At 33.4% G+C, this 72,089-nt stretch overlaps 1 protein-coding gene and 1 pseudogene across 1 annotated transcript; one reads left to right on the top strand and one right to left on the bottom strand.

Annotated features, from left to right (window-relative positions):
* Nucleotides 1–28,470: 28,470 nt before the first annotated feature.
* Nucleotides 28,471–29,247, bottom strand: LOC107854117. Its single transcript, XM_016699112.1, has one exon. The coding sequence runs from the start codon at nt 29,245–29,247 to the stop codon at nt 28,471–28,473; it is 777 nt and encodes a 258-aa protein (XP_016554598.1).
* Nucleotides 29,248–39,593: 10,346 nt separating this feature from the next.
* LOC124898550 lies at nt 39,594–46,949 on the top strand (annotated as a pseudogene).
* Nucleotides 46,950–72,089: the final 25,140 nt, after the last annotated feature.

Below are 72,089 nucleotides of genomic sequence, written 5' to 3'. Positions count from 1 at the left end.
GTCTAACATACATAATGAAGAGTGTGACATCTTCTCTTCGAACATTACTTCTGATACCAGTGAACTTTTTTGTATCTAGCGATACAAGTAGTTTTATCATATCAAGAACAAAAGTACTTGGAAGTTGACCTTCAATCCTAAATACATCATGACTTATATCATTTGTAATATAATGCATCTATGAGATGATAGTTTCAAAGATGCAACATTTAATTTGTGTTTACATGATTGTTTCAACAATTATTGATGGAATACTAATCCTTCTTTTCATGCCATTAGTTATAAATAGGAGATCAAAAACTATTTCTTGCCAACATCATATTCTACAAGTACATCTTTGTCTCATCGTGTTTACTTCTAAGTGTGCTATATTATCTGGCATTTTTTTCTTTTGGGACTATAAATTTTGTGAAATTCATGATTTTCCTTATAAATGTCAGACATTTGAACTTTGGATTGAAGATATTACTTAAACATACATGGCTTTCTATTATTTAGGGGCTACTAGTGTTGATGTTTACAGATGAAAAACATACAACCAAAGAAGAAGAAAAGAGAGATTTATTAAGTTGAAAGAAGAATTGTTTAAATACAAGGAAATTCTAAAAAATGTGTAGTAACTCAAAAATAGAAACTTTCTAATATCTGGAAACTAAATTTAGGAATCATGTCCAAGCCATTGCCTGTGTGTTTTCTTCATTAACATTGAATTTATGATAGTAAATGAGAGGCCTCATCATATATGATACTCCATTCTTAGCACATTTGTAATATGCATATTTGTAAATAAGATTGACAAAATCATCCATTGAACTTAGGTTTATCAAAGTATAAGTTTTTAAGCAGTGCTATTTAACAATCTCCTTTAATATTACACTGCTCAGGAACTTGAACACATAGTTTCTCCAACTCAGGCCATTCATAGGAGAATTTTCCAACAAAAACATATTGTAACTCTTCCATCGTATGCATCCTGTAAACACCCTATTCAGTACAAGTGATTCTAAGTGCACTCTCAATTAAGAAAATCTTCTTAATTAGAATGGTTTCCTTCTATACCCCTTAACAGTTGGTTTAACTAGATCTGTATATTTCATTTTGAACCTTTTCCTTCCTCTATAATATTTCTACTCTCCATGTTCATCTTATTTTGATTGGTAATTGAGTAGGGTAGAAAGGAAATCTATTAGGTATTAATTTAGGATTAGATAGATGAGGGAATGTCTTAACATAAGTTAATACTAAATCAGTAGACTGGTCAATCACCAAGGATGATAGATCAGTAGCTAGATTAGCCATTATTAACGACTGGTAGGGTTAGGGTTTATGTGGAAAGCATATATAAGAAGATAGCGGAGAGAGAGTTTTTGGTTTACCCACCCTTAGGAATTTCCATTAAAACTTCATATAGAAAGTCGATACTGACATGTAGTAGTCCAAAACTAAAATAATTACCAATTACATATTATGCTCAAGATTTTAAATAGTTCAAAACCAATATGTGATGCAAGCATTTTTCTAATGAGTTTCATAGATATTTCTAATAAGTTTCATAATGTGAAGTTAATAAGAGAAGGGCTAATGAATCATTTTAAGAACTTCAGATATATTATTCAGAAAGATTATTGATCTGATGATATCAGAATTTCTAGCTCGAGACCTTCCACACAAAGTCAAGCATGTGAGTTGCAATGACTCCAAGAAACACCCCAAATCTACCCACTTAATGTCAAGGGTATTTTGGTATTTTGTCCCTCCTTTGTAATTGACTATATAAGCCATTTATTAGGGCTAGTCTTTTAGTTAGTTCATTCATATTTTGGAAGACAACTAAACACTTATAATATTTTGAAACTTCTCTCTTCCATTGGAGAAGCCCCAATTTTGAAAATGCACTAGTAGAGTGATACTAGTGTTGTCTCTTGACTATAAACTAGGATCTTGGGGTTCTTGAGTTCCTATTGGTCCAAGTAAGAACTTGTTATTGATATTCACTACTCTTAGGGCCCTTTGTCATTGTTAGGGTTCTTAGATCTTTGAATATTGTATGTCAAGTTTCTATCTCTTTTGTAATCTTGTTAACTTTGTGCTATTGAATCTAAAGTCTAGTGAAGGTGTGTGGGACTCTTTTGATTTACTTGCATTATTTCCTTGTTATTCATCTCATTCTTTTTCAAAACACAAACTCAAAGTCTAGTGAAGTCGTGTAAGTCCTATTTCGATTCACTAGCAACTTGTTGTTCATCTTGTTGTTCTTGAGTTGGTTGAAATGTCTTGATACACACTTAGCTTTGTATCATTTGGTTTCAAAGCTTGTGGTTGATTTTGTTCTCAAAAAATCAATCTTGGGCTTGGTAGTTGAAAAATTCCGAAAAAAAAAAATTGTTGAAATCTGAAAATTCCAGAAAAAAGAGAAATCTGTCCATCTTGTTCTTAGCCGAGAAAATTGTGTTGTGTTGTTGTCTTTGCCGAGATTGGTGTTTGTGAGTTTAGATATTGATATTATTTTGTTTGTCTAGTTTGTTTATTGTGCTGATTTCTTTCTCATCAACATAAAAGGTGCCTAAAGCTAAGTTGTGCTTAACATATTGACATTGCTATTATGGACTTGAAGTGGTAGTACGATGAACTTGAAGTAGGCCGAGTTGTGCGTTGTTGTGGCTTGAAGTTTAAAGTAGGTTGTTGTTGGTGAATTGTAGTTGTGTTCTTAAAGTATTTTTGTTGTGTTCATCTTGATCTTGTCCTCATCTCATATCTTGACCACTATAAAGACTAAAATAGATCCAAAAAGGTTGCAAGACAAAGTTGTAAAGTTGTTTGTGAGAAAACTTGCCAACATCACTTCCTTGATTTAACAACCATTTTTCCTTAAAACAAGGAACCTTGTCTTGTGGTACTAGTAAAGTCAAGCCTCACCTTTCTGAGTTGGAAAATTTTGAAAATTTACAAGACTTTACTTTCCCTCCAAAAGCAAAGTCATCCATTACAAAATTATGAAGATTAAGGCTTTAAGTTGTTGAACAAAATGTATGGACCCATGACCAGTACCATACTGCCATGTCACCTTAATAATTGTTCACGTCATTAATTAATCTCAATTTGGATATTCTAGTTTCTAATTATTGATTCTTAGTTTCTTCTAATTGACTCGAGAACTAATTAGCAAGCTAGTACATTCCTATTAGGTTGTCAATCAGTCCTTTGAAGCCTTGTATCATGTCATCGTTCATTTGTGTGCTTTTGTCATTTGAATACATTGTAACTCCTTGAATCTAGTCCGCTGAGAGTTCTTTGAATTTCAAACAAGAATCCATTTAGGACAAGAGCATACTCATACCTTAAGGATTCACGGGTTACTAGCCAATCTACAACATTGTGGAGCTTAAGTGTGAGTGAACCAAGAGAGTGTGAGTGAGGAAAGGAGTTTTAAACTAACCTTTTTGTTGCTTGTGTTGGTGATACCTTGACAATGGAGGGAACCACATCTCAAATTGTGGATTCTAATGAAATGGAGAATATGAGGGTCACTTTTGCGGCTATGACCTGCACTCTTGAAAGGTTGAATACAAAAGTTGGTGCCATAAGGGGAGAAGTTACGACTATTAGTGGGAGGTTAGAACAAGTGCAGAGTCAAGGAAACTCTCACTCTTCTACTCCTCGACATGTTTCGTCAAGTGTACATGATAGAAATTCCTCCACCACCGTTACTCCCAAAACATGGACACAATTGCCAAATCCTTCACTAGCTCTACTAAATGCTACAAGCCAAACCACTCATAACCCCCTAAATCGAGACTCTAATAGAACAACCCATTCACAAACTCCTCAAGTTCCGCAAGAGGGACTTGGGCATCCAATACCTCTACTAAATCCAAACCCACCCTTCTGAGCCCCACTAAACCAAAGAGCACCACATTCATAAAATACAATCCCTCCAAATTGAGTTCCAAATGTCCAAAACCATCTTGTCCACTTTGAGGAATATGGTAGAGAGGATAATGAAGGGTACGGAGCCTTTGGCGATGCTTACATGAGGGACGAGTAGATAAGAAGGGGGTGTATAGATCCAAGAAGATATCGAGGGTATGGAGAAAGAGGAAATCGATATCAAGAGAGAGACATAGGCATCAATACCATCAAATTAAGCCTACCTATCTTTAAGGGTGAAAGTGACCCGGAGGTATATCTTGCTTGGAAGTCGATGTGTGATAAAGTGTTTCAAGTGAATGATATCTCTAAATAGAAGAAGAGTTGTTATGCCGTAGATCATTTTGAAGGCTATGCTAACAATTGGTGGGAATACTTCAACCGGTTCAGCAACGAGTTGGTAGAGGGGAAACCACCACCATGGTTTCGATTGAGGTACCTAATGAGGCAATAATATCTTTTCAAAAGCTATCGTCATGAGTTGCTTTCTAGATGGTACATCTTGCGGCAAGGGAATCGAAGTATTATGGCATTTTATGATGAATTACAAAAACTCATGTTGAAACTTGATCATCGTGGGGAAAAAATTTATCGTGACATTATTCAGTTCAAGTGTGGGTTAAACAAAGAGATCTCCACTCTTTTGAAACTTCATAAGTTTGATACATTGAAGGTATTTTCGAAGAGGCTATTGAGATTGAAAGGGAACTTAAAGAGAGGTCGTCATTCAAATCAAAGGGTCAATCAACCTCGGGTTGGATAAGGGGCAAGGATATACTTCAATCCTCTTCACGTTGGCCCAAAAACAAGGACCAACCCGCCACTACTAGGCTGCCGGAGCCCAAAACAGTCTACAAAATCCCTCCGAGGTAAGAAGTTCACAAGTATCCTAATCCTAAAGGGTTCCAATTCTTCAAGTGCAAAGGTTGGGGTCATAAAGCCAATGAATAACCTAACCGATGTAATATAATCCTAAGGGAAGGTAGATTGTATTTCCTTGGTGAAGAAGTGGGTATTGAGGGGTGATGAGAGTAAGGCTGAGCCTCAAGATGGAGAGATGGCTGACAGGGAGCCATATGATCATGATGATGATTGTGAGGATGCTTATCCACAAGAAGGGGAGTACGTGGTTCCAAACTTTGGAGTGAGGCATGCCATGATTAGTAAGGAGATAGAAAATCCTAGCCAATGGGAGAATTTATTCCATACTAAATGCCTTATGAAGGGAAGTGAGTACACTATAGTGATAGATAGTGGAAGTTGTGCTAATGTGGTTAGTGTTGCAAAGGTAAACTTCTTGAAATTGCCGACTACACCTCACACTAGTCCTTACAAGTTGCAATGGTTGAATGAATGCAGCGAGATAAAGGTCACAAGGCAATGTGTGATACGTTTTAAGGTAGCCAACTACTATGATGGGGTGCTTTGTGATGTGATATCAATGCAAGCTTGTCACTTGTTGTTAGGAAGGCCTTGGTAATATGATAGGTCGACCAAACATGATGGAAGGTACAATCGGTACACACTTGAGAAGGATTGCCGAAAGGTCGCTCTTTATCCATTATTGCCTTCCCAAGTGAATGAATTATGCCAATAGATAAGAGAATTGAGGGAAAATAGAAAGAAGGTTGGGAGTGAGGAAAAAATAGGGGAATTCGAGAGTGAGAGGGTAGGGGAAACCGGGGGGCCCCTAAATTCTAAGGGGCACATGAGCATGGTGATGATGGTTAGGAGGAAGGAACTATTGTGGATCATGACGAGGACACTCCGATGCTCCTGTTGGCTCATTGTTTTAGTACTAACCCCACTAACATTTTCATTTCTCCTCCTATTTCTTATCTTTTGTAGTATTACGAGGATGTCTTCCCAAAGGAATTGCCGAAAGGATTACCCCTACTTCAGGGCATTAAGCACCAAATTGATTTTATGCTAGGCTCACAATTGCCAAACAAAATGGCTTATAGAAGAAACCCAATGAATACCATGGAATTGCAATGCCAAGTTGAGGAAATTCCTAACAAAGGGTACATCAAGGAGAGTATGATCCCTTATGTGGTTCAGGTCCTACTAGTTCCCAAGAAATACAGGACTTGGCGTATGTGCGTTAATTGTTGAGCCATCAACAAGATAATGGTAAAATATCGTCACTCTATTCCTAGGCTAGATGATATGCTTGATGAATTGAGTGGTTCGTGTTTGTTTTCTAAAATTGATTTAAGGAGTGGCTATCACCAAATCCATATGCAATTGGCTGATGAATGGAAAACCACCTTCAAGACCAAATTCGGCCTCTATGAATGGATAGTTATGCAATTCATCTTAACAAACGCTCCAAGTACTTTCATGAGGCTAATGAATTATGTGATAAAGCCCCTTATTAGAAAGTTTGTTGTTGTTTACTTTGATGATGTGTTGGTGTATATAAGTCCTTAGATCAACATGTAAAACATTTACAATGTGTGTTTGATGTCCTCCGAAAAGAGTTATATGCTAATCTAGAAAAATGTTCTTTTGGTATCCATAAAGTTGTATTTCTTGGGTTTGTGGTGAGCTCAAGAGGGGTCAAAGTGGATGAATCTAAGATTGACGCCATTAAAAATTGGCCAACTCCCAAAACTGTGGGTGAAGTGAGAAACTTCCACGGGTTGGCTAGTTTTTATAGATGTTTTGTCAAAGGATTTAGCACCATTGCCTCCTCCTTGAATGAAGTGATTAAAAAGGATTGGTCTTTCAAGTGGCCAGATGAGGAAGCTAAGGCCTTTAAGGACTTGAAATCTATGCTCATCTCGGCCCCTTTGCTACAATTTCTGAATTTTGACAAGACTCTTGAAGTCGAATGTGATGCTAGCAAAGTCAGCATAGGCGTGGTTTTAATGCAAAAATTAAAGCCTATTGCCTACTTTAGCGAAAACCTCAAAGGAAAAACTCTAAACTACTCTACATACGATTTAGAGTTGTATACCTTGTTTAGAGCCTTGCCACTTTACAACATTATTCGTGGCCTAAAGAACTCGTGATCCAAACAGATTGTCACGACCCAAACTGGGGCCCTGGCCGTGATGAGCATTCTGAACCATAAAGGCCCAAAACACCCCTATCTGTCTGATAATCATGCACATAATTCATGACAAAAGAAATGCGGAAGATACACAATATAACGGAAACATGGTCAAGAATCATATGAAAATGAAAATAGGGAATAGTGTCCCACAATTTAAATCAACATCTCAAAAACCATCTACGAAATCTCTACTACATGACTGAAACAATGTCTATCTGAAAACTGGGACAAGGCCCCCAGCAGACCCAAAACTAATAAATGATAAATGAAATAGCAGACATTAGGCCTTCCAAAATATAAAAGGCTCACCACTTGATTCTGCAATCTGTCGGAAGATATTTACTGGTTATCTGAACCCCTAGACTGTGCCTCCAAACCTAGGAGGGAAGGGGGTCAATACAAAAGTACTGGTACGCAGAGAAATCAAAACAAAAGTATAATATTTTACATAATATAGGTGAGAGCCATTATAAAGCAGTTTCATATCAAATCATTTGAAAACACATGGGCATAATGTAATTGTTTTTATTAACAATAAAATGCAACTGAGCTAGGTGGAATACCCTACATAATTTACACTAATTGTCAATCCTCGGTTGCCACCGAGATTAGGGTATAAGTGAGAGAGAGACACACAAGACCACGAAGCATGGTGTATCGACCCAATGGTAGTGCCCAAGATCACTTAGCCTGGGCTCCTACCTATAATCCCAATTTGGGAATGACATAAAGTCAAGTACTCAAGATCACTTAGCCTGGTACTAAATTCCTGTGTTGGAAAACACGGTTTCCAGCGATGAGCCTTTACACTCAAATGCCTTCTTTGGGCATCCACCTATTTCATGTAAAATCAATGCATTCAAATTTTGTTCAGATCAATCACATGTCATACTCTGTAGGGTTTCATCATACCCGACTTGCAAGCCATCAATATCACATCATTCTTCTCATTCAACCAGTGTATTCAACATGAATAAACTTCTCATTTTCAAGCCAAAATCATATCAATTCTCAAAACATTTCATGTCATGCTCTTCAAGATGATTCAAACAATTTACATCATATGAACATTTAAAAAAAATTCACATCAAGAGAGGAAATTTCATATCATTCATGCTCTCAAGTTAACATCTTTTCGGAATATATGCATATACATATATCATCTAGCAAATCACTTTGGGAGTAGGCCTAAGGGCCAAATCAATATCATAAAACATTTAAAACATAATCATATTTGTAATCTCGAAAACCCCATTTGAAAATATAAAATTTTAAAGCCCATGAGATTTTTGAGATAACCCCACGTACCTCTATATGTGAATATGATAGGTGCTTCTTGAGGCCTACGTTGAGGGGATTCCAAATCTTCAATTTGTTTTGAAAACCCATGGTTGAATCTTAAACTACTTAGGGTTTTATTTTGAAACCCTAAGGAGAATCCTTGAGCACTTTTGATGAATGAAGGTGTATTTTGGGGTCTTTGGGAATTGAATTTCGTGTTTAGGTCTAAGTAAGGGTGGAAAAGGACCATTTTGCCCCAAAAACAGAGTGTTTAAGTCACCTGAAACCTTTACATAGGCGCCGCCTATGTTATCACCTATGTTAACATAGGCGTCGCCTATGCTATTGCCGATGTTTACATAGGCACCCCTTACTACTTTGAAAGGCCATAACTTCTTGCTCGGGTGCCAGATTTTAGTAAAATTGGTATCATTGGAAAGCTAAATCAAAAACCTATTATTTGACATATAGTAGGGTCTATAATTTGACATATACAGAGATTTATGGTTGATGTAAGATGATACAAATTACAACATTCACTAAAACTTAACCGATCGAAATAGTTTCAACTTGTCCTTGAGTTGAAGGACCTCTATGGTTTAAATTCAAGCTTGAATGGATTCACATACTACGCAAAGTATTCACATGCCATATTGTCATAGGATTTATGGCTTTGGAATTATCAACGCTTCAAAATCATGATTTTTATTCTAGCCCAAAATGCGGGGTATTACACAGATCATGAATCCTTAAAGCATCCACCGATACAAGACAAGATTAACCGGCAGCATGCTAAATGGATTGAATTTCTTGAAACTTTGCCTTCTGTTATTCATTACCAGAAAGGTAAAGACAATGGGGTTGCCAATTGTTTATCCTAAAAACATGTGCTTGTGTCTACTTTGTCGTCTAAGTTAATGGGGGTTTGAAAGCCTCAAGTCTTTATATCCTGAGGACCCTCACTTTGCTCTTATCTATAGGGAAAGTGAATAGTTGGATAGGAATAATTGGGTTATAGATAGGGGTTCCCATCCCTATACCAAATTTGATGGATACTTTTTTAAGGGTAGATGATTGTGTGTTCCCTCAAGTTAGTGGAGAGAATTGTTTGTGAGAGAAGAACATAATGACGGTCTAATGGGCCATTTTAGGGTCGAGAAGACCCTCAGAATTTTGGAAGAAAAATTTTATTGGCCTAGAATACACAAGGATGTGGCTTGGATTTCCGGCCAATGTGTTGAGTGCAAAGGAGCCAAGTCATGGATCCAACCCCACGGGTTGTACACCCCATTGTCCACCCCTTTGTGCCCTTGACTTGACATATCAATGGACTTTGTGTTGGGATTTCCGAGAAGTAGAAGGGGGCGGGATAGTATTTTTGACGTGGTGGATCAGTTTTCCAAGATGGATCACTTTATCCCTTGTTCTAAATGTGATGATACGCCTAGTATAGCCTCTTTATTCGTTGATAATGTTGTAAAACATCTTGGTGTTCCGAGGACCATAATGAGTGATAGGGATTCTAAATTCCTAAGCCACTTTTGGAAGTTCATGTGGGGTAGGCTCGGTACTAATTTGTTGTTTTCGACCTCATGCCGCCCACAAATCGATGGCCAAATGGAAATAGTAAATAGGACCTTAGGGTCTATGCTATGGTCCATGGTTAAGGGAAAAATAACTTCTTGGGAGGACCACTTATCATTGATTGAGTTTGCTTATAATCATGTTATACACTCAAGCACGGGGATGACACCCTTTGAGTGTGTATATAGCACCAACCCCCTTACCCCTTTAGATTTAATCCATTTGCCAAGTGATCTTGTGATAATCTTAGATGGAAGCAAACAGGCCAAGGACATGAAGAAGCTACATGAGAAGGTGAGGTTGCGGTTAGAGAAGAAAAACCAAGAAGTTGAAAGGCGAACTAACAAAGGAAGAAGAAAGCTCATTCTTGAACTGAGGGATTGGGTGTGGGTGAACCTAAGAAAGGATAAATTCCCATCTAAACGGAATGCTAAGTTGATGCCATGGGGTTATGGCCCATCCCAAGTATTATAAAGGATCAATGACAATGCCTACAAGATTGATCTACCCTCGGAATATCAAGTGCACAATACTTTCAACATGTGTGACATCTCTCGGGTGAAAACGGTGGAGGATGATAGTGATCTAAATTTGAGGACAAATTCTCTTTAAGATAGAGATAATGATATGGTAGTTCCTAACTCGAGACCTTTCACACAAAGTTAAGCGCGTGAGTTGCAATGACTCCAAGCCTTGTTCATATCCTTAGCCGTGTGTGAGGCCCTTGTGAACCCATCTAAGGGCCTATACTTATTAAAGTGTGAAGAGGCCCAACAAAACACCCCAAATCCACCCACTTAATGTCAAGGGTATTTTGATCTTTTGTCCCTCCTTTGTAATTGACTATATAAGCCATTTATTAGGGATAGTCTTTTAGTTAGTTCATTCATATTTTGGAAGACAAAAAAATACTTGTAATATTTTGGAACTTCTTTGTTCCATTGGAGAAGCCCCAATTTCGAAAACTCACTAGTAAAGTGATACTAGTGTTGTCTCTTGGCTAGAAACTAGGATCTTGGGGTTTTTGAGTTTCTCTTGGTCTAAGTAAGAACTTGGTATTGATATTCACTACTCTTAAGGTCCTTTCTCATTGTTAGGGTTCTTAGATCTTTGAATATTGTATGTCAAGTTACTATTTCTTTTGTAATCTTGTTACCTTTGTGTTGTTGAATCTAAAGTCTAGTGAAGCCGTGTGGGGATCTTTCAATTCACTAGCATTGTTGCCTTGTGATTCATCTCATTTTTTTGATTCACTAGCAACTTGTTATTCATCTTATTGTTCTTGAGTTGGTTGAAATCTCTTGATACACAGTTAGCTTTGTATCATTGGATATCACTCAATTGATTTAATTATATACTAATAATTATTATTAGTACTCCCATATCTTTATTTAATTTAATATCATTCTCAATCCTATCCCTAACTAGTTCTTTAATTTCAGTCCTATCGATAAGGTAGGTTAGTGTGGTTGGATCAAGGATTACTCCAATTGATAATGGCAAAACCAGAAGAGTACTAAGGGGAAGAAAGTTAGGTGTTGAGTATCATAACTCATTCATGTTAGGTAAAGTGCAAATAAAGGGTGCGAATACATTCATATAACTATTGTCGTCTTTAAGATAAAGGGATACCAGATAAAATGTGTTACTCTAATTCGTTAAGAGGGCGAGACTACATATTTAATGTTGTAAAAAGATTACACTATCGATCATAATTTGGTGACATATCTTATGTAGGGATCTTTACTCTTTCACTAGAGTATGGGTCGTGAGATTGTAAAATGTACTACCCCACAAAAATGATAAGGTTTTTTATAGTTGCAAATGTTATCATAATTAACATGGTTGGAATATTTAGAAATAAACTTAAAATTGGAAGGAAGTTCATCTTGATAATTTGACTGTACCCCAAACCGATATAGTGAACAAGTAGAGCATAATGGAAGAAAATACCTTATTTTTAAGTAGAAAAAGTACCCAATATGTCAGATCCTTATAGAAAAACCAAACCAAACACGAAAAATTATATCAAATTGAACTAACTTTGATCGATATTTGAATATGTATCATCAAAAAATAAAATATCAAAGAATTCAACCAAACGTTTTAGCAAATAAATTGAAATATAGAATGCTCACCCCCTGATCTCTCTTTCACACGGACTCTACCTCTCCCTAAAAGACAATATCCAAATTTTGTCCAAGTACATTTTGCTCCCTCTATTCCTAAATACGCGTCATATGTTTATTTTTCACACCTCTTAAGAAACACATTAACTAGAAGATAATTTTACTAAATTACCTTTATTTATTACTAAACTTTACTTAATACTTCTTTATTTAGCACAATATTAGTATCTTTCTATATCTATGAATAAGGTTAATAGTGGAAACGAACAACTAATTATATCTTAGTTTTTTGAAATAAAAAGTATTATTAAATATTTATCTATAGTAAGGTTGACAAGTATTTAAGGACGGAGGGAGTAATAAACATATTTAGGGAATGTTTCGAAAGTTACCTGGTAATTGAATTTAAATGTATTTGAGTGTAACTATACTGCTTAACCCGTCTGTTTGGCCAAATAATTACTTAGTTGGTAGGTAACTGAGCGGGGGTAGTAACACACTTCAAACCTCAAGGTAATTACAAGATCACTATAATTTATTTTTTTATTTTATTATAATTTATTTTCTTTGAACTTTTTAAATTTGCTATTAAATTTTTAAATTATTTTTATTTTAAATATATTTTTCTTTTATTTCCTTTCATCTCTTTCTCAACCTTCTTGTTATTCCATATAATTGCTCATATTTACTTTTATTTATTTATTTTATTTTTTATGCATAACTATGATATTATAGTAGTTATTTAAAAGTACAACTCATAATATTTGAAAGAATGGGTCTTTAGCTCAAAGTAATATTAGTATATAATGTGTGGTGCTACTAAAGTAGAAAGTATTTGTCGAAAGAAATTGTATATGTATGTTTACTCTTTCTTTTTGAAATGTATTTATTTAAGATATATTGACCAAACTTATTTTATATTATGTTGAAATTTGACATAAGAATATTCTATTACGTTTTTTTTTTTAATTTAAGTTATATTTTTTTAATATAGTTTATTTATTTTAGTACTATTGACTTATTAGTTCACATTGCATGTTGTTCACTTTTCACTTATAATTGACACAATTGGTTTATGTTTATAAATATTAGAAATCCTTTTGCCAAATATCCCGTGTATGATATTCTTACAAAAATGTGTTGTTCTATTATTTTTTGAGAAAATGCTCTATTATCACCATGAACTATACGCGAAAAGGTTGAGACACACCCGAACTTTAGGAGGGTCCTATTATCCCCTTGGACTAATTAAATTTGTATTTTTGACAACCTTAGTGCCTATGTGAACTCTTTAGTGTGTTGTGCCACGTAGGCACTAAAGTTGTCAAAAATACGATTTTAATTAGTCAAAGGGGTAATAGGATCCTACAAAAGTTCAGGTGTATCTCAACCTTTTCATGTATAGTTCAAGGTGGTAATAAAGTATTTTCTCATTATTTTTTAAGCTAATTTTATATATTATTAATTTGACACACACACATACATATCTTACAGTATTAGTTACAAACATATGATTATTAACTTGTATACTTTTAAAAAAATATGTATCTTAAATATCTAATTTGATATCTTTTAAAGAAACACGATTTTCAAATATTAAATATCTAATAATTTTTTGATTATCAAATTTTATTTTTAAAATAACTTGGATACACTAATTTCAATTATTAGATGTCTTTTCAAACAAATCCTTAACAAACATTCTTTTTCTACATTTATTTAACACTTAATTATTGTTAATAATTTTTTGCACATACTAAATGAGATACCACTGCACTTATGAACCGATGAAAAATGTTCTAATCACTTAATAAGTGATCACCTAAATGCAATAACATTGTATTTAACAAGTGACACAAATATTCTAATCACAAATTAAATGCTAATCTTCAATAAAAGATCACTTACTGATGTATTTGTGGTTAGATCTTAAAGATCATCGCTCATTGAAAAAATCTTGAATTAGTGTTCACACTTATTTTTACAACTTTTTATTAAATTGAAGTATTTACTTTTTTAGACTTTGATCGCCCATTGTACTTTTGTTCGGATGCATGAATAAATAACTCAAAGAGAGTCAAAAATTAATATAGATTTGCATAAATGGAAATTTGATAATATAGAAGAATATTTTTCAAAAAGTAAATTTTTATTAATTAGGGTTGGTAAGTGTATTCACCTCCTTTTTTCTCTCACCTGGATTACAAAAATTCATCTTTTATCAAATAAAGTAGAGAAGTTTTTGAACTTATCTGTTTGAAAAGGACTTTCTTCTAACTACCCATACACACAGAAGAGAAAGAGAAAGAGAAAGAGAAGAGAGACATAAAGAGAGTAAAATGCAAGAATTCTGGGTTGGTATTTGATACCGATACACCTCCATCGCCTTCTAAGAATGGTGTCAGTTCTAAGAATGATGTGGTTGCTGAAGAGGATCTTACCGATGATGAGAAACCCAAACTCGCGGATGGTTTTATGAAATTAAGACCTTGAGAAGCAAGAGGACTCAATAGGTTTGTAGTTTCATTGCTTTGATCTCACCTGAAGCATTTTTCTTCACTCTTGTTTTGATTTTTATTTAACTATTATGTAATGATTTTACTTGAGTTGATGGTCTATAGAAAACAACCTGTCTACCCTGAAATGGTAGGGTAAGGTTTGCGTACACTCTAACCTCCCAAGACTGCACTTGTGGGAGACTTCAATTGTTGTGTCTTTTTTATGGATTTGAGGATGATTTGGAAACTAAAGGGCAAAGTTTAGTATCTAATCAAATGATAAGTTTCATAAAGTTGTTTACTTTGCTTCAAATTTCCACACTTTTTAACTTGTGAAACATAATGAAACCCCACAAATTAATGGACAAAATTTATATTTTTTTAACAGGCAAGGCTGGCTAAAGACCACAAACACAGGGATGCTGTGGAGAACCTTATGACGTCTTTGGATCTTATTGATGAATTTAGAGAGAAGTGATTACACTTTTACTTCGAGTACATTACTAGTTAGTAGACTTGATTTAATAGGAGGATGGGATGTCGATTTCTTTGGCCATTTTTTCTTATTTGTTTTCCTTTATTTTGACTTTTGAAGCTTGTTGTCAGGAAAATCATTGTTCTATCTTTTGATGATGACTAAGAAACCTGATCAAGGACCAGGTCCATTATATACAGTTGCTGCAAATTGCTAAAGACAGTTGTACACTGTCACAATCTGCACAATTTTGTCCTCCAACATAATTATAGTGCAGGTGCAAATTGTACAATATTGGAAAGCTGGTCTAATCGAATTACAAAAAAAAATCCTTACACTTCTATATAATCAAAAGGAATCAATTCTAAGAAATAGTTTTTGCATCTGATTTTATCAAAAGGTAGCAAAATCTCTCTTGCTCAATATCTCAAAATTCTCTGGTTCTTCAATTGGCATTAACTTGAGTCTTGTTCTCAAACTAAATTACTCCAGTTCTTGTGAGTAAACTTATTGTTTTATTTTCAACTTGTTTTGCTTAGGTAGAGTTTTCTAAGAATAGTTTACTAGAGTTAGTCGATCGAGAGAAGGTTGACACACAGTTGCCTTGGATAGTTTTAATAGAGTTATTACAAGCCATAGGACTTAGGGTTAAATACTGTAATCAGAGTTGTTTTGATTATAGTGGATCTTGGAAAAACCTATAAGGACAAATCATCATTTTCCTTTCTTGAGCAAGGAGGTTTTTGTGTAAAAATCTATGGTATTGATTTATGTTGCGTATTTTACGTTTTGTTATAGTTTTATTACAAATAGTTGTTACATAGGGACCTGGTCCCTTAGTGGTGGTAAACTTTTACAATTCAAAAATTGGTATCAGAGTGGTGTACTCTAAAAAGTTAACACCAAGAGTGTATCCTTGATAATGGTAGTACTACCAAATTTTGAGAAAGTATAGCCAACCACCAGGCTACCTAGATTTAATTAATAATCAATACTTGGGTTGGTGTAAGACAAAAATACATGATTTTATAATGCTGAAGACAGTGAGCTATGGGATATAATTTTTGATGGGCCTCAGTCTCTTGTGAGGGAAGTTAATAAAGGATAAATTACTAGGTTGGTTGCTTAAACTCAATGGGAATACAGTGAGGAGGATCGAAAAAGGATTGAAAAGAATTTAAAGGATAAGAAACTTTTGGTCTGTGGAATAGGACCTGATTAGTACAATCAAATTTCATTTTGTGAGGGCACAAAGGAAATTTGGGACTTCTAACGACTGCTCATAAGGAACCAGTTAGGTCAAGGTATCCAAGGTGGATATACTTACTACCCAATATGAAGAGTTCTCTATAAAGGTAAGTTAAACCATTCATGAAATTCCCACGAGATTCACCTTCATCACTAATGAATTACATTGTTTTGGTGAAGTTATTCCACCTACAAAATGAGTGATGAAGATATTGCGTGCTTTTCTTAAGTCATGAGAGAGTAAGGTTAATGCCATTTCTAAAGCTAGATATCTTAAAATTCTTACAATGGATTAGTTAATTGGAAACTAAAGACCTATGAACTAAAGAAGTAGAGGACCAAGAGAAAAAAGTTCCTGGAAAGGAAAATCCTTGGCTCTAAAAGCTTTAAAATCTGATTCTAGTGAAGAAGATGAAAATTTTGCCTACCTGGCTTAAAAATTTAATAAGTCTATGAAGAGGAGTGGAAAATTTCAAAACAAGTTCATAGTAGTAAGCCAATCGGTTCAAATGAGATATGTCCCAAATGTGGCTAACCAGGACAATTCATCAAGGGCCGTCCTTTGCACAAGATAGATCATCAAGAGTATTTGAAGGAAGGAGAAGATAAGTCAAAGGAGAAGTACTGGGTCTAGAACAATTTCAGAAGGAAAGTTGCAGCGTACTATGTATTGAAGCAAGCCTTAGTTTCTTAGGGAGACTCATCAGGTGAATTAGATGAGTTAGAAAAACCTGAAGATGCCTCTACGTTAGCCGTAAAAGTTGGTGGAATTACATAGAATTCTCTTTTTCCTCTCATGGATAGATCAGATGATGAAGAAAAGATGAGGTAACTCTTTTCTAAATTAAGTAGAATCTAAATGAATACACTCCTAAGAAGTTAAGAAAACCTGAAAATGTCTTGATTGATTCTCATTGTAAGCTTAATTTTAAGAAGGATTTTCTTGAAGAAAAGGTAGATAATCTAAACTATGTAAAAGTATGCATATGGCTGATGTAGACTCAGTTCTGTGTGAAGTAAAGTTCTTGTTTGACTGGTGCACAGTAACTTGTTTGAAAAGAAAAAATGTCATTCTCAGGGCTAAAAGATGTAAAAATATGTATGTGGCTAATTTAGACTCAGTTCGTGGATGTGAACTGACTTGTTTGATTGCTCGAAGTGAGAATGCAAATCTTTGACATAGAAGATTGGGTCATGTAAGTTCTTTTTTCTTTAGCAAGTTGTTCTCAAAGGAGCTGGTTTGGGGTGTTCCAAAGCTCTAGTTTTCATATACCAATAGTTTTGATGCCCGTGTCAAAGAAAAACAAACAAAGTCTTCATTCAAATAATAGAGAAGGTAAGTACCTCAAGACCCCTTGAATTAATGCACATGAATTTATGTGGACCTGTCAAGGTAAAAAGTACATGAGAGAAGAAGTATGTTTTTTTTTTCATTTTAGATGACTACTCTATATTCACTTGGACCATGACCCCGAGAATTAAGGCTGAAACATATGATGTTTTTAATAGCGCATTAGCATTACTGTTTTACTAGTGTTGTAACATTATTTTACTGTGCACATGTACTAATACAACAAATATAAGTTGATTAGGATTAGATTTGTTCAGATTATTAAGCGTTAGTTTATTTTAGTCATAGTTATCTATTCTTATATTCTAGGAGTTAATCTAGGCCAATTTTGTTTATTTCTGCTGTATATAAACTCCACTGGAGTCTCATTTAGTTTAGGCCAATTTTATTTATTTTTGCTGTATATAAACTCCACTGGAGTCTCATCAAAGATATATACTTTCTTCTACTGTATTCCTATGCTTTTATATGGTATCAGAGCCACAATAACTCTAACGAGTAATTTTTATTTTTTTTCTTGCACATCAATGGATGCCTCCACCCCAATTGCTAATGTTGATTCCTCCCCTATCGTCAAAAATATAATTCAATTCAACCCAGCATCCCAACTGCTGATTAAACTATTTGTTAGCCACAACTTCACTATTTGGAAGGCCTAGATTGCCATGCTACTTCATGGCCATGATCTCTAATGTCATCTTGACGGCACCACGTTGTCCCCTCCAAAAACAATCGTCACTAACGAAATTGAATCTGCCAACCCGGAATACAAGGATTGGTTTCATCAAGATAAACTTTTTGATAAAGCTTTTTATGGATATTGATCTTCTTAATCATGTGCTAAATTTTGATAAAGCTTTTTATGGATTAAAACAGTATACTAGAGCATGGTATGAAAAATTGTCAGAGTTTCTTCTTGAAAATGGTTTTAAGAGAGAGAAAACTGACAACACCCTATTTCTAAAATTTATAGAAAAAAGCTAACTAATTGTGACATTAGTTTTGGTGCAACTTCTGAACCTATATGTCAATAATTTGAAAAAGTATTAGAAGAAAGTTTGAGATGAACATGATGAGTGAGCAAAGCTTCTTTATTTGGCTGCAAGTCAAGTAGACAACTCTGGGCACCATGATTTCTCAAGAAAAAATTATCAAGTAGGTGAAGGAGATGGTGAAATTGATGCTTTATGGTTCTTCTGTAATAGAGAAGAGGAGGAAAGAAGATCACGAAGAAAGGGGGACCAGGTCCTATGAAGCAAAATTAAAATCATCACCCCCAAGAAACACATTGCAGTAAAGAGAAATGTTTCAAGATCATGGATTTCTAGGCAGTGCTTTGGGGAATAGTTATAGATGAGATGATTCCAAAGATATATATGCCATAATTGAAATTATCAATTCCAGGAAGTATTCAATATTTCCTACAACAAATGGCTTGCAGGTGGTGTCTGTGACCTTTTAAGCTAAGAAGTCTTTGACTTATAACTTTCTTTTCTATTTTAGTCATGTTTATTTTTGGTCTGTTATGTTTCAATGTCACTAAGATGAAAAGAATATTAGCTTCACGTGTATCTTAGTGACATAAAAAAAATAACAAATTGGAGATAAACGTGACTAAATCAACATAGTAGGTTAGAAGTCATAGTCCTCTAAGCTAAAAAGGTCATAAATGCCATATGCAAGCTATTTATTGTAGGAGATGTTGAATGTTTGATAGGAGTAATAATTTCTATTATGGCATATGTATCTTAGGAATTATCACACATATTATTATCACCCAAACCATTTCCTATAAATCCATGATGGAGAAATTTTTTCCGTATGAATTCAACTAAATGGCCACTAGTACCATTTGGTACAACATCTTGGGTATCATTCACTACATCTGAAGTAATGTCCTTTGCAAACCTCCAAACAGAAGAAGACTTCCTCCTTTTGGCTCGTGTGAAGCAACCAGATTGAAGCAATATTATTACACTGGCCATTGGAAATTAACTTGTGAAGCCATAGTCGGATTTATCCAAAGAGATGTCTTTTATTGTCATCACTCCCTTTATTTTACTAAACTTCAAATGCAGTTCATTTTTCTATTCTAGTTCTTTTACAGTGTCATCCAATATCGGATCATTTCTATTTTCCACTTCATTCACTTTGATGTTATTCAAACCATTACCATCAGTATCCATATGATTAATCATATTCAAGCTAGCCAGGGGAGGTGAAGGAACATTTCCTGAGGAGGTGAAGGCATATGTTCCTTAAGAGGTGAAGGCACAGGCTACCTCAAGTATCCTAACTCTAACTGTGGGCACAGTACATCTAGCATCTACTGGGGAGTCTTATTGTTCCTGCAGCTACTGCCCTTTTTTTCATTTGGGTGAGAGTAACCACATGTGTCTGTTACACATATGTGTATATTATTGTTTCCTTGAAAGTAAAATGAGAGATTTTTCTCATGTTGATTGCTGAAAGTAAAATGAGAGATTTTTCTCATGTTGATTGCTCTAAGGAATTCAGACCATATTTGAGAAGGCATGTTGAAGACATTACTGATTTGATTGGTCGATGTTCTGATTTTCATTTAGAAACAAATTCAGCTTATAATAAAGTAAAGCTTCAAAGTTTAGAATACACTGATATATCTCAAATTTATATCTGAGGTCCTACCAACCAATGTGGTGTTGAAGAGATCTGATAGGAACATATCGGCTTGCAAACTTTAAATGCTAAAAGTGTATTATGCAGTTTACCAAATTATCAATTACCTCATTGTTGCCATCTCAAAGAGAAAAAACTAAGCATTTATCACTTTATGTGCTCTCAATATGAAACTATGTTGATGATACAATCTTGATCTTTTAATGTTAGTTTTGTACGTATCCAACTGGTCAAAATAGTTAACTTCAATAACTTGAATATTCTAAGAATAAACTAAGAAATTCTTATCAAAAAGAAAAAAAACAGGGTCTTACATCTTATTAATAATGAATAATATGTCTTAGAGAGCCACAAAAATTAACTTACAAAAAGCCTGATTGTTGCTTTTACAGTTTACGCAAACAAGCTCTAATGATTAATTCATCATGTTAAACTAGAAAATCTAATGTTTACAGTTTGCGATAAATTGCTCAAATTGTAAACCTAAGTTTCTTATTTTGACAATTCTGAAGTCTTAGACATCTGTTGAAAGATTTTAACAAAGATCGTTTAGTGTAGCTGTGTACCATAGTTTGAGATTTCCCATGGATAAAATCTTACCTTGAAAGTTCATGGTATAAATTTTTTCAGGACTAGTTTGTACTATTAGTCAAACATTGTATAAAACAAATACCAAATTTATGTCAGGTATAACCCATCTTATCCCATCAACCATTCGACAATTTTATACGACCTCCCATATGACATAACATTGTTCAAGGATTATAATCAAAATATTTTATCCATCCTTTGGCTATAGATTCTCTAATATTTTGGCAAGTCATTTTTGAGTGAAGATTAGGTGAAGTTACACAATGTGTCTTCCCATAGTATTTGCGAAACATATTTTATTCTTCAAAGTTCCCAAAAATTAGAATTTGGCCCAAATAAAAGTTTATTCTATTATTTGAGAATATAGATTTTTGTCAAAGATGTTTTCCAAATGATGTCAAATTCTATAGCAAAACACTATTGGCAAAGTAACATCAGAAAAGTTTATTTAATAGTAACAACATTAATAAGTTAATGTGATTTAATTTTTCTGTGTTATACTATATCAATACTGAACTATATTTTGATTTCTTTTGCTGTTGATAAACTTTTATGAACAACGTAGTTTATATCACCCTTCTTAATGAGTGGGTTGCAGTGAAGGTGAACATGGTCGATCCTGACTTGTCTCTATGTAAGTATAAAGTGTTGGGATTTTTTAGTGACATGATATAGATATTAAACCAATTAGATACATTGATTAGGAATCAATAGATTTAAGGTTGAGTACTACTGAAACCTTCCAATAGTTTCGACAGATCTTTCCTCAAAATGAAAAACAAAAAAACTACAATTTAAAGATTTATTAGAGTATCATCCAATAAATTCAAAGTATATTATGATAATATTATTTTCAGATATTAGCTTGTAAAATCGTTATAGGTTCAACAACTTTGGAATGGGCGCAGACATCAGTTTATTAAATTGCTCTGCTGATTGCCATAGTGTGTTATGCTAACAAATTTTGAAAGATGAGCACAAGTAGGAATGATTTTAATCTAGATAGTAGATTTTGTTAAATGTTGGATGTTTTCTCTCTTTTATGTCTCAATTGAACAGTTTTTCCCTTTTATAAAATGATTGAAAATTTGTCTTTTGTAAGTTGGATCAACTCTCAAGAACTAGTTTCCAGAGTTCAGACAATTCTTTTAAATGTGAGGGCATTCTAACACTTCTGTATTCAAGCTTTACATTATTAATTATTATGGTGTGTGGGTAAATCTAGAAAAAATGCATGACATCATGTCATAGACATCAAAATTGTATGGGACTCGTAAAAAAGATCTCAATTTCAGTTAGGATTCTTGAAGGCTGCTCTACCCCTAACCTAAATCCCACCTATATAAGGGTATTAAATTTCATTTAAGAGGCATTTTGAATATCGCATAGACTTATGGAGGATTATCAAAGCGATCTAAATCTGGGAATCCCATAAACTCTTGGGTTTTCACAAAGAAAAAGGCACCAAATACCTTCTTTGTAAAATTTGTTGTCTGACATTCTTTGTAATCAAGTACTTTGCAAGGGGGTTCAAATTATCCTAAATGCTAAAGAAAAACAAGAAAGAAATATAAAGGGAATCATATCCGAGACCTCCAGTTAAAATTAAATATTTTAATTATTAGGAAAAGAATATCATTAAACCTATTACTCATTTTTGGTAGTAATTGTGAATTTAAATTAGTTTGTGTAAGTGCATATTCAGAAACTAGAAAATTCTTCTATAAGAGTAGCACTTGGGAGGGTAGCATGTATGTAAGCATTACCCTTTGCTTAATAGGCTAGAGAACAGTGTTTCAATAGCGTAGAGCATAGAAAGACTCTAAGGTTTTTAAGCACAAAAAGGCTCTACGGTCCTTTGGGTTTTTATGCGTAGAGTAGAAATAAAGCATCGACTTTAATTTAAATGGCACAAATTGAAGAAAGCCATAAATATGTATGTGTACTCAGAGGTTAATAATCATAAGCATGAACAAAAAATATACGAACAAAGAAATTGAAAATTAGTTATGATAAAGTGAAATATCTATTGTTTAGTGTCACAACTTCAGGATACTCATTGGCCAGAAAAAGTATGTGTTAGTGCCTAGATGACCACATTGAAGCAGCCGTAAAGCGAGGCAAAGTTTTCAAAATGTTTTGTGCCTCGCTTTAGGAATTAAGCTCTCTTGAAGCCCAGCTTTGACAGTGCTACTATAGAGGAAAATTCTGATGGATTCTCAGCTCAAGATAAATGTAATTAAAGCAGGATTGAAAGGAAAATCATGATACAAAATAGCAAGATAAAGAGAGCAATTGAAGCAGCATGCAGTTGTAAAAATGAAGAATTAGACACTATGTTAATACTTAATAATATTACTAAATAAGAAAAAGATAAAAAAAATATGGGACTAACCCTCTTCCTCTCCTAGGTAAAAGTATGATCACACTCAGCTACCTACTACCTTTCTATTGAAATCCTCGACCTCCATACCTTTATATTTAGGGTCACACCCTTAGTAAGCTGAAGATGCATCATATTCTATCGTATCACCTTTCCCATGTTCTTCAAAATAACCATCCCCCAGTTCTTCATTAGTCTACCTTTTGTAAGAACTGTTATTAGCAACCCCTCACACATCCTTACTTCATCTACGCTCCTCCTCTTCATATGTCTGAACCATCTCAGTCTTGTCTTTCTTATTTTTACACCATAAAGGTCATTCCGACCTTGTCCTTGCTATATACCTTTATTCCAAATCCTATCTCTCCTACTATTCGTACACATCCATCTAAGAATCCTCATCTCTGGTAACTTCATTTTTCAACGTATGCATTATTGTCTGGACATCGCTCTATCCCCATACAAGTTACACTAATGTAAGTCAAATGTGTGGAAGCATAATTAAGTAATTAAATGTGTGTTCTATCGAGCAATCTAAGTTTTAAAATAGATGATAACACGTTGCAACATGGTATTAGAGTAGGCAAGAGGTCCTAGATTCGAGTCTCTTCATCACCCATTATTATCAAATAGAATTTTGATGAGCTATAATCTTCACAACGGTTCTCCACAAGGAGTAATTTATGAATAATAGGCTAGGATTGGGTGTAATCTAGACAAATTAGTATGCCATAGTGGATCGAATTCCTAAACATTTTTGGCTAAGATTAGGGAGAACGTATCCTAGTTTCAATTTTTGTAATTGGTTTAAATAAATACCATACCTTTTCAAGTAGACACCAATGGTGAGAAAGAACTTGGAGGAGAGATGATGAGAAAAACATCAAGCGAAGGAATTTTCTTTAAGAAAGTGAGGGAGTTGGTCCCATCTTTCAAATCGGAAAGGGCATGCCAATAGGGACCAAACATGTCCTTTTCCCTTTAAGTTTAAATGTTATCTCTTTTCCATTCTTTAAAAACAAATTATAATTTCTCTTTTCTCTTATTAACTCTTAAAGTCTCATTAACCATCTCTCAATGATTATCTTCATCCTTTCAATTTTCTTCTTCTTTTTATCCTTTTCCTTTCTAAATCAAAATACCTAAAAATGTTTCATCTTAAAATCCTTCAAAAGAGTCTGAAACCCCTTACTCACCCACACCTACTACATAAAATACCTTTTTTAACCCCTTCCACATTTGTGTCCATGATAGAAACCACCATAGAATAAAACTAAAAAATCACAAAACCAAACTAATAAAGAGCCATTATTATGGATACCAGTAAGGATTTCGGGTCATTAATAGAGACAAAATTATTTGAGATCACTACCCCTCTAAAAATTCATAAATTAATACTCCCCCTGAAAACCCCAAAGAACCAGGTTCCCCTACCCTCTTTGAGTCTTATCGTATTTTTTTCAATTATTCGAAGAGGGAATTTCAATCAAAAAATAGAACGAAGAGTAAAAGGGTGAAAAAGGGCACAATAGTTTATGAGGAGCATGTTGAGGTGGTTGATGTGGGTGAAGGATAAGGTGACATTAATGCTGATGAAGGAGAAGAAGAGGAAGAAATCTCAGGAAGGAAGGAGGATCAGGTCCTTTTAAGCAAAATGAAAAATCACCACCCCCAAGAAACAGAATGCAGTGAAGACAATAGTTTCTAAGGGACCTATTCCCATGAAGGAGAGTTTGAAAGAAGAAGAGTTAGGGAGTGATTCTAAGAGGAAGAAATTAGAAAAACATAAGCAAGTTGTGTAGAGGAAAGAGAGGAATGCGATTCAAAAATCTTAAAAAGTTTTGTCAGGAAGGGAATTTGATCATAGTATCTTTGAACAACCAGGGATGGTTGAACAAGTAGTGTATGTAAGACATTAGGGTTAGTTTCATCTCTTTGAAGAACTAGCTTCCTCTATGTTTGAAAAAGTGGTTATGGAGTCTTTTTTACCCTATAAAATTTTTGGAGGATGGATTAAGTCTATTTCCATTAGTTCAAGGGAAAAAGGTGAAGATGGATTAGGAGATCATAGGGAAGATTCTGGATGTTCCCATTATTAGAGACAGACCTGTGAAAAATAACAACCTTCAGCAGAATTCATGTAGACTACTTCTAAAGTGGAAGAGACTTCTATATTAGGAGTCAGAAATATGTTCCTGAATAGAGAGTATCAGTAAGTGTTTGATTTTACAAACAAGGGGATACTTACCAGGTCTAAGAAGAGGATTGTGTCCTCTACTATATACCTTTTTATTATGGAAATTCAGAGTTAGTTTGAGCTAATTAGTTTACCTATATTGGTGATTAAACACATGTACAAGGTTGTGCATGTTAAGGAGGGAAATCACGGAAGGCCCTATGCGTATTTCCAAAATAGGGTGTTCAATTATCTTAATGTTGTTTGTGAAAAATGAACACCTGTTACTATGAAGCAGATATTTACTTTGCACACTTTGGTAGAAAATTAGTGTGTTGAAGGAAAAGTTGGAACCAAGTCCCAAGTTTCATAGTGGATTGACGCATAAGAAATATTGAGTATGGAGGTGGATGGATTAAGACTTTCACTAGCTTCAAAGAATGCAAAGATTACACACATCAAGTTAAGGAATCAACCACTATCATTAAAGGAATTGAAAACTGAGAATAAGGCATTGAAAGCGCGAGTCACTACTTTGTTTGGAAAGGTCAAAGAGCTAAATATTCATGTCAAGGACCTTACAAAGCTGTTTCTAAATAATCATTCTACAGTTTGAGGCAGGATGGAGATGCTCCTTATATCTCTTGCTACCAAATATCCACCCTCTTAAGCCCTCTCGTTATGTATCCTTCTTTAGTCAGTTTCCCTTGGTTGTGTTGTGGCTGATTAGTTTAAGTTCTTTATTTTTTTTGGAATTGCAATTTAGGGTACTTCTCCGGATCATGCAATGAATGGATCTTTTATTTGTGTTTATCATGTATCTCTTCTTCATGTTTGCTCATTCATGTTATTGTTTCTCCAGTGGCTATGAGTTAACCTACTTATGCTTATTGATTAGCTTTGGTTTATTGTATTTACTTTTGATGATGCCTAAAAAGGGAAGATGATCTCACTAGAGGCAGGTATCTCGCTTCAGGAAGGTTGCTCATAAGGACTTAGTCTCAAATGTAATATTGATAAAAAAAATTGTTCTTGATAGAGAGAAGATAACTGAAGGGGGAAGTACTGGTGAAAGTGGGAATTTGAGTTTGAATTTTATAATTATTCTGGTGTTTGCTGAAGTAAGAGCAAATATGAATGTTCCTTATTATTGTTCTACAAAAGACAGAGAAGAACAAAACGTTTGAGGATAAAAACATATTTTGCTTGTTTAGTCATTCACATCTGATAATATAAATAGACAAAAGAATAATATTCTATTTCTAACTAGGAAACTATTAAAATCCTATTCTACCTTCAACTAGGATACTAATAAATCCTATTCTATATCAACTTAAATAACTAAATTTCAAAAATAAAAATACTAAACTAAAAAGAAAAATAACAGCAAATAACTCATACTTCAACACTCCTCCTTGATATGTTTGATAGTAACTCCAAGTTGTTCACGAAGAGTTTCTTTAAGAAGAGCTTTGGTAAATATATCAGCGATCTTCAATCCCTTCTTGTTCTCAGCAATTTCATTGAACATCTTAAAATATTTTATCATAAGGTTATTCCTAATTACCTTGAGAATCTTGTTCTGTTGTAGCATCTCATGAGAGATGTTAAGAGATAAATAATCAGAGTCCACAACACCCTTCACAAATTCAAGGTACTCGGGCATAAACTCCTCACAGTTATCCATAATGAACATCTTCCAAGCTCCTATTCTATCCTTGTAATCTTTGTATTTGTACCATTCCCCAACAATAGAGCACATCCCACAATGATCATAGCTTACTCAAATATGAACTTTCAGTTCTCCACCCGTTAACCATGCAGAAAGATCAAATCTAGGTAGTGATTTGTAGCTAGCATCTTCATCCTAATTTTGTGCTGATGGGATCTGATGAGCAGCTCTGTACACTAATTCCTTTACCCTTGATGCATATAACTTGGGAAACTGCTCTTCTAGGTAGTGTGCAAGAATCAAATAAATGTTGGGGTATCCATTTGGATGCTCCAGTTGGCAAACTGGATATCTACATATCTTGTCACTAGGATTGATCACACAATTTTCACAATAAACATGGCCACAATTAAGAACTACGGGTCGGCATAACAACTACCTGCAGATACCATAAAGAAAATATCTCATAAGAATCTACTTTTCACTTGCACTGTATTTTTATCTGTGAAGTTAAGATCTTTTGATGTTGCATCCTTACTAGGTTTAGAACTCGATGTTGCAGGATCTAAAGAAACATCTCCAGAGGAATACTCTCCTTTCTCTACTGAACCATATTTTTGTGAAGTACCAGAATGACGTGAAGCATTGTCTGGAACATTATCATTCTTGCAATAGGATTCTGATAAATAGTCATCAACATTATCATAGTTTGACACATCATTGCAATCATCCATCCCATCATCTCTATCCTTCTGATCTTCATGAAATGTGAGGTCTGAATTGGCACTATTGTTATTGCCAGAGTCTAGAGATCCGTATGTGGTCCCACTTACAGTATGTGGCTTATCCTTAGTTATAGCCTCTTTATTGTTTTGAAGGTTTTGAGGATTTTCTTGAGAAGTGATTTGTTCGATTTCAACGTCCATTGTAGCGCAACAATTTTCATTTTTTCCAGAATAAAAAATAAAATCATCATGGTTGTACTTGGTGGTCACAATCACCTGCTCACATTGACTACTTCAACAAACTTGCTCAGAATTTGAGTTCCAATTCAAAGGAAAACTTCTTTTTTATCATTTCAACTATAATCACTTCTTGACCGCTAGAATCAGAAATAACACAATTTTTATCTTTGAATAGTAACATAAAATCTCGTTATAGTATTTTACCAACACTTCATAGATTTTGGTGAAGATTAGGTACCAATAAAACATCTTGAATAAATTTTGTACCTTTGGGAGCTTCAATTGACACAGTTTCTTTACAAACAATCTGTAACATGGTTTTATCGGCCAACTTGATAGTACCTTTGGCATATTCCAACTTTGTAAAATATTCTCGTTTACTGGTCATGTGTTGAGTGCAACTACTGTCCAGAAACCATGTGTCTTTATCATTCAATCTTGATGCTTCCATCGCCGTAAAAACAAACTCTCCTATTCTTTAACTTTTAAAATGTTGGCTTTTTGAGTTTGTTGGTTGTTCTCCTTCTTCACTCTACAAAACCTTTTAATATGACCAAGCTTATTGTAATATCTACATTGGAGAGATAGTTTCTTCCCCTTAAACCAACAATCATCCTCTTTATGATTAGTTTTTCTGCAATACTTGTATGGAGGAAAGTTTTCTCTATCGCGAGAATCACCTTGATTATTTATACTAGAATTAGTAGAGGTTTCTAGGATTTTACCTTCCTCTTGAATTTGCATCTTCGCTTTGAACTTGGATTGAAGAGCAGTTTCAGTAGCTTCTTCTAGCCTCAAGGATCTTCTTTGCTCTTGAGCTTGAAGAGCATGTATGAGTTTTGAAGGTGACAGTATTGTGAGATCCTTCAAATCTTTGAGTGAGGAGATCTTTGCTTCAAATCTTTTTGGCAAACTCACAAGAATCTTTTCCATGATTCTTGAACCTGTAAGCTCTTCTCCCATAAGTATGATTTGGTTTACAACCTTTGTCAACTTGTTGGATAATTCTTCAATAGTTTTTGAATCCTTAATTATGAGAATTTCAAATCCTCTTCTCAGATTTATCTTTTTTATTTGCCTAATCTTGTCGCTTCTATGAAATTCTTCTTTCATCTTGTCCCAAGCCTCCTTTGCAGTCTCACTCACCATAACTCTAGCAAAACTTACTTTTGAAAGTGCTGATTGTATGCAAGAGAGAGCTTTAAAGATTTTTGTAACCTCTTCTATGTGATTCTTAATTTGCACCATAGTTGGATTATCTGGTAAAGGATTTACCTCTCCTCTAAACTCTACCACTTGCCGTAGATCATATGCTCGCAAGTATATTCTTTGATAGCCCAAATTGGATAATTCTCATCAGAAAAAATTGAGGGTGAAGGAATTGAAAAATTGTTGGAAGCCATAAAAATATTGACTTTTACGCAGGGTTATTTTTGGGGGTCTTCTCTCTCACAGATCCCTTAAAAAACCTAGCTCTAATACCAATTATTGTTCTACAGAGCACAGAGAAAAAGAAAACGTCTGAGGAAGAAAAAATATTCTGCTTATTTATTCATTCAAATCTGAGAATATAAATAGACAAAAGAATCCTATTGTATTTCTAACTAGGAAACTAATAAAATCCTATTCTACCTTCAACTAGGATACTAATAAATCCTATTCTATATCAACTTAAATAACTGGATTTCAAAAATAAAATTACTAAACTAAAAAGGAAAATAACAGCAAATAACTCAATACTTCAACACTTATGTATAAAGTTTGTTATCGTAAAAAAGGCAAATAGTTGTTTTATATTTTGATGATGACTTAGAAACCTACTCAGGGACCAGGTCCACTAGATTCATTTGCTGAAGATTACTAAACGATAACTATACATAGCCGCACTCAACACCATTTTTTCCTGTAGCATAATTACTGTGCAGGTGCACAGTATACAGTATTAGGTACCTGGTCCAATTGAATTACAACAAAAATCCTTACGCTCTGTATAAGCAAAAGGAATCAATTATGATAAATTGTTTTTGCATGTAATTTATTCAAAAGGTAGAAAAAGTTCTCTTACTCAAGATATTGAAATTTTCATGTTCTTCAATTAGCATTAACTTGAGTATTGTTCTAAAATTTATTTACTGCAATATTTGTGAGTAATTTTATAGTTTTGTTTTCACTTATTTTGCGTAGGTAGAGTTCCTATGAATGGTTGACTAGAGTTAGTTGATAGAGAAAAGGTTGAGATAGAGTCGTCTTGGGTAGTTGTAATAGAGCTATTAAAGCCATTCCTATGAATGGTTGACTAGAGGTAGTTGATAGAGAGAAGGTTAAGACAGAGTTGTCTTGGGTAGTTGTAATATAGTTATTAAAGCCATAGAATTTAGGTTAAATACTATTGGATTCTATAATCAGAGTTATTTTGATTATAATGGATCTTGGGAAAACATTTTAGAATAGGTCATGATTTTTCTCCCTTGAACTAGGAGGTTTCCAAGTAAAAGTCTTGGGTGTTGATTTGTGTTGTGTATTTTACATTGTATTTTAGATTTATTACTATAGTTGTTACTTAGGAACCTGGTCCCTTTGTGATGGTGAACTCTTATGAATCAAACGAAACAACCATCTATATGTAACCACAAGTAGACACAAGGGGTCACTCATAGTCAAATTAAAAAAAGAGGCAGCAGTAACCCGAATAGAAAGATTCCCTAGGAGATTCTACATATAATTTATCTGCATTAAGAGTTAGGATAGTTGAGGAACCTATGCCTTCACCTCTTCAGTAACCTGTTCCTTTACCTCCTCAGAAACCTGCTCTTTCACCTCTCCTTAAACTTGTGCCTTTACCACCTAGGAACCTATGCCCCTACCTCCTTATCAAGCTTAAGTGTGATTGATTGTATGGATATTGATTGTACGGATTTGAATAATATCAAAGTTGGTGAAGTAGGAAAAGGGAAAGGATCCAATGTTTGATTCTCCTGTAATAGAACTAGAAGGGAAAAATGAATTGCACTTGAATCTTGGAGAACAAAAAGGAGTGAAAGCAGCAAAAGACACCTTTGTGGATAGATCTCAAAATGGCTTAGCACGTGGATTTCCAATGGCCAATGGAACAGAATTACTTCAATTCAGTTGCTGCCAAGGATCTAAAATGATGAAGTCTGCTTGTGTTTAGAGGTTTAAAAATGACACTACATTAGGTGTTGTAAAGGACCCAATATGTTATATCAAATGGTACTAGTGGACATTAAGTTTAATTCATGCAGAAGAAGTTTACGATCATGCATTTGTGGGCAATGCATTTGGGGACAATTATATGTGCGATGATTCCAAAGATACATATGCCATAATTGAAATTATTAGGCACATGAAACATTCAATATTTCCTACAACGTAAACCTTACAGGTGGCGTGTGTGACCTTTTTTCGTTAAGAGGTCTCTGACTTATAACCTACTTTTCTATTTTAGTTATGTTTATTTTTGGTCTGTTATGTTTCTATGTCACTAAGATTCAAAGAATCTTAGCCTCACCTTTATCTTAGTGACATAAAAAAATAACCACCTGAAGATAAATGTGACTATAATAGGAAAGTAGGCTAGCTGTCACAGACCTCTAAGCTAAAAAGGTCACAAACGCTACATGCAAGCCATTTGTTGTAGGATATATTGAATGTTTCATGGGCCTGATAATTCTATAATGGCATATAGATCTTTGGAATCATCACACATATCGTTATCACCTGAAGCAATGCCTACAAATCCATGATTGTGAATTTCTTCCTGCATAAATTCAACCAAATGACCACTTGTACCATTTCTAGCAGCATCTTGGGGATCCTTCTCTACATCAGAAGTAGTGTACTTTGTAAACCTCCGAACAGAAAAAGACTTCCTCCTTTTACCTCCGAACAGAAGAAGACTTCCTCTGAATAGGTTCCTAAGGAGGTGAAGGCATAGTTTTCTAAAGAGGTGAAGCCACATGTTCCTGAAGAGGTGAGGTCATTGGCTCCCACAAGTATCCTAACTCTCACAGCGGGCACGGTATATGTAGCATCTTTCGGTGAATCTTGTTGTTCCTGCAGTTGTTGCCTTTTTTGTTCATTTGAGTGTGACTAACCCCATGTCTCCATTACACTTACATGTAGATCATTGTTTCCTTGATAGTAAAATGAGAGATTTTTCTCATGTTACTTGCTTTAAGGAATTTAGCCCACTGGTGAGAAGGCATGTTGAAGACATTATTAATTTGATAGGTCAATTTACTGAGTGTCTTTAAGTAGCGAATTCAGCTTCTAATGATGTCAATAAGCAAATTTTAGATACATTGATATATCTCAAATTTATATCAGAGGTCCTATCAACCGAAGTGGTGTCGAAGAAATCTGATAGGAACATATCGGCTTGAAAACTTTAAATGCTGAAACTATATTATGCAGTTTACCAAATTAGCACTTACCTCATTGTTACCATCTCAAAAAGAAAAAATTAAGCATATATGCTCTCAATATGAAACTAAATTGCTGATACAGTCTTATCTTTTTATGTTAATTTTATACGTATCCAAGTAGTCAAAACAGTTATCATCAATAATCGCTATCTTCTAAGAATTAAAAAAATCGTTATTGAAAAGAAAAAAAAATAGGATGCGATACTGGTCTTACATATCTCTATATTATTGTTAGAGTTTGTGACCCGAATTTTGTTGATCCGGCCCTGAAAAGTTTGCGGTGCGACTCAAGTTTGTGATTTTTTGTAGGGTTTGTATGTTTTTGGGCTTAGGATCTATGTACATACGTATTGCATTAGTACGGTTAGTGGGCTATTTCGGGTATTTTTAACTACACGAAATTGAGATTATTGTCTACGCCTTGTATTCCTTTTCTACATAGTGAATTTCCTCTACCTCTGCCCATGATTTTTCTCGCAAGGGCTTTCACGTAAAATCTTTGTGTGTTCTTGTTGTTTTTTTTTGTTTGTGGTTTGCTCATTCTGTCTGATCATAACAATTATTAATAGGAAAGGATGTCGCCTCCTCAATCAGCCAAAGTGTCTTCCTATTAATCATCCATTTATCATATCAGGACAAGGATTTAGTTATGTTTGTTGTGACATATTAATTTTACTTTTCTTAAGTAGTTTCAGTTTTGAATAAAAATACTCCCATAGCTTGCTCATAAGTAGTGTATCCACATATTTATTTCAAATTCAAATTTTTAATAAAATGACATCATCACAATATATGCACGTTTCCCTCATTATTTGGTTACTCTTTTAAAATTTTTAAAAATACTATTCTTTACTTTCACTGTTTTTTTTTAAAATCACAATCTGAGCATGTTAGTACACAACTTGTCTTTTATCTTATCCCTGATAAAACTTCCCCTATTATATCTTATCTCCAAAGCCTATTCTACTTCTATATAACAACTTATATACCGTAGAATACATCAACTATGCAAATCTCTATCAACATTCTCCAAATACTAATGCTTCATAGTTTGTGTGTTTTATTTCTTACAAGTGCAATTGCAATCATTCTGTGCATTAAGTGAAAATATTCTACGACTAATTCTGTATCGGGACGATTCAAAGCTTTGATTTTTCAGTTATGGTAATTGATTTTTTTTTTGATTTTCGAGTTTAGAACTAAGATCGAAATTGGTTGATTTTTAGAAGCAACAGGGAAATACAGTGGCTACTGTACTTTATTATCATCGCGGAAATTCCATCCCAACTGGTGATGAGGAGGTTCTGTCATGGTGCGATGCCTTCTGTCTGCCGAGTTTCAGCATTTGGCCTCTAAGACACATTTTTTTATAATACTTTTCATCTTTTGACAATCTCATAATATTATGTAGATAATAAAACTAATTAATGGAGGAGATTTTCATAAATACACTGCATATGTGATAATAAAAAGGGAAGTCAAATTGCTTATTTCCTCTCTCAAATATATTTAGTTTATATTCTGTTATGTTTTATTACTTTGTCAACTATCAAGTTTACATGGTTTTATGCTGCTCTTTTTGCATCATTTTTTAGTATTTGGTGTAAATTTATCAAGTTATGCTCTTAAATTTTGAAGGTTCTTGAGTAGTATGTTACTAATTGAGGGAGAATTCTATAGTTTGATGAAAAAAAAGTCTTCCAGTAAAAATCAAGTATTTTTCTACAGTTTGAAGAAAGGTTCTTTCTCTTTTTTTGTCTGTTGAAGTTATTACATAGTAATAGATATGACAACTTTATTATTTTACATGTAGAGAAAGAAAAACTGTCTCAAAATTGAGGGGTAACTGATTTTCTGCCCAATTGTTGATAGCAGAAGCATTAGAAAGAAGAGGTTGAACAAGAAAATGGAACAAAGTAAAAAAGAAATAGTGAAAAATATTAGAAGAGGGGAAGGATGAAGAAGGAGAAAATGACTCAACGTACTTTCTTTGAGGTTTGTCCTTGATTATCATAATACCTCACTTTTTATTGTTCTTAAGTGTTAATTTATCGCCACTCCTACTCTTCTGCGGTTAGTCATCTTTCCAGGTACTATGAATGTTATTTCTTTGCGTGGGTTTTTTATATTTTACTTTGGATTTTACAATTCAGTAGTATTTTTTTTATATTCTATGTTTTTAACCTTTTTCTTTTATTTTGGTTCTTTGAATTTGTAATTAATTAGAAACAACAACTCAATGCAGCAGTGTAATGACTCTTCAGGTCATTTTCCAAATTATCTACTTATTTTCGCCGTTAGAGCATTTTCATAGATGCCTCAAGTCATTTATGACTTACTAGAACTAATAGTTTGGTTATCAGACAATTCGTTTAGCTTTAGGACCAATTCTCCATTAGAAGTCTTCGCTTGTTCCAAATGGCCGCCAAGAAAAAACTTTAGACACACGACCTCAGATGCAAATTTTTACTGCATCAGAAGCTTTGGAATATCGGTTTTAGGCTATAAAGACCCTTGGTTTGGGTCTCAAGATACCCAAGTTTATTTCAACCAATTAGTTGGAAAGTGAGAAAATTGGTAGACATGGGTGTGAGGCCCATAATTGGTCTAAATGATCTTGGATAGAAAATATGATTTCACTATGCACCTGGAATGTCAAATTTAGTAGTGTTACATAGTTATTTTGCAAGAAATGAAGTCTGAACAAGTCCGTGAGGTCAAAAATAAGTTTTGAACTCGCGGACCCCATTTAACCGCGACCAAGGTACTATAAATAGAGTCCTTTATCGTGAAATTGACCATTTTCACTCCCCTTTGAGCCCTAGAATGATAGATTAACTTTAAATTAATTTGTGGGGGTGCGTTAAAATCTTGATTAACATATATTTTCATGATTAATAATAGATTAAATGTATGAATCCTACCTTTTTTCAAGATTTAATTTCTTGAATTTTTACCAAAGCGCCAAATTGCTTGAGAGCTTGAGTTTTGCCCAAATATGCTTGGTTTTCATCTAATTCTTGAGGGTTATGATTTCCTAGTGGTGTATGAACATTGAGTTGATCTCAAAAACATATTTTATGCATGTGGGACCCACTTGGAGGTTTTTGATATCATTTTTGGATTCGAAGCACAATGGTGCAATATGGGTATTGAAATTTTTATAATGATGTGTAGATTGTATTTTTGATAGCTTGGAACCCTGAAGAAGCTTCTCGAAAAGGAAAAGAAAAGGTTTAGAGGTTCGTGGGCTTTCTTTAGATTTGAGGTAGGTTATGCTTACTCCTTGTTAGATTAACCTATGTTATGATATAATTGTAATATCTTATTATATTGAGATGGGTTTTATGTATTGAATTGATGAAATGTAAAACTTGGGTTAGTTTGACAATTAAGCTATATGAATTTTAAAAGCTGGAAAGCTTGACTTGTCTCCCATTATATTAGGTAGAATAGACTTGATTACTCATGTTTTGCATGAGAATGCCTTAAAATACTCAACCTTATATATAATGCACAAGTTGCTCATACGTAGAGTAAATTGGCCTTAGTTGCTTATACTAGGGAAGGTTGCCTTGGTTTCATTGGACTTAGTAAAGGTGCTTGAGTAGAATATCGACCTTAGGTTTTATGGTGGTTTGCTATACATCTAAGAGTTGATTTAGATACCTTAGCCTAGTTAGGGGTAGAAATTGACTTATAATGCATTTTAGGGATTTACATACGAGCTTGTTGACCTACCTTATGACAAGATTTGTGGTTAGTTTCCTTGAACATTTACGCCTAGTAATTGACTAAAGAGTGTCCTTTTAAGGCAATATTGATTATTCTTGGTACTTTTTGGTTATGTGGAGTGGTATTGAGAATGCCCAAGTAATTATGCATTTGTATTCCTTGTTGGCTAAAGCTTATGCCAAGCTATTAATTAGGTTATTGCAATTATCTGTTGGTTGGGATAATGAACATGCGATTACATGAGGCCTTGTGTATAATATAGCCTAAGTCATAAATGATATTATTGACCACGCTATGAATAAATTATGGATCGTGTAATACTTTATCAATTGTTCATACTAATGATGAAATATATTTCGGCCAATAGTATGCCAATGAATATGCTACTAATGGGCCATAGTTCATGATATTGCTTATGGTTATGCCCAAGGTTTAAATGACTAAATTATGGATTTTGTAATGATGAGTCCTTGACTATATTCTTGATTAAGCCATCATTTAGGCTAGTGTTTGGGCCGTTAACTATACTATTGCCCAAGTATGATCATGCTTAATAATTATTCTAATAAATCGTATTGAAAATCTTTCTTATTGTCTATATTGGAAATGATGATGTTAATGGTGTTATAAGGCATGCTTGTTCACTATGTGTAAAGATACTCTATAGATTGTGTTGGACTCATGTTATGCTTTGTCTAGTAACCCAACTATTGATTATATTAGAAAGCCTTCTTGTTGCTAATATCATGAGCCATGATACTAAGGGTTCTTAAAGTATATTTATTAACTACATGAGAAGTTACGCTACTAACCATGTTGAACCAGTTAATGCTTTGTAGTATACATGCTATATATATATATATTCAAATATTTATGGATAAATTGTCCTTGACGATGAATGATGTGGTATAAAGGTATGCTCCTCCTTAATTGCCCTTTACTTTTGCCAACATGGGGTTTGAACTTTACTTTAGCCCTCGTAGGGCTTGTCATTTACTTTAGCCTCCCGGGGCTTATCATTTACTTACATGTTATTTACTTTAGCCCTCGTGGAGCTTGCACTTTACTTTAGCCCTTGTGGGGCTTGTCATTTACTTTAGGAATGGTGGGGCTTGTTCTTTTTTATGAACCGAGATGAGGTCCTTGCCGCAATGAGCATCCTGAACCATGGTAGCCCAAGATCCCTTCTCTAATTGGCAATCATATACACCATTCCTATACTATAGGAAATGCGAAAAAAACATAGTAAAACAGAAACATAGTCATTCTCTTACTTAAAATGAACAATATGAATATAAGAAAACACATGACACCAGTCTGCAAAATCTCTAACAATATGAAAACAATATCTGTCTGACTAAAATACCCTCATGGACTCCAAAAAATCATTAAAACGAATTGGGCACCCAACCCGTTAAGCGACGCGCTGTGTCGGTCCCTACTAATGCGATTCCTGGTGCAACACATTAATATCGCATTGGCCCACTATTTTGATCATCCAAACATGTCTCAAACATCATCCAAAAAATTCAAAACTTCCCTAAGACACCCCCTTTACACCCCTGAATATGAACCAACTCAAAAATCTGCGTCTCAGGGTCGGAAAGATTGATTTAAAAATCATTAAAGTTTAGGAGCTTAAAATATGACTAAGTCCTTTTTAACACTTAAAAAAATTTTAGCTTGTAAGGTCTTTAAGCATGCTATTATGGGTGGTACTAAGTCGAGAATGCTATGGGGTATTACAATTTACCTATATATATATGATGTTGAAATAGGGGCAAGGGGCATGAAATATGATAGTTTTAAAAATTTAGTCCTGAATTGTGTTGCTTTTTCAAACCTAAAGACACCCAAAGAAAATTTGGGTTAGTCTCCTCCTTTCAAAAGGGCCACATCTTAGCTACATGTACCGGATAGTGGCTAAATACACCAAGGCGATTGACATAAAAATATATACTGTGTAACACAAATATGGTGGTCATAAACCCTCCATTGTTGGCAGACGTGGTTTCAAGTGTTACCCCCCTGGGACTAAACTTTCTCGATGAAATACACAAATTCCCTTAAGCCCAAATTAAAATATTTTTCACATACCATTTACTAATAACCATAGAGTCTTTCATTAAGGCATTTTTGAATTGTTATTGTCATACCGACTGACTTACAAGCTATTCTAATTATGCTAAACCATAACCATTTTAACCAATTAAAATCTAAATTTTGGTTTGAAAATTCAAAACCATAACTCCCAAGAGCGTTCCAAAACCTTTTTTATTTTTACCAATTGATGCAATACAATATATTAAAACATGAGTTAAACTATGTAGAATTCTTGCTTAAAGACAAGTTAACAAAGTGGATTAAGGTTCATGTTGATAACATGATTCAAAATCCATTAACATTGTGAAACTCCAATTTGCCAATTTCCATCATTACCACAAGACGCTGATTCAGTCCACAATCCATCATTTAAAGCATAAACTAATCAATTAAAAATAAGATAAAATAATGCAAGTGTTCAATACCCAAAAACCCTCAAACCTAGTTTAATCAAACATTCAAAAATAAGATAATATCAAGTAAATTGAACCTATAATACAATAACTAAAATAGGGAGTATCCAACATGCCTTTTGACAGAAGGAGTTTGAGAAGAACTTCAATTTGAAACCTTGGAATATAGAATTTTTGAAATGAACCCTTATTTGGTGTTATAGAGAATTTGGAAGGAAAGAAATAATATATTTGTGTTATAAGGTGAGGGAAAACAAGTTTTTATTAGTCATAGGATGATTTAGGACGTAAATGACTAGTTTTCCCATGAAAGACTAAAGAGAAATGTGTGTTTTAGCGTCTTTTCAAACATGGGTATTACATGCCCTTAGCGCAGAGCATAGAGGGATTGCCTCACTTTTATTGTGGAGCACACTAGGTGTGCCTTATCACAGACCCTTCTGGTTTGCTCATAAAAATGCTCATAACTTTTCGCTTGGATATCAGATTAAAGCAAAAATGGATACATTGGAAAGATGACTCAATTAGCTTTCACCTGGTGGGTCTTGAGCTTCTAAAATAAATATATTCACAAATTTATACACCTATAAAGTTTACCCTTGTAGGATTGAATACCAAAATGCAGTCAATAACCAAAGTTCTCAACTACTCAATTTTTCTAAGTGTTTTCTGTGAATATTTTTCTCATTGATAAAACTTTATAAATTAGGTAAATGATCATGACACTTATATTTATATAGAGATCATTGGGTTCAGGTTTATATACATAGTAATGACGGTTCATATTCTAGCCTGAAAATGTGGGGTATTACATGGTCATACCAATGAGAATAAATTTAAAAATTATTGTTTGATGTTATTCATTTTTATTGCATTAAGTTCTTTTTCCACGGAGGCTATGGATAAAAATGATTAGGATTTGGAAAATGGGATTTTGGAGAAAGATATAAAGAAGTTAGTATGCAACAATGAAGTTATTACAATACACAATAAGGCCTTGCTATTTGGAGTCACCTATTGCATTTCTTCCTGTAGCATGATATTAGTGAACAAGTATGTACTTTCCAGCTATGACTTTAATGAGGGAATATCATTGATGCTCTATCAGGGACTTCCCAATCTTTGTTGTACTTTTGAGTTTATCTAGGTATAGAGGTAGGACAAAGACGAATAACTATTGACCCTTTGTTTAGAATTTTATTTCAGTGGTGGTGGTTTCTAGCTTGAGAGTTTTTGGCATAGTTTCTATAGACCCACTCACTTGGAGGCTAGTCTGGTTGCCTGTTAATGTTATATTTATTGGGATTCTAAAATAAGTATGTTCAAGCAAAATATACTCCCCATTCATTTTTGTCGTACTATGAATTTTCTTATTTTAATATGCCTATTATTTTATTTACTATTTGTTGCAGAAGTAATGCATTGAACCCTGTAACTTGATTGAAGAAGGTGTTTTATTCCAACAAATAATAAATGCATAAATACAATAGATTATGTACCAACTTTGGAAAAAAAATAAAACTGATTACCTATAAATCTGCTTCTTGATTCCTACAGATCAACTATCTAAATATGGCTACGTATATTACTAGGAATAAAGTATTTATACATTCTATAACAAACCCCGTTGTTGTTGGAAGCGCATCTATGATGCACAATTCTCTAAGATATTTTTTTTGATGTGATCAAGTTTAGATGGGCCTTTATGCAAAATTGTATTTATTGAGAGTAACAAATTTCTGGTTCAAACCTTCATGCATGTGTTAGTTTGACTACTTCAAATTTTAAGGCCAATCTAAGTTTTCAAATGTTTTTTTTGCGATATAGTTAGAAGCACAATTTTATCTAATTTACGATTTATGGGATAGTTTTATGATAAAAAATAAAAGCAATTTTTGATATGTTTAAGTAAATCAAAACAGAATGGATATGTAAATTCTCAGGAACAAGCTCTAGAATTAAAGACATCTATCTTTAGGGTTAATTTTGTCTCATTGTTACTTGTTGACATGTCTTTTGCTGAGTAAGAAACTCTGACTCTAGATTTATTTCAGTAAAAGTTGTTCGATTCTCCTTGCTGGAATATTTTAAAAGTATTTCTTTTAGTCAAAGAAGTGTTCCCTTGCTAATTAAGAAACTCTGACTCTAGATTTATGTTTGACTCTAGACATAAAGTAGCATTTGCTAATAGGCTAGAAACACTGCAACAATATCAAAAGCAACATAAACTAGCATTTTTAACTAGGTAAGTGTTCCCTTCTTTTCCAAGATATCAAATAATATAAGAAACTATTATTGGAGGCTCTTAGAGAAATTCGTCTGGTTTGATGAAATTAAAAGTTGATAGGCTATCATTATCACATGAATCTTGGAACTTGACTTGTAGTTTATACCCTTTACAATAGAATGACTTCTTTTTCTTTAACCTTAGTCTTTCACATATCAATATGGAGAAACTCTTTTGCTCCATCCAGCTGAGTTTACTTTTATATGAAAGAAAAGAAGCTTATGATAGATCAGGATCCATGAACACTCAAAACTTGATTACAATACGTGACAAAAGCAGAAAAGGGTACAAAATAGTTAAGTTCAAAAAAAGAAGGTATTTTAGTTTATGGTCAGCTATTTATGTTCTTTTTGTTATACCATTAACATCGTCAATTTCGGTCTTTGACATATTATATCCATATTTTGTATCATCCTTAAAGATTTTTTTAGCATAGTAGCTAAATTAGTGTTTACTAGTGAACACTCAAATTCTATGACTTGGCTGAATTTTGTCTTACTTTCCAAAGTCCATAGTATATCAATGTTGTTGCATCACTATCCTGAAGAATTTTACTAATGTGATCACTACTGTTCTTGAGATATACTTATTCTACAAAATCCATAATAACAGAGTTTGGACAGCTTTTGTTCTGATGTTATGATAGTTTCTTACATAGAATTTTGATTTGATATTTTCTCTTGGTAATATTTATATGTTCATTTGTTCAAAAATTAGAAAAATAAGTATTAGTTCTGTTGTTTCAACTTACACAGATAGCACCACGGCTATTATCATGGTATGTCTTTTGTATTTACGAGAGCGCAAGATAATAGGCGTCAAAATGCTTGTTGTTGATAAATAACAATTATTACTCTAGACTTTATAGTTTCTTGTTGTCACTTGGAGATAAAAATCTGTTATTTCATTTCCTCTTTGATCATAATACGCAATAATCTAAAGATAACTAATACATCAAGTTGGAACTATCTACTGATTTTCTTTTCCAAATCTGCATCATATCCATTACTGATCCATATTTTAAGTGCAACATAAAATTATAATAAAGTTTTTAAATACGAAATGTTACTTGCCAACCAAATGCTACTTTATGTTGGCCTTCAACCCTAAATACATCACGACTTGTATCATTTGTAATATGATGCATTTATGAGATAACAGTTGCAGAGATGCAACATTTAATTTCTGTTTACCTAATTGTTTTCACTGGTGGAATACTAATCCTTTTTTCATTCCATTGGTTATAAATGGGAGATCACTAACTGTTTCTTGACAACATCATATTCTATAAGTACATCTTTGTCTCATTGTGTTTACTTCTAAGTGTGCTATATTATCTGGCATTTGTTTCTTCTGGGATTATAAATTTCTTGAAATTCATGATTTTCCTTATAAATGTCAGACATTTGAACTTTGGATAGAAGATATTTCTTAAACATATGTATCTTTCTATTATTTGGGGGCTATTGGTGTTGATGTTTACAGCTAAAAAACATATGACCAAATAAGAAAAAAAAGAGAAATTTGTTATTAAGTTGAAAGAAGAGTTGTTTAAATACAAGGAAATTCTAAAAAAATGTGCAGTAACTCAAAAATTGAAACTTCCTAATATCTGAAAAATAAATCCAGGAATGAGATCCAAGCCATTACCTGCGTGTTTTCTTCATTAACTTTGAATTTGTGATTGTAAATGAGAGGCCTCATAAGATATGATACTCCATTCTTAGCACATATATAATATGAATATTTGTATATAAGATTGAAAAAATCATCCATCAAACTTAGGTTTATCAAAATATGTGTTTTTAAGCAGTCCTATTTAACAATATCCTTTAATATTACACTGCTCAGGAACTTGAACACATAGTTCCTCTAACTCAGGCCATTCATTAGAGAATTTGTCAATAATAACATGTTGTAACTCTTACATCACATCATCCTCTAATCCCCCTCTTCAGTACAAGTGATTCTAGGTGCACTCTAAATTAAGAAAATCTTATTATTTAGAATGGGTTCCTTCTATACCCCTTGACAGTTAGTTTATCTAGATCTGCATATTTCATTTTTGAACCTTTTCCTTCATCTATAGTACTGCTACTCTCTACATTTATCTTATTTTGATAGGTAATTGAATAGGATAGAAAGGGAAAATATTAGGTATTAATTTCAGATTAGATAGATGACGGAATGTCTTAACATAAGTTAATACTAAATCAGTAGACTATTCAATCACCTAGGATGATAAATCAGTAGCTAGATTAGCCATTACTGACGACTGGTAGGGTTAGGGTTTATGTTGAAAGCATGCAAAAGAAGATAGAAGAGAGAGAGTTTTTGGTTTACCCACCCTTAGGAATGTCCATTAAAACTTTATATAGGATGTCGATACTGACATGTAGTAGTCCAAAAGAAAAATAATAACCAATTACATATTATGCTCAATATTTTAAATAGTTCAAAACCAATATGTGATGCAAGCATTTTTCTAACGAGTTTCATAGATATTTCCCATAAGTTTCATAATGTGAAGTTATTAAAGAAGGGCCAATGAATCTTTTTAAGAATTTTAGATATCTCATTCAAAAAGATTATTGATCTAATTAACTCAATTGATTTAATTATATAATAATAAAACTTATTAGTACTCCCACACAGTTGTTCAATTTAATATCATTCTCAATACTATCCCTAACTAGTTCTTTAATTTCAGGTCCTATCGATAAGGTAGGTTAGTGTGGTTGGATCAAAGATTACTGCAATTGATAATGGCAAAATCAGAAGAGTGCTAAGGGAGAGAAAAATGTTTAGTAACGTAACTCATCTATGTTAGGTACAAAGGCAACAAGGGGTGCGAATACATTCATATAACAATTTTTTTCTTAAAGAACAAGGGATATATAAGTAAGCTGGGATACCAGAAAAAATGTGTTACTCTGATTCTTTAAGAAGGCGAGACTACATATTTAATGTTGTAAAAAGGTTAGACTATCGATTATAATTTGGTGACATATCTTATGTAGGGGTCTTTACTTTTTGACTAGAGTACGAGTCATGAGATTGAAAAATGTACTACCCCACAATAATGACAAAGTTGTTTATAGTTGCGAATGTTATCATAATTAACATGGTTGGAATATTTTGAAATAAACTTCTAATTGGAAGGACATTCATCTTTATAATTTGACTGTACCCCAAATCGACATAGTGAACAAGTAGAGCATAATGGAAGAAAATATCTTAGTTTTAAGTGGAAAAAGTACCCAATATGCCAGATCCATATAGAAAAAACAAACAAAACAAGAAAAATTGCATCAAACCGAACTAACTTTGATCGATATTAGAATATATATCATTAAAAAATAAAATACCAAAGTATTCAACCAAACATTTTAGCAAATAAATTGAAATAAAAAATACTCACCCCCTGATTTTTCTTTCACATGGACTCTACCTCTCCCAAAAAGACAATATCCAAACTTTGTCCAATTACATTTTGCTCCCTCCGTTCCTAAATACCTGTCATATATTTATTTTGCACACCTCTTAAGAAACACAAAAACTAGAAGATAATTTCACTAAATTACCTTTATTTATTACTAAACTTTACTTAATACTTCTTTATTTTGCACCATATTATTATCTTTCCATATTTATAAATAAGGGTAATAGTGGAAACTAACAAATAATTATTTCTTAGTTTTTTGAAATAAAAAGTATTATGAAATATTTATTTATAGTAAGATTGACAAATATTTAGGGACCGAGGGAGTAATAAATATATTTAGGGCATGTTTGGAAAGTTACCTGGTAATTGAATTTAAATGTAATTAAGTGTAACTATAGTGTTTAACCTGTCTGTTTGACCAAATAATTACTTAGTTGGTAGGTAACAGAGGGTAATTGAGAGGGGGTAGTAACACTCTTCAAACCTCAAGGTAATTACAAGATCACTTTAATTTATTTTTTATTTTATTATAATTTATTTTCTTTAAACTTTTTAAATTTGTTCTTAATTTTTTAAATTATTATTCTTTTAAATATATTTTTATTTTATTTCCTTTCATCTCTTTCTCAACCTTCTTATTATTCCACATAATTGCTCATATTCACTTTTATTTCTTTTTTATTTTATTGCTTCTACATAACTATGATATTATAGTAGCTATTTAAAAGTACAACTCATAATATTTGAAAGAATGGGTCTTTAGCACACAGTAATATTAGTATATAATGAGTGGTGCGATTAAAGTAGAAAGTATTTGTCGAAAGAAATTATATATGTATGTTTACTCTTTCTTTTTGAAATGTATTTATTTAAGATATATTGACCAAACTTATTTTATATTATGTTGAAATTTGATATAAGAATATTTATTTACTTTTTTTTTATTTAAGTTATATGTTTTAATTTAGTTTATTTGTTTTAGTACTATTGACTTATTAGTTCACATTGCATGTTGTTCACTTTGAATTTATAATTGACACAATTAGTTTATGTTTATAAATATTAGAAATCCTTTTTCCAAATATCCCGTGTATGATATTCTTACAAAAATGTGTTGTTTTATTATTTTTGAGAAAATGCTCTATTACCACCTTGAACTCTACGCGTAAAAAATGAGACACACCGAACTTAAGGAGGGCCCTATTACCCCCTGGACTAATTTAAATCATATTTTTGACAACCTTAGTTCCTACAAGGAACATACGTGGTATACACGTGTGCCAACAAGGACCCTTCTGTGAGTTGTGTCACGTATGTGTCACGTATTTGACACGTAGGCACTATGATTGTCAAAAATACGGTTGTAATTAGTCCAAGAGGATAATAGGATACTTCCAAAGTTCGGGTGTATCTTAACCTTTTCACGTATAGTTCAAGGTTGTAATAGAGTATTTTCTCATTATTTTCTTAAACTAAGTTTAAATATTATTAATTTGACACACACAAATAAATATCTTACAATATTAGTTACAAACATATGATTATTAACTTGTATACTTTTAAGAAAACGTATATCTTAAATATCTAATTTGATATCTTTTAAAGAAACATGATTTTTAAATATTAAATATGTAATACATTTTTTTGATTATCAAATTTTATTTTTAAAATAACTTGGATGCACTAATTTCAATTACTAGATGGCTTTTCAAACAAATCCTTAACAAACATTCTTTTTCTTCTACATCTATTTAAAAGTTAATAATTGTTAATCTTTTTTTGCACATACTAAATGAGATAACACTGCATTTTCAATGCAAAAAGTTCTAATCACTTAATAAGTGATCACCTAAATGCAATAACATTGCATTTAAGAAGTGTAGCAAAAATTCTAATCACATATTAAATACTAATCTTCAATAAAAGATCACTTACTGATGCATTTGTGGTTAGATCTTAAAGATCACCGCTCATTAAAAAAATTCTGAATTAGTGTTCACACTAGCTTTTACAACATTTTATTAAATTGAAGTATTTACTTTTTAAGACTTTGATCTCCCATTGTACTTTTGTTCAGATGCATGAATAAATAACACAAAGAGTAAAAAATTAATATAGATTTGCATAAATGGAAATTTGATAATATTTATGAATATTTTTCAAAAAGTAGACTTTTATTAATTAGGGTTGGTAAGTGTATTCACCTCCTTTTTTACTCATCCGAATTACAAAAATTCATCTTTTATCAAATAGAGTAGAAATTTTTTTGAACTTATCTATTTGAAAAGGACTTTATTCTTACTAGTATCTCTCTACCCATACACACAGAAGAGAAAGAGAAAGAGAAGAGAGAGATGAAGGGAGTAAAAAGTAAGAATTCAGGGTTGATATCTGATACAGAGACACCACCATTGCCTTTTGAGAATGGTGTCAATTCTGAGGATGATGTGGTTATTGAAGAGGATCTTGCCATTGATGAAAAACCTAAAATCGCTAAAGCTTTTATGAAATTGAGACCTTGAGAAGCAAGAGGACTCAAAAGGTTTGTAGTTTCATTGCTTTGATCTCACCTAAAGCATTTTTCTTCACTCTTGTTTTGTTTTTTTATTTAACTATTATGTAATTATTTTAATTGAGTTGATGGTCTATAGAAAATAATCTGTCTATCCTGTAATGGTAAGGTATGGTTCGCGTACACTGTAACCTCCGAAGATCACACTTGTGGGAGACTTCAATTGTTGTGTTTTTTTAATGGATTTGCGGATGCTTTGGAAACTAAAGGGCAAAGTTTTGTATCTAATGAAATGACAAGTTTCATAAAGTTGTTTACTTTGCTTCTGATTTCCACTCTTTTTTAACTTGTGAAACATAATGAAACCCCACAAATTAATGGACAAAATTTATGTTTTTTAAACATGTAAGGCTGGGCAAAGACTACAAACATAGGGATGCTGTGGAGAGCCTAATGACGTGCTTAGATCTTATTGATGAATTTAGAGAGAAGTATTTCTTTTACTACCACGTTATTTGTCCATTTCACTTTTACTTGGAGTATATTACTAGTTAGCAGATCTGATTTAATAGGAGGACAGAATACCAATTTCATTGGCCATTTTTTGTTATTTGTTGTCCTTCATTTTGACTTTTGAAGCTTGTTGTCAGGAAAATAATTGTTTTATTTTTTGATGATAACTAAGAAACCTGCTCAAGGACCAGGGCCATTATATGCATTTACTGAAAATTGCTGAAGGATAGCTGTACACTGTCATACTCTGCACAATTTTTTGCTGCAACATAATTATAGTGCAGGTGAAAATTTTACAATATTGGACATATGGTCTAATCAAATTACAAAAAAATCCTTACACTTCTATATAATCTAAAGGAATCAATTCTGAGAAATAATTTTTGCATCTAATTTTATCAAAAGACAGCAAAAGCTCTCTTTCTCAATATCTCAAAATTCTTTGGTTCTTCAATTAACATTATCTTGAGTCTTGTTCTAAAACTAATTTACTCTAGTTGTTGTGAGAAAACTTATAGTTTTGTTTTCAACTTGTTTTTCTTTGGTACAGTTGCCTAAGAATGGTTGACTAGAGTTAGTCGATCGAGATAAGGTCAAGATAAAGTTATCTTGGATAGTTGTAATAGAGCTATTACAAGCCGTAGGACTTAGCGTTAAGTACTATAATCAGAGTTTCTTTGATTATAGTGCATCTTGAAAAAACCTATGAGGACAGGTCATCGTTTTTCTTTCTTGAGCAAGGAAGTTTTACCATAAAAATCTATGGTGTTGATTTATTTTGCGTATTTTACTTTTTTTTTATAGTTTTATTACAAATTGTTGTTACGTAAGGACCTGGTCCCTTATTAGTGGTAAACTCTTATGATTCAAAAATTGGTATCTGAGTGGTGCACTCTAAAAAGATAATACCTAGAGTGGATCCTTGATGATAGTAGCTCTACCAAATTTGGAGGAAGTATAGCCAACCACTAGGATACCTTGATTTAATAATCAATACTTGGTTTGGTGTAAGATAAGAATGCATGATTTTATAATGCTGAAGATAGTGAGCTATGGGATATAGAACATTGTGTTTAGAAAAGAGTGTATATTATCTTTGATGATTTAGGAAACTTGAAGAACCATGGTGAGGTATGACACAAATATGGAGTAAGTTAAACCTATTCAAAGGGTTAGTTCAGTAGAAGTTGATTCTAAAGTTCAAATTTCTCAGGATGATATGATTGTAGAAGCTGAAGGAGGAGAAGAGCCAAGTCCTCGGTTGGAGGATCTTAATTTTGCTAAGTCACAAAAAGGGACTCATGATCAAATATCTCAAGGAACTAGTCCCAACATATCTTAATCGAATTTAAAAAGGTCAAATTGTAAGCGTAAGTCATCTCACCCTTTTTGACTACTCCATTGGAATTAGGATGCAAACAGGGCACATCAAGAAACTATGTAGCTTTTTCAATTTTCATTTCCCAAATTGATCCTAAAAATGTGAAGTAAACCCTCAAGGATGCTAAATGGATAAATTTTATGCCAGGAGAACTTCATCAATTTGAAAGAAAAAAAGTATGGAACTTGTCCCCAGACCTTCTGACAGAACTATTATTGGGATAAAATAGGTGTACAGAAATAAGCAAGATGAGTATGGTATTATCATTAGAAATAAAGTAAGGCTTGTTGTACAATGATATAATCTGGAAGAAGGAATTGATTATATTGAGACCTTTTTCCCTGTCACAAGGATGGAGGCAATAAGAATTATTATTGTTTTTGTTGTATATATGGGTTTTAAGTTGTTTCAATTGAATGTGAAGAGTGAATTTTGGAGTGAAAATCTAAAATAATAAGTCTATGTCAATCAACCTCCTAGCTATGAGAATATTGATCTTCTTAATCATGTGCTAAATTTTGATAAAGGTTTTTATGGGTTAAAACAGTATACTAGAGCATGGTATAAAGATTGTCAGAGTTTCTTCTTGAAAATGGTTTTAAGAGAGAGAAAATTGACAACACCCTATTTCTAAAAATTATAGGAAAAAGCTAACTAATTGTGAAAATTTATGTTGATGACATTATTTTTGATGCAACTTCTGAATCTATATGTCAAGAATTTGAAAAATGATTGGAAGTGAGTTTGAGATGAGCATGATGGGTAAGCAAAGCTTCTTTATTTGGCTGCGAGTCAAGCAGACAATTGTGGGCACCATGATTTCTCAAGAAAAATTTATCAAGTAGGTCAAAGAGATGGTGACATTGATGTTGTATGTTGCTCCTGTAATAGAGAAGAGGAGGAAGAAAGATTAGGAAGAAAGGAGGACCAGGTCCTCTGAAGCAAAATTTAAAATCATCATCCCCAAGAAACACATTATAGTAAAAAGCAAAGTTTCTGACAAACTTGTCCATGAAGGAGTGTTTTTCAGAAGAACAATCAATGAGTGCTTCTAAGAGGAGGAAATTGTAGAAAGAATAGCAAGTCTTGTCAGGGAAAGAGAGGAATGTGACTAAGAAATCTCAAAATGTTCCATCAGGAAGGGTATTTGACCATAGGATCTATGAAAAACCAGGGATGGTTGGAGTGGTTCAGTATATGAGATATTAGGGTTGTTTTTATCTTTTTGCAGAACTAGCTCCCTCTATCATTGAAAAAGAGGTTAGGGAGTTCTTTTACACTTTAAATTTTTTCAGAAAATGAATTATATCTATTTGCATTAGTGTAAGAGGGAAAGGTGAAGTTGGATGAGAGGATTTTATGAAAAATTATTGATGTTCCCATTATTAGAGTCAGATCAGTGAAAAATCAACAACCTTCAGTGGAATTCATGTATACTACTTGTAAAGTAGGAGGGACTTTAGAAGCAAGAGTTAGAAAAAAGTTCTTAAAAGAAAAGTTTCAGTTGGTTTTTGAGTTTGTAAACAAGGTGCTACTACCTAGGTTTGAGAAGAGGATTGTGGCCTCTAAAATAGACCATTTCTAATGAAAAGTCTGAGTAAGTTTGATCTTATTAGTTTACTTACTTTGATGATTGAGCACATGTACAAGGTTGTAGATGTTAAGGAAGGAAAGCATGGAATATCCTATGGGTATTTCCTGAATAGGGTGTTCAATTTTTGTAAAGTTGTATGTGAGAAAGGAACAGCTAGTACTATAAATAAGATATTTACTGCAAATACTCAGATAGTAAATATGTGTGTTGAAGGAAAAGTTGCGACCAAGTTCCCAATTGAAGAATTGGTTGATTCCCAAGAAAAATTGAGTATCGAGGTAGATGAATTAAGACTGGCACTAGCTGTAAAGGATGTAAACATTACACATCACACGTTTAGGAATCAACAACTATCATTAGAAAGACCTAGTACGTCAGAGGAATTGAAAAGTGAGAATGAAGCATTGAAAACATAGATTATTACTTTGTTTGGGGAGGTCAAACAACTGAATGTTTAAGTCAAGGACCTTTCAAAGAATCTTCTAACACTCACTCTACTGAGAGTATCATAATGGAGATGCTCTCTATATCTCTTGATCCCAAACTTCCAAAATCTTAAACCCCTCCCCCTTCCCCCACTGTGTATCCTTCTTGAGTTAGTTTCCATTGGTTATCCTTGTGGCTGATTAGTTAAAGTTCTTTATTTTTTTTTTGAATTACAATGTATGGTAGTTCTTCTGATCAAGAAATGAATGGAACTTTTATTTGTATCTATCATGTATTTCTTATTTATGGTTGTTCATTCATGTTAGTATTTCCCAATGTCCATAACATATCCTACTGATGCTTATTGATTAGCTTGATTTGACTATTTTTACTTTTTTATGATGCCAAAAAGGGAAAGATTATCTCACTGGAAATAGGTATCTCATTGCAGGCATATAACCAAGGCTCTAATATAATACTGATAAAAGTAGTTCTATTGATAGGAGGAAGATAAGTGAAAGGGGAAGTGCAAGTAAAAGAGGGAATTTGAATTTAAATTTGATATTTATTCTGCTGTTCGCTAAGGTAAGGGGGAATTCTAACGTTCCTTACAAATAAAATTTGTCATCATAAAAAATGGACAAATTGTTGTTCTATGTTTTGATAATGACTGATAAACATGCTTAGGGACCAGCTTCCTTATATTTATTTGCCGAAGATTGTTGAATGACAGTTGTACACTGTCGTACACTGCATTGTTTTGTCTTGTAAAATAATTACTATGCAGTTGCACAATGTATAACATTGGACACGTGGTGAAACCAAACTTCAATAAAAATCCTTACACATAGATATAAGCAAAAGGAAATAATAAAGAGAAACAGTTCTTGCATCTGGTTTCATCAATAGGTAGCAAAATCTCTGTTGCTCAACATTTGGAAATTCTCTTATTCTTTCATTAGCATTAACACGTCTTGTTCTAAAACTGATTTACACTAATTTTTTATGAGTAAACTTTTATTTTTGTTTTCATTTGTTTTGCTTTGGTAAAGGTTCCAATGAATGGTTGACCACAGTTAATCGATTAAGAGAAGGTCTAGACAGAGTTGTCTTGGATAGTTGTAATAGAGATATTACAAGTTGTATGGTTTAGGGTTAAAATCTTTTTGGATACTGTAAGTAGAGTTGTTTTTATTATAGTGGATCTTGAAAAAACCTGTGAGGATAGGTCGTGGTTTTCCTCCACTGAGTTAGGAGGTTTTCACATAAAAATATTTGGTGTTGATTTGTTTTGCGCAGTTTACTTTGTGCTTTAGTTTTATCATAATTATTTGTTACTTAGGGATCAGATTCCTTTGTAGTGGTGAAATCTTACAATTCGAAAGAAACAATAATCTACAAGTAATCGTAAGAGGACACATGGGGTTACTCATGCTCAAATGAAAAAAAGTCAGTAGCAGCAACTGTAATAGATAGATTCCCTAGCAGATGCTACATATAATATGAGTGCAGTGAGATTTAGGATACTTGAGGAACCTCTTCCTTCACCTCTTAAGGAACCTTTGCCTTCACCTTCTCAGAAACCTATTCCTTAACCTCCCTGGAACCTGTGTCTTTACCTCTCTAGGAATCCATGCCCTCACCTCCTATGGCTGGCTTGAGTGTGAGTGATTATATGTATATTGATGGTAAGAGTTTCAATAATATCAAAGTGGGTGAAGTAGCAAAAAGGAAAAGATCAATTGTTGGATTTGTTTGAAAAGGAACTAGAAGTGCAAAAGCGAATAACATTTGAAGCTTAGTGAACTAAAGGGAGTGATGGCAGCAAAATACATCAGTGTGGATAGATCCCAAAATGGCTTAGAACGTGGATTTCCAACGGCCAGTGAAACAGAATTTAGTTAATCTAATTACTACATAGGAGCTAAATGAATGAATTCTGCTTCTGTTTTGAGGTTTACAAAGGACACTACTTTAGGTGTAGTGAAGGACCCCCAATATGTTGTAGCAAATGCTTCTTGTGGTCATTTGGTTTAATTTATGCAGGAATAAATTCAAGATCATGGATTTCTAGGTAATGCTTTGGTGGATAATTATAGGTGTGATGATTCCAAAGATATATATGCCATAATTAAAATTATCAAGCCCATGAAGTATTCAATATTTCCTATAAAAAATGGCTTGCAGGTGGCGTCTGTGACCTTTTTAGCTAAGAGGTCTTTGACTTATAACTTAGTTTCCTATTTTAGTCATGTTTATTTTTGGTCTGTTATGTTTCTATGTCATTAAGATGCAAAGAATCTTAGTTTCACCTGTATCATAGTGACATAAAAAAATAAAAGAGTGGAGATAAATGTGACTAAATCAATATAGTAGGTTAGAAGTCACAGTTCTCTAAGCTGAAAAGGTCACAAATGCCACATGTAAGCTATTTATTGTAGGAGATGTTGAATGTTTGATGGGCATGAAAATTTTTGTTATGGAATATGTATCTTAGGAATCATTGTACATATTATTATCACCTGAACCATTGCCTATAAATCTATGATGGAGAATTTCTTCCAGCATGAATTCAACCAAATGGCCACTAATACCATTTGCTAAAGCATCTTGGGTCTCCTTCACTACATCTGATGTAATGTCCTTTGTAAATCTCTAAATAGAAGAATACTTCCTCTTTTTAGCACCTGTGAAGAAATTAGATTGAAGTAATATTATTCCACTGGCCATTGGAAATACACTAGTGAAGCCATAGTCGGATTTATCCAAAGAGATGTCTTTTATTGCCATCACTCCCTTTATCTCACTAAGCTTCAAATGCAGTTCATTTTACTTTTATAGTTCTTTTACATTGTCATCCAACATCAGATCATTTCCATTTTCCACTTCATCCACTTTTATGTTTTTCAAACCATTACCATCAGAATATATATGATTAATAACATTCAAGATAGCTAGAGAAGGTGAAGGCACATATTCCTGAGAAGGTAAAGGCACAAGTTCCTTAAGATGTGAAAGCACAGGCTACATCACGTATCCTAACTCTAACTGTAGGCATAGTATATGTAGCATTTGCTGGGGAATCTTGTTTTCCTACTGCTACTGCCCTTTTTTTCATTTGGGTGAGAGTAACCACTTGTGTCTGTTACACTTATGTGTACATCATTGTTTCTTTGATAGTAAAATAAGAGATTTTATCATATTAATCGCTTTAAGGAATTCTGCCCATAGGTGAGAAGGCATGTTGAAGACATTACCAATTTGATAGGTCAATGTTCTGAGTATCGTTTAGTAGCAAATTTAGCTTCTAATGAAGTAAAGCTTCATAGTTTAGAATACACTGATGTATCTCAAATTTATATCTAAGATCCTACCAACTAATGTGGTGTTGAAGAGATCTGATAGAAACATATCGGCTTGTAAACTTTAAATGCTGAAAGTGTATTATGCCGTTTACAAAATTACCACTTTCCTCATTGTTGCCATCTCAAAGAGAAAAAACTAAGCATATATCACTTTATGTTCTATCAATATGAAACTATATTGATGATAAAATCTTGATCTTTTAATGTTAATTTCATATGAATCCAACTGGTCGAAATAGTTAACTTCAAAAACTTGAATATTCTAACAATAAAGTAAGAAATTGTTATTGAAAATGATAAAAAAAAAGGCTCCCAGACTAGTCTTACATCTTATTAATAATGGATAAAATGACCTAGAGACACCAAAATTAACTTAAAAAAAGCCTGACTTTTTCTCTTACAATTTACACGAACAAGCTCTAATGATTAATTCATCATCTTGAACTAGAAAATCTAATGTTTGCAGTTTGCGACAAACTGCTCAAGTTGTAAACTTAAGTTTCTTATTTTGATAATTCTGAAGTCTTAGACATCTGTTGAAAGACTTTAATAAGGATCATTTAGTGTAGCTGTGTACTATAATTTAAGATATGCCATGAATAAAATCTTACCTTGTTTGGTTCATAATATAAATTTATTTCAGGACTAGTTTGTACTATTAATCAAACATGGTATAAAACAAATACCAAATTTACACTTGGTATAACCCATCTTATCCAATCAACCATGTGACTATTTTATACCACCTCCCATATGATATTACATTGTTCAAGGATTATAATCAAAATATTTTATCCAGCGTTTGGCTATTGATTCTCTAATATTGTGGCATGTCATTTTTGAGTGAAGATTAGGTGAAGTTTCATAATGTTTCTGCCAATAGTATTTGGGAAACATATTTTACTCTTAAAAGTTCCCAAAAATTAGAATTTGGCCCAAATACAAGTTTATTCTATTATTTGAGAATATAGATTTATGTCAAAGATGTTTGCCAAATGATGTCAAATTCTATGGCAAAGCACTATTTGAAAAGCAACATAAGAAAATTTTATTTAATAGTATCAAATTTAATAAGTTAATGTGATTTAGTCTTTCTGTGTTATACTATATCAATACTGAACTATATTTAGATTTCTTTTGCTGCTAATAAAATTTTATGAGCAGCGTATTTTATATATCACCCTTCTCAATTAGTGGGCTGCAGTAAAGGTAAACGTGGTCGAGCCCGACTTGTCTCTATGTATATGTAGAGTGTTGAGATTTTTTAGTGACAGGATATAGATATTAAACCGGTTAGATACATTGATTAGGAATGAATAGAGTTAAGGTTGCGTACTACTGAAACCTCCCATTAGCTTTGACATATCTTTCCTCAAAATGAAAAGCAAAAAAATTATAATTTAAAGTTTTGTCAGTGTATCATCCAGTATATGCAATTTATATTATGATAATATTATATTCAGATATTAGCTGGTAAAACCGTTATAGGTTCAACAACTTTGGAATTGGCGCAGACATTAATTTGTTGAATTGCTCTGCTGATGGCCATAGGGTGTTATGGTAGCAAATTTTGTTAGATGAGCACGAGAAGGAATAATTTTAATCTAGATGATAGACATTGTTTAATGTTGGATCTTTTCTCTCTTTATGTCTCAGTAGAACAATTTTTTCCTTTTATAAAATGATTTGACAATATGTCTTTTGTAAGTTGGATAAACTAGAACTACTTTCCAGAGTTCAAACAATTCTTTGTAATGTGAGGGCATTTTAATACTTCTTCTTTCCAGGTTTAAGTTATTCATTATGAGGGTGTGTGGGTAAATCTATAAAAAATGCATGACATCATGTCGTAGACATCAAAAATTTATGGGACTCGACAAAAAGATCTCAATTTCAGTCAGGATTCTTGAAGGCTACTCTAACCCGAACCTAAATCGCACCTATATAAGGGTATTACATTTCATTTAAGAGGCATTTTGAATATCACATAGACTTATGGAGAATTCTCAAAGAGATCTAAATCTGGGAATCCCGTAAACTCTTAGGTTATCCACAAAGAAAAAGGCATCGAATACAATCTTTGTCTAAGTTGTTGTCTGACACTCTTCGTAATCAAGTACATTGCAAGGAGGTTCAAATTATCCTGTATTTGTAAAATATGCTATTATAAACCGTCAAATTATAAAGAAAATCAAGAAAGAAAAATAAACAAAATCATATCTGAGACCTCCAGTTAAAAATAAATATTTTAATTATTAGGAAAAGAATATCAATAAACCTTTTACTCATTTTTGGTAGTAAGTGTGCATTTAATTTAATTTGTGTAAGTTCATATTCAGAAACTACAAAACTCATCTATAAGAGTAGCACTTGGGAGGGTAGCATATATGTAGACATTACCCCTAGCTTAATAGGCTAGAGAACAGTGTTTCAATAGCACAGAGCACAGAAAGACTCTAAGGTCTTTAAGCAGAAAAAGGCTCTAAGGTCCTTTTTTTTTTCCGCAGAGCAGAAATAAAGCATCGACTTTAATTAAAATGGTGCAAATTGAAGAAAACCATAAATATGTATGTGCACTCCAAGGTTAATAATCATAAGCATGAACAACAAATATACAAAAAAAGAAATTGAAAAACAGTTATGATAAAGTAAAATATCCATTGTTTAGTGTCACAACTTCAGGATTGCACTCATTGGCAAGAAAAAGTATGTTTTAGTGCCTTGATGACCACATTGAAGCAGCCATAAAGTGAGGAAAATCGTTCAAAATGTTTTGTGCCTGGATTTAGGGATTAAGCTCTCTTGAAGCCCAACTTTGACAATGCTGCTAGAGAGGCAAATTCTGATGGATTCTCAGCTCAAGATAAATGTAATCAAAGAAGGATTGAAAGGAAAATCATGATACAAAATACAAGATAAAGAGACCAATTGAAGCAGCATACAGTTGTACAAATGAATAATCAGATACTATGTAAATACTTAATAATATTACAAAATAAGAAAAAGATAAAAAAATAGGAGACTAACCCTTTTCTTCTCCTACGTAAATGTATGATAATTCTCAACTACCTAGTAATTTATATTTAAATCCTCAACCTCCATACCATTATATTTAGGGTCATTCCTTTAGTAAGCTGAAGATGCATCATATCCTATCGTATCACCTTCCCCATGTCCTTCCAAATAACCATCCCCTAGTTCTTCATTATTCTAACTTTTGTAAGAACTCATATTGGCAACCCCTCACACATATTTCCTTCATCTTCACTCCTCCTCTTCATATGCCTGCACCATCTCAGTCATGTTTTTCTCATTTTTTACACTATCGAGGTCATTCCAACCTTGTCCTAGCTATATACCTTCATTCCAAATCCTATATCTCCTACTATTTGTACACATCCATCTAAGAATCCTCATATCTAGTACCTGCATCTTTGAACGTATGAATTCCTGTTTGGACATCACTCTATCCCACACAAGTTACACTAATGCAAGTTAGATGAGTGGAAGTATAATTAAGTAATTAAAAGTGTGTTCTACCGAACAACCTAAGCTTAAAAATAAATGATCACACATTGCAACATGGTATTAGAGTAGTCAAGAGGTCCGAGATTCGAGTTCTTCATCACCTATTATTATCAAATAGAATTTGCATGAGCTATTATCTTCACAAAGGCTCTCCACACGAAGCAATTTATGAAGAACAGGCTAGGATTGGATGTAATCTAGACGAATTAGTATGCCTCAATAGATCAAATGCCTCAAATTTTTTGGCTAAGATTAGGGAGAACGTATCCTAGTTTCAATTTGTGTAATTGGTTTAAATAAATACCATAACTTTTCAAGTAGACACCAATGGTGAGAAAGCACTTGGAGGAGAGATGATGAGACAAACATCAAGTGAAGGAATTTTCTTTAAGAAAGGGAGGGAGTTGGTCCTATCCCACAGGTTAGTATCATGCATATATTTCTTCAAAATTTCATAAAGTGACCATTATTATTAGCCACATGTCCTTTCCTGTATTTCTAAAAAATTTGTCACATCTTTCAAATCGAAAAGGGCATGCCAATAGGGACCAAACATGTCCTTTTCCCTTTAAGTTCAAATATTATCTCTTTTCCATTCTTTAAAAAAAAATTATAATTTCTCTTTTCGCTTATTAACTCTTAAATTATCATTAACCATCTCTAAGCAATTATCTTCATCCTTTCAATTTTCTTCTTCTTTGTGTCCTTTTCTTTTCTTAATCAAAACGCCTAAAAAAGCTTCACCTTAAAATCCTTCAAAAGAGTCTGAAACCCCCTACTCACCCATACCCACTATATAAAATACCTTTTTAATCCCCTTCTATATTTTTGTCTATGATAGAAAATACCATAGAATAAAACTAAAAAATCAGCAAACCAAACCAAGAAAGAGCCATTTTTATAGACACCAGTGAGGATTTAGAGTCATCAATAGAGACAAAATTACTAGATATCACTACCCCTCTAAAAATCTAGAAATTGATACTCCCCCTTGAAAACCCTAAAAAACTAGGTTCTCCTACCCTCTCTGAGTCTAATCCTATTTTTCTTAGTTACTTGAAGAGGGAATTTTAGTCAAAAAATGAAACCCATTAAGCAGTATCTTAGCTAGGGAGGACTAGGTGGCTGATAGTTTGACCTTGTTCGCTAGTGCGGAAAGAGAGAGTAATTTTAAGATGGAGGAAAACCATTTTACGGAATCTTTACTCCCTACTTTTTATTCAACCCCTGAACTACTGAGAAAACTCTGATAGGTGTGTAGCCTCCTATGGAGGACAAGAAGAAGGGGATGATTATGTACCCCTGAGATAGAATATGTTAAAAAAAGAGGAAATAAAGGGAAGAAAAATTTGAGAAATTTGATAAAAGTGGATAAGACATATACCTCTAGGAGTGTGGAGAATAAATTATTAGGAGATGTTATGAAATCTAGAAAATCATCCATAACGAAGAGTAAAAGGGTGAAAAAGGTCACAATAATTTATGAGAAGCATGTTGAGGTGGTTGATGTTGGTGAAGGAGAAGGTGACATTAATTATAATGTTGTTTTTGTAATGGAGAAGAGGAGGAAAAAATCTCAGAAAGGAAGGAGGACCAGGTCCTCTGAAGAAAAATAAAAAATCATCACCCCCAAGAAACATAATGTATCGTAGTGAAGACAAATTTTTTTCTGAGGGACTTATTCCCATTAATGAGAGTTTGACAGAATAAAAGTTAGGGAGTGATTCTAAGAAGAGGAAATTACAAAAAACATGAGCAATTCCTATAGAGGGAAGAGAGGAATACGATTCTAAAATCTTAAAAATTTTTGTCAAGAAGGGAATTTGACCATAGTATCTTTGAACAACCAAGAATGGTTGAACTAGTAGAGTTTGTTAGACATTACGTTTAGATTCATATCTTTGAAGAACCATCTTTCTCTGTGTTTGAAAAAGAGATTATGGAGGTTTTTTACACTATATAATTTTTGGAGGATAGATTAACTCTATTTGCATTAGTTCAAGGGAGAAAGGTGAAGATAGATAAGGAGATCATCAAGAAGATTTTGGATGTTTCCATTACTGGAGATAGACCTGTGAAAAATCAATAGCCTTCAGTAGAATTCATACAGACTACTTTTAAAGTAGAAGAGACTTCTATATCAGGAGTTAGAAATATGTTCCTAAACAGAGAGTTTCAGAAGGTGTATGGTTTTATAAATAAGGTGCTACTACCTAGGTCTAAGAAGAGGACTGTGTCCTATACTATAGACCTTTTTTTTATGGAAATTCAACATTAGTTTTAGATTATTAGTTTACCTGTTTTGATGATTAAGCACATGTATAAGGTTGTATGTGTTAAGGATGGAAATCATAGAATGCCCTATGTGTATTTTCTAAACAGGGTGTTCAATCATTGTAATGTTGTTTGTGAAAAAAGAACACTTATTACTATGAAACAGATGTTCACTTTGCACATTTGATAGAAAATAAGTGTGTTAAAGGAAAAGTTGGGACCAAATTCCAAGTTTCATAGTGGATTGATTCTTAAGAAATATTGAGTATGGAGGTGGATGAATTGAGACTTTTACTAGCTTCAAAGAATGCAGAGATTACACACATAGAGTTAAGGAATCAACCGCTATCATCAGAAGGACCTGGTGATTTAGAGGAATTGAAAACAGAGAATAAAGCATTGAAAACAAGAGTCACTCCTTTGTCCTGAAAGGTCAAAGAACTAAATGTTAAAGTCAACGAACTTACAAAGCCGCTTCTAAATAATCATTCTGCTGTGTGAGCCAGGATGGAGTTGGTTGTGTTGTGGCCAATTAATTTAAGTTCTTTATGTTTTATTAGGAATGGCAATTTAGGGTACTTCTCCTGATAATGAAATGAATGGATTTTTTATTTGTGTTTATCATGTATCTTTTCTTTATGGTTGCTCATTCTTGTTATTGTTGCTCCAGTGGCCATGTGTAACCTACTTGTGCTTATTGATTAGCTGGGTTAAATGTATTTACTTTTTATGATGCCTTAAAAGGGAATATGATCTCAATAGAAGTAGGTATCTCACTATAGGCAAGTTGCTCATAGGGACCTAGTCTCTAATGTAATATTGATAAAAGAAGTGGTGTTGATAGAGTGAAGATAACTGAAGGGGGAAGTACTAGTGAAAGGGGAAATTTGAGTTTGAATTTAATAATTATTCTGGTGTTTGCTGAAGTAAGAGTGAATCTGAATGTTCCTTATGTAAAAAGTTTGCTATCATAAAAAAGGGGAAATTTTTGCTTTATATTTTGATGATGACATAGAAACCTACTTAGGAACTAGGTCCATTATATTTATTTGCTGAAGATTGGTAAATGACAATTATACACTGCTGCACTCTACACCGTTTTGTCCTATAGAATAATAACTGTGTAGGTGCATAATGTCTAGTATTAGGTACCTGTTCCAATCGAATTCCAACAAAAATCCTTATGCTTCCATATAAGCAAAATGAATCAATTATGAGAAATAGTTTTTGCATGTAATTTATTCAAAAGGCAACAAAAGTTCTCTTGCTCAAGATCATGAAATTTTCTTGCTCTTCAATTAACATTAACTTGAGTATTCTACTAAAATTTATTTACTGCAGTATTTGTGAGTAAATTTATAGTTTTGTTTTCACTTATTTTGCTTAGGTAGAGTTCCTATGAATGGTTGACTAGAGTTAGTCGATATAGAGAAAATTGGATTTGTCTGTAATAGAACTAAAAGTGAAAAATGTTTTTCATTTGAATCTTTGAAAAAAAAAAGAGTGATGGTAGCAAAAGACACCTTTGTGGAAAGATCCCAAAATGGATTAGCACATGGATTTCCAATGGCCAATGGAACAGAATTACTTCAATCTAGTTGCTGCACAGTATCTAAAATGATGAAGTCTTCTTATGTTTTGAGGTTTAAAAAGGACACTGCATTAGGTGTAGTGAAGGACCCCAAGATGGTGTATCAAATGGTACTAGTGGAATTTAGATTTAATTCATGCAACAAGAAATTTATGATCTTGCATTTGTGGGCAATGCATTTGGGGACAATTATATATGCGATGATTCCAAAGATACCTATGCCATAATTGAAATTAATAGGCCCATGAAACATTCAACATTTCCTACAACGTAAACCTTGCAGGTGGCCTGTGTGACTTTCTTTGTTAAGAGGTCTCTGACTTATAACCTACTTTCCTATTTTAGTCATATTTATTTTCTATTTGTTAAACGTGACTATAATAGGAAAGTAGGTTTGATGTCACAGACCTCTAAGCTAAAAAGGTCACAAATGCTATATGCAAGCCATTTGTTGTAGGATATGTTGAATGTTTCATGTCCTGATACTTCTATAATGGCATATATATCTTTGGAATCATCGCACATATCATTATCACCTGAAGCAATGCCTGCAAATCCATTATTGTAAATTTCTTCCTGCATGAATTAAAACAAATGACCACTTGTACCATTTGTGGCAGCATCTTGGGGATCCTTCTCTGCATCGGAAGTAGTGTCCTTTGTAAATCTCCAATACAAGCAAACTTTCTCCTTTCACCTCCTACGCAGTAACCAGATTGAAGTAATATTGTTCCATTGGCCGTTGGAAATCCACTAGCTAACCCATTATCAGATCTATCCACAGAGGTGTCTTATGTTGCCCTCTCTCCGTGTAGTTTACTATGCTTCAAATGTAGTTTGTTTTGCTCTTCTACTTCTTTTACTGAGGAAACCAACATCGAATTATTTTCGCTTGCCACTTCCTCCACTTTGAGGTTATTCAATCCATTACCATCACTATCCATAGGACTAATAACATTCAAGCTAGCCAAAGGAGGTGAAGGCATAGGTTCTGAGGAGGTGAAGGCATATTTTCTTAAGAGGTGAAGACACCGTTTCCTGAGGAAGTGAAGGTATAGGCTCCCTCAAGTATCCTAACTCTCACAGTGGGCACGGTATGTGTAGCACCTTTCGGGATATATTGTTGTACCCGTTGCTGGTGCCTTTTTTTCATTTGAGTGTGAGTAACCCCATGTATCCATTACACTTACATGTAGATCATTGTTTCCTTGATGGTAAAATGAGAGATTTTTCCCATGTTAATCACTTTAAGGAATTCAACCCACAAGTGAGAAGGCATGTTGAAGACATTATCGATTTCTTTTGCTGCTGATAATCTTTCATGAGTAATGTATTTTATATCACCCTTCTCACTGATTAGGCTGCAGTGAAGGTGAACATGGTTGAGCCTGACTTATCTCTATGTATGTATTGAGTGTTTGGATTTTTTATTGACAAGATATAGATATTAAACCAGTTTGATACATTGATTAGGAATCAATAGAGTTAAGGTTGCATACTACTGAAACCTTCTATTAGGTTTGACAGATCTTTCCTCAAAATAAAAAACAAAAAAACTATAATTTAAAGTTTTATTAGAGTATCATCCAATATATGCAACGTATATTATAATATTATTATTTTCAAATATTAGCTGGTAAAATCATTACAAGTTCAACAATTTTGGAATGGGCGCAAACATCAGTTTGTTGAATTGCTCTGCTGATGGCTATAATATGTTATGGTAACAAATTTTGTTAGATGAGCACAAGGAGGAATAATTTTAATCTAGATGGTAGAATTTGTTTAATTTTGGATGTTTTCTCTCTTTTATGTCTCAATTGAATAGTTTTTCCCCTTTATAAAATGATTTGACAATATGTCTTTTGTAAGTTGGATCAACTAGAACTAGTTTCCAAAGTTCAAACAATTCTTTGAAATGTGAGGGAATTCTAACACTTCTGCTTTCAAGATTTATGTTATTAATTATGAGGTTTTGTGGGTGAATCTAGAAAAAATGCATGACATTATATCGTAGAAACAAAATTTTATGGGACTCAACAAAAAAATCTCAATTTCAGTTAGGATTCTTAAAGGCTACTCTACCCCGAACCTAAATTGTACCTATATAAGGGTATTATATTTCATTTAAGAGGCATTTTGAATATCATATAGACTTATGGATGATTCTCAAAGTGATCTAAATCTGGGAATCTCGTAAATTCTTTAGTTGTCCACAAAGAAAAAGGCACCGAATACAATCTTTGTCAAAGTTGTTGTTCGACACTCTTCATAATCAAGTACATTGCAAGGAGGTTCAAATTATCCTATATTTGTAAAATATGCTATTATAAACCCTCAAATTATAAAGAAAATCAAGAAAGAAAAATAAATGGAATCATATCCGAGACCTTTAGTTAAAATTAAATATTTTAATTAGAATATCATTAAACCTATTACTCATTTTGGTAGTAAGTGTGAATTTAATTTAATTTGTGTAAGTGTATATTCGGAAAGTAGAAAATTCTTCTGTAAGTGTAGCACTTGGGAGGGTAGCATGCATTTAGACATTACCCCTAACTTAATAGGCTAGAGAATAATGTTTAAATAGCACAGAGTACAGAATGACTCTAATGTCTTTAAGCAGAAAGAGGATCTAAGGTCCTTTCGATTTTTATGTGCAGAGAAGAAATAAAGCATCGAATTTAATTAAAATGGCACAAATTGAAGAAAACCATAAATATATATGTGCACTCCGAGGTTAATAATCATAAGCATGAACAACAATATACGGACAAAAAAATTGAAAATTAGTTATGATAAAGTTAAATATCTATTGTTTAGTGTCACAACTTCAGGATTACACTCATTGGCAACAAAAAGTATGTTTTAGTGCCTTGATGACCAAATTGAAGCAGCCGTAAAGTGAGGCAAAGCGTTTAAAATGTTTTGTGCCTCGCTTTAGGGATTAAGCTCTCTTGAAGCCCAGCTTTGACAGTGCTGCTAGAGAGGCAAATTCTGATGGATTCTTAGCTCAATATAAATGTTTTCAAAGAAAGATTGAAAGGAAAATCATGATACAAAATATCAAGATAAAGAGTGAAATTGAAGCAACATTGTAAAGACTCGATACTACCCTCTAGTCGTCACACAGTGTTTACGACCCCAAAGAACCAGAAGCTAACCCATGAATTATATCTGTTGTGAGCACTGAATAATTATATTGTAATTAATGTAAAAAATAGGCTGAAATTCCATAAGGTTCAAAATATTTGAAATACTGATAAATAACAGCATCTAATAAAAATTGAACACTGTCTGAAAACTAGTCCGAAAAGCCTTTAACTAAATCTGTTTGAAAGTGAAGTTAATGGGACGATCCCCCAACTAACTCAATCTACTAAACTAATACATCTACTTAAAATATGAAATAGTATATTATCCTTGAGTGATGAGGACTCACTACTAATCTACTACTGCTGGCTAAACCTGAATCTACTATAAGTGTTCGGGAACCTAAGTATCCGAACCTATGCTATGAAACATCATAGCCTAACAAAGTATGCATCAGTACATGGGAATATACTGGTATGCTAGATGAGGAAAGACTAAATGCAAGGGTTCATATGATAGAGGATATAACTGATTAAATGAGAATAACTGAACATGAGAGTACGTTGAAAATATGAGAATACTATAAATACTAAGAATGCAATATGTGCATATAAATATATATAAACTATAACTGAGATTTTCTTATGCTAAGTATTGAATTCTGATAACTGATTAACTGATACTAATTAACTGTATTTGACAATCCTAATTCTATAAAACTGAGCTGAGTTCTGAACTGAAAACTGAAATTATGGGAGTTAATCATTTAACCGACATTCCCCAAATCTGAACTGATAGGGGTTTAACCTATAACCCCAGTTGGATGGGTGCGAATACCATACCTCGGGTACTAACACTAGAAAACTAGGATGCCAAGCCTAATTGATGGGTCACACCAGGGCGGAGCCAAGCCTAATCTGATGGGTGTCCCCTGGGAGGTAGTAAAGCCTAGTCTGACGAGTGACTCCTCATCCTGCGCTGGCTATGCAGTTCTAGAGTACATAGATTGCTACTAACGACCCTACCTATCTGACTAGAAATCCATCATCCCTGCTCTTATTCGGTGCTGAATCTTACTCCCAACTGAAAGACACTGAACTAAGTATACTGGACTGATACTGAGTTTACTGAGTTTTTCTAAGTTCTGTAATTGACTGAGTTCTGTAACAAACTGAGAGTATTGATCGTGACATGAATGATACTATTCTGTAACTGACACTGGCTCTAGGTAAATAGCTAAATTGTCAGGTATTAAATACCCCCAAGACTCGATAGCATGAAAACTAAAGCAAAGTATAATCTTGAATAATATAATGTTCAAGATTATAATTCATAATAATGTTCACTTGGTCATAATTCATTCATAGAGACATTTTATCAATCGCTTGTAATGCATTAACTTGTACATGAATGGAATCACATAATAACTTTTGATTCCTTCACTAGTCAATTCACATAAGCATTTTATCAAACACTTGTAGGTCATAAGCTTGTACATGATTAAGATCTCATAATAACATCTCGTGATTCATCTATCTACTTCACATAGACATTTTAGCAAATACTTGGGGAGCATGAGTATTTCACATGATAATGGTCATCACATAAAGATCATTAATACAATACTTAATTGCAAATTCAAAGGTTTAGCATGTATTTCATATAATTCCCCCTAAATACTATTCTATTTTTCATGAATCTTATCATAATCATGGATTGAAAATAAAATCAACATCATAGATGCATTAATCACTTTATAAATTTAAGGGTCTATCAAGATAATCACATATTTATTAGATATATTTGTTATACATGTTATTTAATTTCATGAAACTTGCATTTAAATCATGGATTAGAACCCAACTAATATTGTAAAAATGAATTCAATCAAATTCAAACATGGAAATCATAAATACATCATCTTTGTACTTTGAAAAAGGATTCTTCAACTTCATGGGTCAAAGGGCCCTATGAATCAACATCTAACATACCTTAATTTGTGAGATTCTTAAAGTTCTTGAAGGATTTCTTGAACTTGACCTTGATTTCTTGAACTAGGGTTTTGCTATTTGAGAGAGAATGGCTTGCTTGTTGAGAAAATAGTGAATTAATGCGCAATATGTGACCTTTTAGGGTTTGATTGTATATTTAAGCTGACTGGGGGTGAGGGAAAAATACCTTATTACCCTCAAAATTAAAACTTGGAACTGACTGAATATCCCGATTTTGTATGCTGGCGCAATGCGGTGCTATCACACCTTGTCACTGGAAACTAATGATTGGGAACTGGGCGATGACACAACGCCCCTCTATTCGGTGCCTCTGTAATGCATCAAAATCTTGTTTCTGATATGCCATACGTTGCTCCTAACTATAAGTAGTCCTGATTTAACCTTGTCTGCCTTTTCTAAATATGAACCTCAAAATAGGGGAACATATAAATGAAAAATCATAATATTTGCGGAAAACTGTCTAAATCATTTTGGTATATCTGAATCATACTAATCTCAAAAGTCTGATAAAGCAAATGCTAAAACTCTGTGTACTAAAATAGAAATTTGAATACTAAAACTGGTAGCTTGAAAAGCCTCTACTATCTGAATATAGAGAGCCACTAGGACATGCCCCAGCTGACTCAACTGTCTCAAATGAATGATGGAACATATACTAATAAATTGAAAGTGTGAACATCTAAGTGCCCAAACTATGAGGACTCACCAACTACAGAAATGTAGAAGAGATGCTCGAAGATCACTCACACTGCTGTGACCGAGCACCTGAACCTATATTATGAGACAATGTAGCACATAGACAAAGATGTGGATCAATCTTTGAGGATGTACTGAATATATGCGAGTGCATTCAATAACTAACAATATCATCACAGTTTATAAAATCATGCATGCTAAATGTAAATGACTCACTTGGGCTTGGGTAATCTGAAATCTGAAAGTAAAATCTTGAATAATAAAACATGTAATATAAATATTGTGAGTCATCACACTTAGTTCTGAAATTTGTATTTCTGTTCAATTTCTCAAATCACATAGGCTAAGTGAAGTTTGAAAACTTATTTTGTATATCTTAAGGCTTCAAATCATTAAGCTGTTTTAAGAGTAGGGGATATCTTCTTGGAGATTCTTCTAACCGATATACACTATGTAATCCTCCAAGGAGTCCCACGACTAGCCCTTATTAGGTAGGGCGGTTCTACCTTTGCTATCACAATAGAACTTCTATCTAATGTGATCATCATCTGAGTTATCTACGTAGAAGTGGGAATAATTTAAATCCTACATTGGCATGTAGTTCTGAGGTAGGAAACTTTAGTAACCTACCGATCTCGGTGCTAAATACTACTCCTATTCTAATGCTCAAAATCTTAAGAAATGCACTTCAAACTAGCACAAGGGTTTACAAGAAAACCAATTATGTTTTTCTTTCTTTAAATCTCAAGTTATCTGAATAATGTGGATTCTTTATATTATCTTAGGTATAAAAGGTCAAATCTTTATCAATAATCTGAGAATAATCTTATCTGAGGGTGCTTATAGCACAAATAATCTTGAAATATAAATCTTAATTAGGGCATAATGACTCATGCAACAATCTATTGTTAAAACATCAAAAAATTCATGCTTGATGATGTAAACACTTATAATTCATCATAAAATCTGAAAATTTCAACAATATACATGGAAATATAAATATAATGATGTAATTCAACATCTAAATCATGGGAAATATCATAATCTTGCAAATAATGATAATGGGTATAAAATCTAACTTGAATTTCATGGAAAATCATATAAGTTGCAGTAAATTTGTAATTAAAATAAAGTTTTGGGCACAAGGATGAAAGATTTATCCTTGGTCAAACCCCACATACCCTGTTGGATGATTTAGAAGCTAGAACATAAATCTTGGATCTTTATTAATGTTTTAGAGATGACTCCTTAAAGTTCTTGAATTGGGAATTCTTAATCTTGAATTGTCTTGGAGGATTAATGGAGAAATTTTGAATTTCTTGGAGAGAAAGTTTGATGAACTAGGGTTTACTTTTCAGAGAAACATGATGAAATAAACATAAAGTGCCTTAGTTTATGATTAATGAGGTGTTTTAGATGGATTGAGGCCATGGGGATTGACCAAAATACCCCTTTAAATTTTTATAAAAAAATAGAAAACGTATATTTTTCAGATCTGGGTGGCCACCACGATACGGCACTATCGCGGTGGCTCACTAAAAATTGATGAATGGAAAATGGGTAGACTCCACGACATGGAGACATCACGGTGCCCCTTTGGGATGACATTTTGGAATATGGAGCGATGTGCCATTATTACGCTGGATCTCTGGAAATTAACAAACAGGAAATTGACCTTCTCCGTGATGCATCAATATCGTGGAGGGCCATTGGAATGGGATAATTGGAAATTTGGCTCTTTCCATGGCGAGCCAATATTACGTAGGGCCACTAGAAATTGACAATCATCATTTAAACTTGCTACGCGATACGCTATTAATCGAAATAATGAATTTCTTACTCAGTTATCGAATTTATGTGAATCTTATATCGTTGGAAAGCTAATTCAATTTCCTACGCAATGGAAAGTCTAAATCTAAGGAATTCTACACAAAATAAATATTATTTGTTTCGGGAAGCTATCCCTTAACATTCTAGAGACGAATTTAAGCTAGGAAAATCGCGGGGTATTACAATATCTCCCCCTTGGAAATATTCATCCTCAAATATGGCTTGTTAAGCTAAAATTTCTGAGGAATCTGAGAATATAAGGTAGTATGCACAACTGAAATAAACTGCGAGTCTGAATCTAATTTATTCTGATCTTCTGAGTAATATATGAGTGCATGAACTTACATGAGGACAACTATAAAGATAAATATATGAGTAGAAAATAATTAAATCAAGGAAGAGTTTTACCTTTGGCTACATATGAGTTTACGGAGAAAATATAACGCCCCAAGTCTGCACCCTAGACACTACACGGTGCTTGCAACCTCGAAGAACCACAAGCTAACCCATGAAAGATATCTGCTGTGAGCACTGCACTATAATACTGGAATAAATGTGAAATAATGGGATGAAATGCCATAAGATTCAAAACATCTAAAATACTAATAAAGTATAACATCTGCAAAACTGAATACAGTCTAAAAATCTAAACTAAAAAGCCTCTAACTGAATCTGCCTGAAAGTGGAGTTGATGGGACAATAACCTAACTAACTCCATCTACTAAAATACTTCTAAGAAGAAGTACTAAAATAAAAGCATATCCTCGATAGATGAGGACTCACTGCTAAATCTGCTACTGCTAGCTGAATCTGGCTAAGCGCGGTCAGGAACTTGAGCATCCGAACCAATGATATGAAACATCATTGAGTAAGAAAGGGGTATTCGATCAGTACGTCAGAATGTATTGGTATGCTAAATAAGGTAAGGATGAATGCAAAGGTTCATATGCATGAACAATAACTAACTGAATAATATACAAGCGATGGATTAGCATACATGGAGGATCTGTAACTATTGAATATACTATGCATACTGGGACTGAGTATACTGGAACTAAATTTGATAACTGATAACTGAATATACTGATAATCTGAGTTACTGTATCTGACAGTCCTGATTTTGTAGAACTGAACTGAGTTCTATTCTATAAACTGAGCATGCTATAGAGACATTCTATCAAACACTTGTAATGTATTAACTTGTACATGAATGGGGAATACATGTAAGCATACTATAATGGCATTATTTCATTCTCATAGACAACTTATCAAACACATGGGAAGCATACTTGGTTCATTAAATCATAAACACTTAGGGTTAACATGGTTACAACAATCAATTTGCAAATTAAAGGGTTCATCATGAATATCATATAATTCAACACATACTAGAATCAATTCTTGGAACTTGTAATCTAAATGATGGATAAAAACTCAAACAACATCATGAACATGAATTCAATCTAATTCAAAATGGAAATCAGAAATCATAAATCTTGTATATTGAAAAAGGATTCTTGGGCTACATAGAAGGTAAGGATCCATGGATGAACATCTAACATACCTTAAAAGAAGAGTTCATGAAGGTTATTGGGGAAATTCTCAGGATTGACCTTGATTCTTGAGAGTTAGGGTTTGATTTCTTGAGAGAGAATTATCTTTTGATTTTGGAGAAAATTGAATAATGAAGGGTTTTACACGTTTTTGGGGCTTAAATCCCACATCTGGGAGGAATAAAATCATGGGAAAAGACAGTTTTAACCCTGGGCGCAACTTAAATTTTTCATGAAATTTTCCTGATTTGGAACCCTGGTGCGATGCACCACTATCGTGCCAGGCCACTAGGAAATCTCATAGTGGTGCAATGCGATGGTATCGCGTTGCCACTTTGTTTCTAAACTGGAAGTGCACCGCGATGTGGTGAGGATGTGTTGGCACACTGGAAATTGACAATTGTGAATTGGGTCTATGGCGCAACGTGCCAACATCGCAGAGCAACACTGAAAACTGACAATTGCTATGTTAACACACTCCGCGACGTGCTACTGGCCTGAATGATGATGTTTAATGACAAAAACTTAAAATCGCCATAACTTCTTACCAGGTTTTTGAATTTAGGCGAATTTTATATCGTTGGAAAGCTAATTGAATTTCCTATGCAATGGAAGGTCAATTTCTAAAAATTACTAGTAATTCAAAAATTTTATTTAGGATAACCCACATACTGAGGGTTAATCCAGGCAAGGGAAATACAGGTTATTACAAAAAAGATGAGGGTACTTGGCTCGTATATCTGTTTCTGCTTCCCAAGTAGCGCCCTCATCAGACTAATTTCACCAAAGAACTTTGACCAAGGGAACTTCTTTGTTCCTTAGTCTATGGATCTGATGCCCTTAGATCTCAACTGGAATCTTTTCATAAGAAAGGTTGTTTTGAACATCTAAGCTTTATAAGGAACTACAATGGTGGAGTCATCGATACTATTTTTAAACATAGAGATGTGAAACAAAGAATAAATGACTGACAAGTCTGTGGGCAACTCAAGCTCATAAGCTGCTTTTCTAACATGACTCAAAATGATGAAAGGGCCAACTTACTGGGGTCTAAGCTTCCCTTTTTTGCCAAATATCTTCACCCCTTTCATGGGTGAAATTTGTAGATACACTGAATCACAGACCTCAAACTCAAGGTCTCTTCTTCTCACATCTGTATAGGATTTTTGATGGCTCTGGGATATTTTCAATCTTTCTCTAATCAACTTAACTTTCTCCATAGCTTCAAACACTGTGTCAGGCCTAAGAAAAATGGCCTTACCCACTTCAAACAAGCCTATGGGTGATTTACATC

The sequence above is a fragment of the Capsicum annuum genome, chromosome 5 (genome assembly GCF_002878395.1).
Source record: "Capsicum annuum cultivar UCD-10X-F1 chromosome 5, UCD10Xv1.1, whole genome shotgun sequence".
NCBI lineage: Eukaryota > Viridiplantae > Streptophyta > Magnoliopsida > Solanales > Solanaceae > Capsicum > Capsicum annuum.
This window is presented reverse-complemented; position numbering and strand designations above follow the sequence as displayed.

Excerpts from the sequence above, each read along its gene's own strand:
- LOC107854117 (XM_016699112.1), bottom strand. The coding sequence starts at position 29,247 with ATGGTGCAAATTAAGAATCACATAGAAGAGGTTACAAAAATCTTTAAA.